At 40.8% G+C, this 72089-nt stretch overlaps 4 protein-coding genes across 4 annotated transcripts; 1 reads left to right on the forward strand and 3 right to left on the reverse strand.

The window, feature by feature from the left end:
- Positions 1-242: 242 nt before the first annotated feature.
- LOC137562133 (zinc finger protein 420-like) lies at positions 243-16920 on the reverse strand. The gene is made up of 6 exons (XM_068273465.1): positions 16905-16920; positions 13442-14171; positions 10713-10777; positions 5793-7070; positions 4957-5420; positions 243-818 (listed from the first exon to the last, which is right to left on the reverse strand). Exons 1-6 carry the CDS (start codon positions 16918-16920, stop codon positions 243-245), a joined length of 3129 nt encoding a protein of 1042 aa, XP_068129566.1.
- Positions 16921-23162: 6242 nt separating this feature from the next.
- On the reverse strand, positions 23163-23951 carry LOC137562134 (zinc finger protein 300-like). The gene has a single exon (XM_068273466.1). It carries the CDS (start codon positions 23949-23951, stop codon positions 23163-23165), a length of 789 nt encoding a protein of 262 aa, XP_068129567.1.
- An 8051-nt stretch (positions 23952-32002) lies between these two features.
- Positions 32003-32707, reverse strand: LOC137562136 (oocyte zinc finger protein XlCOF6.1-like). Its single transcript, XM_068273467.1, has one exon. It carries the CDS (start codon positions 32705-32707, stop codon positions 32003-32005), a length of 705 nt encoding a protein of 234 aa, XP_068129568.1.
- Positions 32708-53557: 20850 nt separating this feature from the next.
- LOC137560737 (zinc finger protein 300-like) lies at positions 53558-54514 on the forward strand. Its single transcript, XM_068271888.1, has one exon. It carries the CDS (start codon positions 53558-53560, stop codon positions 54512-54514), a length of 957 nt encoding a protein of 318 aa, XP_068127989.1.
- The last annotated feature ends 17575 nt before the right edge of the window (positions 54515-72089 follow it).

Raw genomic sequence — 72089 nt, forward strand, 5'->3', positions numbered from 1 at the left:
TTAGTAATGTTGTTACCATAGCAATGCTCATGTTACTCAAGCACCACAGGTCATACTGATAATGGAGCCCCGGTAACCTGTTGCCGGTAGTAACAGTAATATTGCTGTGCACTATCTGTGTACAGCAATATTACTGCAGCTTTGTGCATCAACACCCAAATCACATATGTGAATGAATCTTTTCTACATATCAAACATCATAATCCTGTCATGCTACAGCAAAATGTTCATTAAAACACAGCTTACAGGCTGACATCCACTCGCTCATGTATCTTCTGATGTCTTCCCAGAGATGTCTGGTGTGAGAAGCTCTTGTCACATTCTGAGCAACTAAATGGCTTTTCTCCTGTGTGAGTTATCTGATGCTGAGTAAGATTTCCCTTAAGTAAAAAACATTTATCACATTCTGTACATTTAAATGTTTTTTCTCCTGTATGACTGATTTGGTGAGAATTAAGAAATAATTTTCTGGCAAAACATTTCTGACATTCAGAGCAAGAAAAAGGCTTCTCTCTAGTATGAATCCTCTGATGCTCTATAAGGTTTGATTTCTTGGTAAAAGATTTGTCACATTCTGAGCAGGAAAAAGGCTTCTCTCCAGTATGAATCCTCTGATGCTCTATAAGGTTTGATTTCTTGGTAAAAGATTTGTCACATTCTGAGCAGGAAAAAGGCTTCTCTCCAGTATGAATCATCTGATGCTTTATAAGGGATGACTTGTCAGGGAACAATTTGTCACATTCTGAGCAGGAAAAAGGCTTCTCCCCAGTATGAATCCTCTGATGAGTCATGAGGTGTCCCTTCTGACTGAAACATTTCTGACATTCAGAACAAGAAAATGGCTTCTCTCTGGTGTGGATCCTCTGGTGTCTAATAATGGACGAGTGAAGCTTTTCTCACACTCTGAGCAGTGATGCGGCTTGTCTCCTCTGTGACTCATCATTGGCTGCTGGAGATACCGTTTTGCTCCTGCAATTGAAGATATTATATGTTATTGTTAGCTCTTAAAGGATACCCGAGGGGATATGTGACATGATGAGATAGACATGTGTATGTACAGTGCCTAGCACACAAATAACTGTGATTTGATCCTTTTTTTCTTTCTCTGCCTGAAAGAGTTAAACATCAGGTATGTAAGTGGCACATCCTGTCTAGGTCAGGACTGAGTCAGACTACAGTGTGACCCTCACTAATAAGAAATTACAACTATAAAACACTTCCCTAGCAAAAAAAAAATCTTTAGAGAGCAGGAAAGAGATAAAAAGGGTCAATAGTTCATAGATTTTTAACTCTGGCATACTTCAATGAATGTGTCATTGATCAAAAACATTCTATTGTGTAGTAAAAGACCTTGTTCCATAAGCTTGTTTGGTGCCCTTTAAAGCGGGAATACTATGCTGTGCATGCACAGTATGTCAAGTTGGCAGCCTTGTAACTGCACTCCCTGCATGCGCACATGGAAGGAGAAAAGCGGGGAGCGCATTAACAAGGTTATTGTGCATGCACGGTGTAGTATGTCTGGATCAAAGAACACTGACTGCGCTGACCATGGTTACACAACAGGGCATTTTACTGCTCAATGGGAGGGGATGCTGGTACATGGGAGGTGTGGCAAGCATCTCTGTACCTCCCCCCACACCCTTATAACATTCATTTATCTCTACCATCAGGTATCCTTTGTGTTAAAATCTTTGCATGATCAGAATATAAAAACATATGCAGTATTATTTCATATTTGGATTGTTTTCATGGAGTAAAAAAACAAACAAACTTTTAAAATTTGTGCACTAAAGGAATAATTTAGATGAAATAATTGAATAAATTGGAATAGGAATAATTGAGACGAGATGAATGAAAATGGGAGAACAGATATAAAAGACACATTTTTAATTTTTTTCAGGACAAAAAAACATTCTAACATTATAAAAAACAAAAAGATTATGAATATATTGGTATTATTGTCATGGTATATTTGGAAAGTTCCAACATATCACACATTACTGGGTTCACCACTAATCTATTTATACACCAAAAAAAAAAAAAACCCAACGTTAATTTATGTGACTTTTGTAAACTAGTTGAAAGAAACCAGGAAAATGTAAAAGTATGTTTGCATACACACATAATGGAGGTACATTTGTCCAAGAGTAAACTACACTGTCAATGTATTTTTCCTATGTAAATGTCACTTACAGCAGGTATTAATAACTGACAGCTCTGAACACCTCACCAACAGGTTAATTGTTTTGTTTGTTTCCTTCTGGGGTGTTCTCAGGATTATCTTTATAATGAAAAGCACTCCCTGAAAAGAAGTTAACCAAGTCAATTCATTTCCATGTAGTTTGTTTGTTAAAACAGGTGCTGTTATAAAACACAATGTAAATTTGCAGCTATGGCTCATTGATTAATTCAATTTGATACTGAGGTTCGACCAATATGTCGCTGAACTCCAGCTATTGGCATAGCAAGTGGTGTGGTGGGCAGTCAGCATTGGGGACTCCGGACTGGGCGCTCAGCTGATATAGCTGAGAACCATTATAGACTATAAGTATAGCTTAGTAACATAACTGGCTATGACAGAGCTGAAAAGGTGAACTATTGTGTGCTTAATTATAGCAGGGTTAGTGCTAGGAGATAAGGTACAAAGTTCAGATGAGGCATAGTTATTGGTGGGTTAGTGTTTAAGTATAGGGCTAATAGTTAGGGTCTGGCTCAAATATAGGAGAGTTAGTGTTATGAAATAGGGTAGTATGAGGCTTGGTTTGATAATGTTAGGAGGTTAACCTCCTTGGCAGTAATGACGAGCTCAGCTCGTCCATTACCGCCGGAGGGCACCGCTCAGGCCCCGCTGGGCCGATTTTGATAATTTTCTTTTAATACACGCAGTTAGACACTTTGCTGCGTGTCTAACTTGATCGCTGCCGCCCGCTGCCGATGCGCACTACACGCTGCGTTACAGGCCCCCCCCCGAGACCCCGTGCACAGCCTGGCCAATCAGTGCCAGGCAGCACTGAGGGGTGGATCGGGACTCCCGATGACGTCACGACGTCGATGAGGTCAAAGCCCTAAAGGAAATCCTGTTCAGAACAGGATTTACTTATGGGAAGACGCGCCGGCGGCGATCGGAGGGGCTGGGCGGATGCCGCATGGAGGGGGGAATCATGTAGCGCTAGGCTAGCTACATAATAGAAAAAAAAATTGTGCTGTGCATCCACCCTGGCGCATTTAAGTGAACGCCAGGGTGGTTAAGCTTAATTTAACATTAGAAGTGTTAGAGATAGCTAAGTAATGATAATAGTGACATTCAAATTACTGATGCTAAGCTGCCTGTTATTAGAATATGTGAACAATATTCATAACAGCAGCAATAACAGCACCAAAGTGAACACATGCTTCTTTTACTAATGCAAAGTGCACTCTCCAGCTGCCAGAATAGTGTGCCATGAGGAAGCAGGCTTGTTGGCAACTTTGTATTAGTCCTTGCCAGGAAGGGCTTTATTTTTCCCTGGCTCATGCCACTATTTCTCATACCACTTACCCTCCGATGACTCTGAGTACTGTGTCCACTCATTGTCAGCCCTCCCCTTCTCTGTTATCCCTTGCCAGTCAGTAGCTCTTAATTGACTACCGCCCTCCAAAATTTTAGATTGTTATACCTCTCTTTTACAATGTTACATTATTACTTTTTTTTATAACTGACCTAGATATCGCCTCATGACTGGTTACTGTGAAGTGTGATAAATTGTACATCCCTTTTATCTTTCCTAATTGTTTATCAAATTCTCTTTTGCATGTGGGATTTATTCAGACTCTATGTAAAATAATAATATTTATACTTGATTTTTTAAATAACAAGCAAAATTGACTTAAACAGCTACTGTTAACAAGAAGTTAAATATCTTAACCACATATGAAAAAGCATAGCCCGGACCTAACACTAGTTTTAATGTTTTCCTTAGAACAGGTGCACTTTTTAACAGTATAAACCCCACACATGTGTCACCCAGTCACACTTACTGGTTTATTTAATATCAAACTTATTCAATCTCAAAAATGCAAACTAAAGAAAGAAAAATAACACAATACAAATCTAACTACAGTGTATTTAGACTAATATTGAAGCTGGGTAAATCAGAATGGCCATAGTTACCTGGTAGGATGTCAGAATCAGAATCAGAATCAGTTTTATTTCGCCAAGTACAGCAAGAGCTGTAATCGGAATTATTTGTGGTACATATGGCATAGGCAGTGTAAAGACAGACAGAGAAAGACAGATACAAACGCATACGATATACAAATACAAAAATAGAAATGCAGTGGTCAGGACCGTACTGGCCATATCACTGCTGTGCAGGGCAGTCAGGTAATAATAAGGTGCACTAAAAACGTCCACAGTCTCTTTCCAGATAAAGAACCAGGGCAGGCAGAGGCAGGAGTCGGCTGACCGACCCGGCAGTTAGAGATTCAGGCCGGGCCGGGGAAGGTTAGAGTTCAGTAGCCGAACAGCCTGGGGAAGAAGGTGTTCTTCCGCCTAGTAGTTTTGGATGGTAAAGTCCTGTAGCGGCGGCCCAATGGGAGGAGCCTGAAGTAGTGGCTGCCTGGGTGGGAGGGGTCGCGGGAGATCATGGTTGCCCTCTTTCTCATCCTAGAAGAGTGGAGGAGATCAAGAGGAGGAAGAGGAGAGCTGATGATCTTCTCTGCGTCAGTTATGACTCTCTGCAGCTTGTGTTTGTCGCTTGCCGTTGCGCCTGCATACCAGACAATTACAGAGGAGCAGAGGATAGATTCTGTGGTGGCGGTATAGAAGCTGGTCAGCAGCTCCCTGGGCATGCCAAATCTCTTCAGTTGGCGCAGGAAGAACAGCCGCTGCTGGGATTTCTTCTGAATTTTGGTGGTGTTAAGCCCCCATTTCAGGTTGTTAGTGAGAGTCGTGCCGAGGAACCGAACCGATGATACCATAGAGACTTCTGTCCCTCCAATGAGGACAGGTGGGAGGGGGGGAGGGTTTCTCCTGAAGTCAACGACTAGTTCAACAGTCTTTGCTGTGTTGAGGACCAGGTTGTTGTCGCTGCACCATTTCCATATTCTCTCGACTTCACTGCGGTACTCATGCTCCCCGTTGCTACCAATAAGGCCGATGATGGTGGTGTCGTCTGCAAACTTGATGACCTTCACAGAGTCAGCGGATGAGATGCAGTTGTTGGTATAGAGGGAGAACAGCAGAGGTGACAAAACACAGCCTTGTGGGGCCCCTGTATTTGTGGTCCGGACGCTGGAGTAGTAGTTGCCAAGCTTCACCTGTTGCGTTCTGTTTGTCAGGAAGTCCTTGATCCAAGCTCGGAGAGAAGGATCAATTCCGAGCTGCGTCAGATTGGTGATGAGGATGTCTGGGCAGATCGTGTTGAACGCTGAGCTAAAGTCTAGGAACAGGATCCTAGCATAGGAGGCGGGGCTGTCCAGGTGCTCAGTGATGTGAGCCATGCTGACATTGATGGCGTCCTCCACGGATCGGTTAGTCCTATAAGCAAATTGGAGTGGGTCTAAAAGGGAGTCCGTGGACCTCTTCAGGTGGGCAAGGACCAGCCGCTCGAGGAGCTTCATGATATTTGAGGTTAGGGCCACTGGTCGGAAGTTGTTTAGCTCAGTACTGCCTGTTTTCTTTGGGACTGGTACAATTTTAGACCTCTTAAAACAGGAGGGGACTGTACCACCAGATAATGACTGCTTAAATAAGGAGGTGAGCACAGGGGCTAGCTGATCGGCACAGGTACGCAAGCAGATGGACGACACACCATCAGGGCCGGAAGATTTCCTGGGGTTCAGCCTGCGGAGGTGCCGGAGTACCTCTGATTCCTGAACAGCACCCGGTGCCAGGGCGACAAGTTCACCCGAGGGGGGGGTCGGAGATGTTTGGCTCGCGGGCTGGTTGGGAGGTTTCTCGAACCTGCAGTAGAACTCGTTGAGCTCCTCCGCCAGTCGGGTGCTAGGGGTCACCGTTTGGGGAGCCGGTTTGAAGTTCGTGGCTGCTCTCAGGCCCTTCCATACCTCCCGTGTGTTGGTCGACTGGAGGCAGAGCCCCAGCTTTTCGGCGTAGGCCCTTTTTGCTCTTTTCAGGGCGTGCCTGGCCTCTCTGAATTCCACTGAAGAGCCCGACCTGTGCGCTTCCTCTTTGCGTTTCCGAAGCCGGCGGAGCCTGTCGTTGAACCAGGGCTTGTCGTTGGGATAGACTCTGAAAGACTTAGACGGAATACACGCTTCTTCGCAGAAGCTAATGTAGGAGGTGACATTCTCGGCCCACTCGTCAAGGGTGGGTGCCTCCAGGGCCGACCAGTCGGTGGTTTCAAAGCAAGCTTGGAGCTCCAGTTTGGCGTCCTCTGTCCATTTCTTTGAGGTTTTGACGATGGGCTTTGAGGTCTCCAGGAGCCTCCTGTAGGTGGGGATCAGGTGTATCGTGTTGTGGTCAGAGTTCCCAAGGGGGGCTCCTTGGATGGCCTTGTAAGCACACTTTTGGACCGTATAGCAGTGGTCCAGGATGTTACAGTTCCTGGTAGGACAGGTGATGTGCTGCCGGTAGCGGGGCAACACATGCCGAAGGTTCGCCTTATTGAAGTCGCCCAAGATGATGAACAGGGCCTCCGGGTGGGCTGTTTCCCAGCACGAGATGCAGTCACTGAGTACCTGCAGGGCAGTCTTGGAGCATGCGTCGGGAGGGATGTAGACCCCCACGAGGACAAGGGAAGAGAACTCCCTAGGGGAGTACCGAGGCCTGCAGTTTATAGCAAATATCTCAACATCAGGAGTGCAGGCCTTGTGGAGAGTGGTGGTGTCGGAGCACCAGGAGGAGTTTATGTAAAAGCATACACCACCTCCTCTCGTTTTCCCAGAGAGGGCTGCGTCATGGTCTGCTCTTAGGAGGTCGTAGCCTGGTACATGCAGAGAGTTATCGGGGATGCTGTCGCACAGCCAGGTTTCGGTGAAACAGAGAACAGGGGTATACTTGCTGATCTGGGGTTTGCTACCGAGTAGGAGGAGCAGCTCATCCAGTTTGTTGGGGAGTGAGCAGACGTTAGCTAGTAGGATGGCAGGGACAGGTGAGCGTAGGCCTTTCCTTTTGAGTCGGACCTGAGCCCCCGCCCTCCTTCCTCTGTGGCGGCGTTTGTTTGTGGCTGGCTTCTTATTACTGGGAAGTCGCTGGTATTCTGCTACCTGACTTAGGTCTGACCCATCTTATATTCCCTTCCCCTCCATTCACTAGCATGAGGTGGTTTTCCAGTGGTTAATAAAGGTTTATTGGTAACAACAAAAAGTGTGTTTACAGTAGTATTAAAGGGCAGTTTCAACACCTCTTTGTTTAAACAACTTCTCACCCAGCAAGGTGATAACTTCATTAACATTTCACAATAGGAACAAAAGGCAAATGGAAGGAACTGATCAAAGTTGGAGCTTCTTCAATAACATAACAATAGATGTAACCACAATACTGAGGTCAGCAGAGGATGGACAGTTTCAGTGTTCTATGCATACATAATAATATGTTCAGTACTTCAGTCACAAACTTGGAAAGCATTCTCCTCAAAATCTGTTCATTTATTTGTTCTATTATTTCCTCGGTCTCACACTAAAGGCGGATCGCTCAGAAGCAGCCGTATCAGTCCGCCGACAGTGCGTACACACGCCGGACTGTCGTTGGCACGCCCACCCAGTGGGAGGTAACGACGGACCCGTCGTTGCCTCCAGTCTGGCGTGTGTACACACCTTTAAAGATAGAGTATTTAATATCTGAATATATTAAATACTTTTATACCACAGCACAAAATTGTCCTTCCTGCTATGGAAACGTGTTAGCTCTGCTATCAGGTGAACGCCCCTTATTAGATATACTTCATACTTTTCTATTTAATGAAACTTTTTTTTTAAATTAAAACAAACTTTTACAATTAAATGAAAAAAAGCAAAAAACATTAGCCACTGTAATTTATTCAACTTAATTTTAGAAGAGCATTCCTGCTGATGTCACAATGAATCACTTGAACTAGACTGAGTTGGACACAGCTGCATGTGTTGGTAATAATAAAATGCTATTTGTATTGCCTGGATAATCCATGCAGGTTGTCCTCCGTCCTCTAGGTTATTGATAAAAGATACCACAACCAAAGGGTTGTGGTAAAAATGATTGCAGCACTGTGTAGCACTTACCAGCTGTTCTTCCACCCCCCCTCTGCCGCCGTTCTTATTGTATCCCTCCCGGTGTGCGGCGACTTTACTGAACTTTGCCCGAGACATACTGCGCCCTGTGTGCGCAGTATGTCCTTCTCCCTTCACTTCTGGCTGGCGCATAGTGCGTGGCTCAGAAGCACGCTGTCCCCTATGTGCTGCGTGTGTGCTCCATTACACCGAGCATCATATGCTAATCATGGAGCGCACACGCACCACAGAGGGGACAGCGTGCTTCTGAGCCTCGCACTATGCGACGGCCAGAAGTGAAGGGGGAAGGACATACTGCGCACACAGGGCGCAGTATGTCCGGGGCAAAGTTCAGGAAAGTCGCCGCACACCCCAGGAGGGATACAATGAGAACGGCGGCAGACGGAGGGAGTGTGGAAGAACAGCTGGTATGTGCTCATGAGTCATGACTACCTACACATTCCTTTTTACCTTTAAGGGGCCCTTTCAGTAGTCAATTTCAGCCATCAATCAATTGATCAACTCTATGGAATCGATCAATCAATCAGAAACCGATTCTATCATATCTATTGATAGATTTGCAGCAGATTTTGATTGATTTTGATTGATTTGATCTATCTGACAGGATGGAAAATCTAGGTCGATTTGCGCTGGCAGCAGAACGATGGCCCATAGAGTGGCATCGGATTGAATGGTCCAATAATGCATTTAGATCGATTTCCAATAGATTTCCGATAGATTTCAACCTGAAATCTATTAGAAATCTGTTCCTAGTGTGTGGCACACATCAGATAGATTCCTATCAGATTCGACTTGACAGGCATCTGACAGAAATCTCTCTGATGGACGAATCTGCTGCAAGTCTATAAGTGTATGACCACCTTTATTCTTGCATTTGAGTCTTTTTTTATTCTATACAAGTTTGAGAAATAACATTGTTATATAGACTACTGGTCAGCTTACTTTAAAATAAATCAAGAAATTGCATTTAATTTCAAATTCTTTTCAGGTTATTTTAGTACAATATTGGGAAGAAACTAAAAAAAAGTGTGTCTTAGTATGCTTAAAGAGATAGACAATAAAAATGTGCTCTGTGAAACTGGAGGCTGCTGGAGAGATACACAAACAGGCTGAAGCCTATCTTAGCCGATCGCTGTGATAGGCTGACAAGGGGAGGGAGGGAAAAATAATTAAAAAATAAACTTTTTTATTAAATAAAAAAGAAGAAAAATATTTATAAAAAATATAAACATTGGGGGATGGATCAGACCCAACCAACAGAAAGCTCTGTTGGTGGGGAGAAAAGGGAGGGGGGGTGATCACTTGTGTGCTGAGTTGTACGGCCCTGCAGCGAGGCCTTAAAGCTGTAGTTGCCTATATCAATAAAAAAGGCCTGGTCACTAAGGGGGTTTAACACCGTGGTCCTCAAGAGGTTAATCTTTTCCCTCTAACAGGTACACTATTGTACCGTATAAAGCTCACACATGTGTCACTCAGCTATAAGAGTCCCACTTACAAATCACTGGTTTATGTAATGTCAAACATATTAACATAATTTATCTTGAAAATACAAACAAAAGAAAGCTAAATAGCACAATACAATACTAACTACTAATTAAACTAATACTACAGCTCAGGAAACCAGAAATGTCATAATTACCTGGTAGGATGTAGTATTATGAATCTTTATTATTTAATCTTCACAGTTAGATCTGTAACTGACTTAGGTCTGACCCATCTTATATTTGGTTCTCCTCCATTCACAAGCAAGAGGTTTTTTTTCCATGGTTAAAGGGTTTATTGTTAACATCAAAAGGTGTATATACAGAAGTATTAAAGGACAGTTTCCAGACCTCTTTATCTAAACTAACCCCCACAAGCAAGGTGATAACTTAATTAACATCCCACAATATGAACAAAAGGCAAATGGAAGGAACTGATCAAGGTTGGAGATCCTTCAATAACATACCAACCAATGTAACCACAATACAGAGGTCAGCAGAGGATGGACAGTTTCGGTGTTATTTCATACAGAATAATATATTCAGTACCTAATTAACAATTTTGGAAAGCAATCTCCTCACAATCTTTTTGTAGAAATCTTACACACACATATATGTATCATTAAAGGGAACTTTTATTCTTATTCATTTTTTTTCTATTATTTTCCAGCTCTGACACTTAAACATATTTATTATCAAAATATATAAGAAAAACTTGTGTACCACAGCATAAAAACTCCGTAACACAAACAAATGGGCAGCACCAGTACATATAAATAAACTAGCTCATTAATATGCAAAGAATCAGCTATAGTGTGTGCAGAAAAGGATTCAGAACAATACATAAATTAAACACCAAAGATGAATCCTACAAGGACCGCACCACACAAAAATGAATCAATAATGAATGAGCTTTATTGTCTAATAATTACACAAGAAATAAATACATATAAAAACAATGGCTGGAGTATAGAACGATTATTGATATCAATATTTAATAAATAAAGCCCAACCCTTCACTCAAACCACAATATTCATCAATAAAAACATAGATGAGAAAGTGACAAGTGCAAAGTGCATAGAAGCCACTCCTAGAAGAGAGAAAACAGGATTGGTACCAAAGTGCTAGATGTGTGTATGAAAATAGCAGCGCTAAGGAGAGTGTAATACACCCATACCAAGTATTCAAGTATGCATGATGAAACGGAAAATAAAAGTGTACGTGGTCCGTAGGACCAAACAATAAAGTGCACAAGAAAGACTCACCAATGGGGGACACTTAGACGTCCATTATGATGCCCGGTAGAAGCCGCTGTTTGCGGCGAATCGCGAAGGCTCTCTTCACAGGCTGACACAGCCCTTCCTCTTCCAGGTCCCAACATTGGTGAGTCTTTCTTGTGCACTTTATTGTTTGGTCCTACGGACCACGCACACTTTTATTTTCCGTTTCATCCTGCATACTTGAATACTTGGTATGGGTGTATTACACTCTCCTCAGCGCTGCTATTTTCATACACACATCTAGCACTTTGGTACCATTCCTGTTTTCTCTCTTCTAGGAGTGGCTTCTATGCACTTTGCACTTGTCACTTTCTCATCTATGTTTTTACTGATGAATATTGTGGTTTGAGTGAAGGGATGGGCTTTATTTATTAAATATTGATATCAATTATCATTCTATACTCTAGCCATTGGCTTTATTAATTATTCATTGTGTCAACCTGGGATTCATGGTTTTAATTGTTTTTATATATATTTTTTCTTGTGTAATTATTAGACAATAAAGCTCATTCATTATTGATTCATTTTTGTGTGGTGCGGTCCTTGTAGGATTCATCTTTGTTGTTTAATTTACCACAGCATAAAATTCTCCTCCCTACTTAAGGAACTTGTTAGCTGTGCTATCAGGTGACCTCCGCTCACTAGCAATATTTCAACATTTTCAAAATCATTAGACTTTTTTAAATAATTTTTTTTCAAACTACTGTCTTCCCCAAATATAAGACACTGTCTTATATTCTATAGGGGGGTATGTGCTAGGGCTTTTTTTTGGGGGGGGGGGGGAGGGTTTACACTAAGGATAGTGGTAGACACTTTTAGTGTATGGGAAGGTGTGGGGTCTCTAATCGCACATTTGTTGTGGCTGCATCTCCCTCCATTCCTTGTAAAATCTCTGATGACCGGCATAGTATTGAAGCTGTTCAGGACACCCTTTCACCCGAACGCTGATGCTGTACACAAGGTAAGCTCTGCGCCCCGCGCTCCCCTTTTGTCATAATCAATCTGTGCCAGGCTGATGCATCCCAGACGCACAGTGATTATGACAAGAGGGGAGCACGGGCGCAGAGCTGACCTTGTGTACAGCATCATTTGGCAAGCAGATGCAATATACATTTGCTGTGTCATTATAGTTTGTCAGTAGACATTTTGGCAGCCAGCATATAAGTCAGGTGATACCTGGTTTGAGCGCACACCTCGTTTTTCTTTTGAACGTTGCTTAGAAGCTTTTCCTTTTTGTGGTGGTGATGTGGGGGGAGGTGTAGGTGTTTCCTCCTGCCCTGGGGGAATTGCTGTGCAATTCGCTACATGGTAGGGGATCTTTCCTTTTGGGGGCGGGCAATGTGGATGTTCACCGATGGGCAGTGGCCTACCCTAGGGCCTGGTGGTGGGCTATAAGAAGGCCAGCACAATGTTTTGGGCTTTATTCTCTTCCTCTGAGCTCTTTCTGTATGTTTTGCTGATTGAAAAAATCAGATAACCCAAGTTGGCCGAGCCCTAGTTTGATATTTTTTTCAATAGAAGGTACAGTGGCAATCAAACTAAAGATACATATTATAGAATAACAATTCAAACAATATATCAAACACAGAAAACATATTAAAGAATTTACAGTCTTTATTAAAACAAACTTAAATCAGATAACCACCTTCATCAATGAGCATATACACTGTAATACATATACAACAAATCAAAACATATGCAGAACTTCAACTATCCCACCACCGATAGCCAACCAGGGCCTCAAAGACTATTTAACTTCAGATTGACATAATTTATCTAAACCCCAATGATAATGCAAATATAGGAATAAAAAAAATGTAGAATCACTTCCCATCAAAATTAGCAATAGATTGCAAGGGCAAGTTACAGATTATAAACCTAACAGTCCATAACACACTGATTAAATGGGTATCCTATTATTACAGTCCATTCTATACTTAATGTAAATATATAATTTAAAAAATGGCCAGCTTTTAAGGAACCAGCTGATCACAGTTCACTTCATTTGTGATAAATGTCTAAATACGTCACCAAAAACAAGATACTGTCCTGTGATCTCTGATGGTGGATTAGGCTTCTAAGTGGTGCATGAATCTGCAGTAATATTGCTGTAAGCAGACGGTGCATGGCAATATTACCATTACTACCGGAAGCAAGTTACTGCAAGTTTTGCTGTTAGCGCAACCTGTGCTGCTTGAGTACTGAGGGGGATGTGATGATAACAAGCGTTAGTAATGTTGTTACCATAGAAATGCGCATGTTACTCAAGCACCACAGGTCATACTGATAATGGAGCCCCGGTAACCTGTTGCCGGTAGTAACAGTAATATTGCTGTGCACTATCTGTGTACAGCAATATTACTGCAGCTTTGTGCATCAACACCCAAATCACATATGTGAATGAATCTTTTCTACGTATCAAACATTATAATCCCATGATGCAACAGCAAAATGTTCATTAAAACACAGTTTACAGGCTCACATCCACTCGCTCATGTATCTTCTGATGTCTTCTCAGATGTGACTGGTGTGAGAAGTTCTTGTTACATTCTGAGCAACTAAATGGCTTTTCTCCTGTGTGAGTTATCTGATGCTGAGTAAGATTTCCCTTAAGTAGAAAACATTTATCACATTCTGTACATTTAAATGTTTTTTCTCCTGTATGACTGATTTGGTGAGAATTAAGAAAAAATTTTCTGGCAAAACATTTCTGACATTCAGAGCAAGAAAAAGGCTTCTCTCTAGTATGAATCCTCTGATGCTCTATAAGGTTTGACTTCTTGGTAAAAGATTTGTCACATTCTGAGCAGGAAAAAGGCTTCTCTCCAGTATGAATCATCTGATGCTCTATAAGGTTTGACTTCTTGGTAAAAGATTTGTCACATTCTGAGCAGGAAAAAGGCTTCTCTCCAGTATGAATACTCTGATGCTTTATAAGGGATGACTTGTCAGCGAACAATTTGTCACATTCTGAGCAGGAAAAAGGCTTTTCTCCAGTATGAATCCTCTGATGAGTCATGAGGTTTCCCTTCTGACTGAAACATTTCTGACACTCAGAACAAGAAAATGGCTTCTCTCTGGTGTGGATCCTCTGGTGTCTAATAAGATGTGATGGACGAGTGAAGCTTTTCTCACACTCTGAGCAGTGATGCGGCTTGTCTCTTCTCTGACTCATCATGGACTGCTGGAGATACCGTTTTGCTCCTGCAATTGAAGATATTATATGTTATTGTTAGCTCTTAAAGGATACCCGAGGTGATATGTGACATGATGAGATAGACATGTGTATGTACAATGCCTAGCACACAAATAACTGTGATTTGATCCTTTTTTTCTTTCTCTGCCTGAAAGAGTTAAACATCAGGTATGTAAGTGGCACATCCTGTCTAGGTCAGGACTGAGTCAGACTACAGTGTGACCGTCACTAATAAGAAATTACAACTATAAAACACTTCCCTAGCAAAAAAAAATCTTTAGAGAGCAGGAAAGAGATAAAAAGGGTCAATAGTTCATAGATTTTTAACTCTGGCATACTTTAATGAATGTGTCATTGATCAAAAACATTCTATTGTGTAGTAAAAGACCTTGTTCCATAAGCTTGTTTGGTGCCCTTTAAAGCGGGAATACTACGCTGTGCATGCACAGTATGTCAAGTTGGCAGCCTTGTAACTGCACTCCCTGCATGCGCACATGGAAGGAGAAAAGCGGGGAGCGCATTAACAAGGTTATTGTGCATGCACAGTGTAGTATGTCTGGATCAAAGAACACTGACTGCGCTGACCATGGTTACACAACATGGCATTTTACTGCACAATGGGAGGGGATGCTGGTACAGGGGGATGTGGCAAGCATCTCTGCACCTCCCCCCACACGCTTATATCATTCATTTATCTCTACCATCAGGTATCCTTTGTGTTAAAATCTTTGCATGATCAGAATATAAGAACAGATACAGTATTATTTCATATTTGGATTGTTTTCATGGAGTAAAAAAACAAACAAATTTTTAAAATTTGTGCACTAAAGGAATAATTTAGATGAAATAATTGAATAAATTGGAATAGGAATAATTGAGACGAGATGAATGAAAATATAAAAAACAAAAAGATTATGAATATATTGGTATTATTGTCATGGTTGTCATGGTATAGTTGGAAAGTTCCAACATATCACACATTACTGGGTTCACCACAAATCTATTTATACACCAAAAAAAACAAAAAAAAACCAACATTAATATATGTGACTTTTGTAAACTAGTTGAAAGAAACCATGAAAATGTAAAATTATGTTTGCATACACACATAATGGAGGTACATTTGTCCAAAAGTAAACTGCACTGCCAATGTATTTTTCCTATGTAGATGTCACTTACAGCAGGTATTAATAACTAACAGCTCTGAACACCTCATCAACAGGTTCATTGTTTTGTTTGTTTCCTTCTGGGGTGTTCTCAGGATTATCTTTATAATGAAAAGCACTCCCTGAAAAGAAGTTAACCAAGTCAATTCATTTCCATGTACAGTTTGTTTGTTAAATCAGGTGCTGTTATAAAACACAATGTAAATTTGCAGCTATGGTGCATTGATTAATTCAATTTGATACTGAGGTTCGACCATTATATCGCTGAACTCCAGCTATTGGCATAGCAAGTGGTGTGGTGGGCAGTCAGCATTGGGGACTCCGGACTGGGCGCTCAGCTGATATAGCTGAGAACCATTATAGACTATAAGTATAGCTGAGTAACATAACTGGCTATGACAGAGCTGAAGAGGTGAACTATAGAGGCTAGTTGTGTGCTTAATTATAGCAGGGTTAGTGCTAGGAGATAAGGTACAAAGTTCAGATGAGGCATAGTTATTGGAGGGTTAGTGTTTAAGTATAGGGCTAATAGTTAGGGTCTGGCTCAAATATAGGAGAGTTAGTGTTATGAAATAGGGTAGTATGAGGCTTGGTTTGATAATGTTAGGAGGTTAACCTCCTTGGCGGTAATGACGAGCTCAGCTCGTCCATTACCGCCGGAGGGCGCCGCTCATGCCCCGCTGGGCCAATTTTGATAATTTTCTTTTAATACACGCAGTTAGACACTTTGCTGCGTGTCTAACTTGATCGCTGCTGCCCGCTGCCGATACGCAATACACACCGCGTTACAGGCCCCCCCCCCCCCCGAGACCCCGTGCACAGCCTGACCAATCAGTGCCAAGCAGCGCTGAGGGGTGGATCGGGACTCCCGATGACGTCACGACGTCGATGAGGTCGATGATGTCATCACAATCATTGCCATGGCGACGGGGGAAGCCCTAAAGGAAATCCTGTTCAGAACGGGATTTACTTATGGGAAGACGCGCCGGCGGCGATCGGAGGGGCTGGGCGGATGCCGCAGGGAGGGGGGAATCATGTAGCTAGTGCTAGGCTAGCTACATGATAGAAAAAAAATTGTGCTGCGCATCCACCCTGGCGCATTTAAGAGAATGCCAGGGTGGTTAAGATTAATTTAACATTAGAAGTGTTAGAGATAGCTAAGTAATGATAATAGTGACATTCAAATTACTGATGCTAAGCTGCCTGTTATTAGAATATGTGAACAATATTCATAACAGCAGCAATAACAGCACCAAAATGAACACATGCCTCTTTTACTAATGCAAAGTGCACTCTCCAGCTGCCAGAATAGTGTGCCATGAGGAAGCAGGCTTGTTGGCAACTTTGTATTAGTCCTTGCCAGGAAGGGCTTTATTTTTCCCTGGCTCATGCCACTATTTCTCATACCACTTACCCTCCGATGACTCTGAGTACTGTGTCCACTCATTGTCAGCCCTCCCCTTCTCTGTTATCCCTTGCCAGTCAGTAGCTCTTAATTGACTACTGCCCTCCAAAATTTGAGATTGTTATACCTCTCTTTTACAATGTTACATTATTACTTTTTTTATAACTGACCTAGATATCGCCTCATGACTGGTTACTGTGAAGTGTGATAAATTGTACATCCCTTTTATCATTCCTAATTGTTTATCAAATTCTCTTTTGCATGTGGGATTTATTCAGACTCTATGTAAAATAGTAATATTTATACTTGATTTTTTAAATAACAAACAAAATTGACTTAAACAGCTACTGTTAACAAGAAGTTAAATATCTTAACCACTTGACCTCCAAGGGTTTTTAAAAATAATGAAAATGTATTTCATTTTTCTATGGGAAGGTGTATAATAGGGTATTTGGATGCGGTTTTACTTCTTGGCCACAAGATGGAGGTACAGAGTTAGTGTGTTCTAAAAATAGAAACAGAGCTAAGTGTTTATTATTTGTTTATATTTATGTAAACACAGGAGCATAGAAACTCGTAACAACAAAATGGTAACAACAAAATGGTGTTTACAGTAGTATTAAAGAGCAGTTTCAACACCTCTTTGTTTAAACAACTTCCCACCCAGCAAGGTGATAACTTCATTAACATTTCACAATAGGAACAAAAGGCAAATGGAAGGAGCTGATCAAAGTTGGAGCTTCTTCAATAACATAACAATAGATGTAACCACAATACAGAGGCCAGCAGAGGATGGACAGTTTCAGTGTTCTATGCATACATAATAATATGTTCAGTACTTCAGTCACAAACTTGGAAAGCATTCTCCTCAAAATCTGTTCATTTATTTGTTCTATTATTTCCTCAGTCTGACACTAAAAGATAGAGTATTTAATATCTGAATATATTAAATACTTTTATACCACAGCACAAAATTGTCCTTCCTGCTATGGAAACGTGTTAGCTCTGCTATCAGGTGAACGCCCCTTATTAGATATACTTCATACTTTTCTATTTAATGAAACTTTTTTTTAAAATTAAAACAAACTTTTACAATGAAATGAAAAAAAGCAAAAAACATTAGCCACTGTAATTTATTCAACTTAATTTTAGAAGAGCATTCCTGCTGATGTCACAATGAATCACTTGAACTAGACTGAGTTGGACACAGCTGCATGTGTTGGTAATAATAAAATGCTATTTGTATTGCCTGGATAATCCATGCAGGTTGTCCTCCGTCCTCTAGGTTATTGATAAAAGATACCACAACCAAAGGGTTGTGGTAAAAATGATTGCAGCACTGTGTAGCACATACCAACTGTTCTTCCACCCCCCCCCCCTCCGCCGCCGTTCTTATTGTATCCCTCCCGGTGTGCAGCAACTTTACTGAACTTTGCCCCAGACATACTGCACCCTGTGTGCGCAGTATGTCCTTCCCCCTTCACTTCTGGCTGGCGCATAGTGCGTGGCTCAGAAGCACGCTGTCCCCTCTGTGCTGCGTGTGTGCTCCATTACACCGAGCATCACATGCTAATCATGGAGCGCACACGCACCACAGAGGGGACAGCGTGCTTCTGAGCCACGCACTATGCGCCGGCCAGAAGTGAAGGGGGAAGGACATACTGCGCACACAGGGCGCAGTATGTCCGGGGCAAAGTTCAGGAAAGTCGCCGCACACCCCAGGAGGGATACAATGAGAACGGCGGCAGACGGAGGGAGGGTGGAAGAACAGCTGGTATGTGCTCATGAGTCATGACTACCTACACACTGCTGCAATCCTTTTTACCTTTAAGGGGCCCATACACTAGTCAATTTCAGCCATCAATCAATTGATCAACTCTATGGAATCGATCAATCAATCAGAAACCGATTCTATCATATCTATTGATAGATTTGCAGCAGATTTTGATTGATTTTGATTGATTTGATCTATCTGACAGGATGGAAAATCTAGGTTGATTTGCACTGGCAGCAGAACGATGGCCCATAGAGTGGCATCGGATCTAATGGTCCAATAATGCATTTAGATCGATTTCCAATAGATTTCCGATAGATTTCAACCTGAAATCTATTAGAAATCTGTTCCTAGTGTGTGGCACACATTAGATAGATTCCTATCAGATTCGACTTGACAGGCATCTGACAGAAATCTCTCTGATAGACGAATCTGCTGCAAGTCTATAAGTGTATGGCCACCTTTATTCTTGCATTTGAGTATTTTTTTATTCTATACAAGTTTGAGAAATAACATTGTTATATAGACTACTGGTCAGCTTACTTTAAAATAAATCAAGAAATTGCATTTAATTTAAAATTCTTTTCAGGTTATTTTAGTACAATATTATTTATTGGGAAGAAACTAAGAAAAGTGTGTCTTAAGGTCCGTACACACGCCGGACTGCAGGCAACGACGGGTCTGTCGTCACCTCCCGCTGGGCGGGTTTTCAGCAGACAGTCCGGCGTGTGTACAGTCTGTCGGCGGACTGATACGGCTGTTTCTGTGCGATCCGCCGGGCGGATCGCTCAGAAACAGCCATATCAGTCTGCAGACAGACTGTACACATGCCGGACTGTCGCTGGAACGCCCACCCAGCGGGAGGTGACGACGGACCTGTCGTTGCCTGCAGTCCGGCGTGTGTACGGACCTTTAGTATGCTTAAAGAGATAGACAATAAAAATGTGCTCTGTGAAACTGGAGGCTGCTGGAGAGATACACAAACAAGCTGAAGCCTATCTTAGCCGATCGCTGTGATAGGCTGACAAGGGGAGGGAGGGAAAAATAATTAAAAAATAAACTTTTTTATTAAATAAAAAAGAAGAAAAAAATTTATAAAAAATATAAACATTGGGGGATGGATCAGACCCAGCCAACAGAAAGCTCTTTTGGTGGGGAGAAAAGGGGGGGTTATCACTTGTGTGCTGAGTTGTACGGCCTTGCAGCAAGGCCTTAAAGCTGTAGCGGCCTATTTCAATAAAAAAGGCCTGGTCACTAAGGGGATTTAACACCGTTGTCCTCAAGAGGTTACTCTTTTCCCTCTAACAGGTACACTTTTGTACCATATAAAGCTCACACATGTGTCACTCAGCTATAAGAGTCCCACTTACAAATCACTGGTTTATGTAATGTCAAACATATTAACATAATTTATCTTGAAAATACAAACAAAAGAAAGCTAAATAGCACAATACAATACTAACTACTAATTAAACTAGTATTGCAGCTCAGGAAACCAGAAATGTCATAATTACCTGGTAGGATGTAGTATTATGAATCTTTATTATTTAATCTTCACAGTTAGTTCTCTAACTGACTGACTTGATCCCACAATATGAACAAAAGGCAAATGGAAGGAACTGATCAAGGTTGGAGATCCTTCAATAACATACCAACCAATGTAACCACAATACAGAGGTCAGCAGAGGATGGACAGTTTCAGTGTTATTTCATACAGAATAATATATTCAGTACCTAATTAACAATTTTGGAAAGCAATCTCCTCACAATCTTTTTTTTAGAAATCTTACACACACATATATATATCATTAAAGGGAACCTTTATTCTAATTCATTTTTTTCTATTATTTTCCAGCATTGACACTTAAACATATTTATTATCTAAATATATAAGAAAAACTTGTGTACCACAGCATAAAAACTCTGTAACACAAACAAATGGGCAGCACCAGTACATATAAATAAACTAGCTCATTAATATGCAAAGAATCAGCTATAGTGTGTGCAGAAAAGGATTCAGAACAATACATAAATTAAACAACAAAGATGAATCCTACAAGGACCGCACCACACAAAAATGAATCAATAATGAATGAGCTTTATTGTCTAATAATTACACAAGAAAAAATATATATAAAAACAATTAAAACCATGAATCCCAGGTTGACACAATGAATAATTAATAAAGCCAATGGCTGGAGTATAGAATGATTATTGATATCAATATTTAATAAATAAAGCCCAACCCTTCACTCAAACCACAATATTCATCAGTAAAAACATGTGCACTTTATTGTTTGGTCCTACGGACCACGTACACTTTTATTTTCCGTTTCATCCTGCATACTTGAATACTTGGTATGGGTGTATTACACTCTCCTCAGCGCTGCTATTTTCATACACACATCTAGCACTTTGGTACCATTCCTGTTTTCTCTCTTCTAGGAGTGGCTTCTATGCACTTTGCACTTGTCACTTTCTCATCTATGTTTTTACTGATGAATATTGTGGTTTGAGTCAAGGGATGGGCTTTATTTATTAAATATTGATATCAATTATCATTCTATACTCCACCCATTGGCTTTATTAATTATTCATTGTGTCAACCTGGGATTCATGGTTTTAATTGTTTTTATATATATTTTTTCTTGTGTAATTATTAGACAATAAAGCTCATTCATTATTGATTCATTTTTGTGTGGTGCGGTCCTTGTAGGATTCATCTTTGTTGTTTAATTTACCACAGCATAAAATTCTCCTCCCTACTTAAGGAACTTGTTAGCTGTGCTATCAGGTGACCTCCGCTCACTAGCAATATTTCAACATTTTCAAAAACATTAGACTTTTTTAAATACATTTTTTTTTCAAACTACTGTCTTCCCCAAATATAAGACACTGTCTTATATTCTATAGGGGGGGAGGGGGTATGTGCTAGGGCTTTTTTTTTTTGGGGGGGGGGAAGGGTTTACGCTAAGGATAGTGGTAGACACTTTTAGTGTATGGGGAGGTGTGGGGTCTCTAATCGCACATCTGTTGTGGCTGCATCTCCCTCGATTCCTTGTAACATCTCTGATGACCGGCATAGTATTGAAGCTGTTCAGGACACCCTTTCACCCGCACGCTGATGCTGTACACAAGGTAAGCTCTGCGCCCCGCGCTCCCCTTTTGTCATAATCAATCTGTGCCAGGCTGATGCATCCCAGACGCACAGTGATTATGACAAGAGGGGAGCGCGGGCGCAGAGCTGACCTTGTGTACAGCATCATTTGGCAAGCAGATGCAATATACATTTGCTGTGTCATTATAGTTTGTCAGTAGACATTTTGGCAGCCAGCATATAAGTCAGGTGATACCTGGTTTGAGCGCACACCTCGTTTTTCTTTTGAACGTTGCTTAGAAGCTTTTCCTTTTTGTGGTGGTGATGTGGGGGGAGGTGTAGGTGTTTCCTCCTGCCCTGGGGGAATTGCTGTGCAATTCGCTACATGGTAAGGGATCTTTCCTTTTGGGGGCGGGCAATGTGGATGTTCACCGATGGGCAGTGGCCTACCCTAGGGCCTGGTGGTGGGCTATAAGAAGACCAGCACAATGTTTTGGGCTTTATTCCCTTCCTCTGAGCTCTTTCTGTATGTTCTGCTGATTGAAAAAATCAGATAACCCAAGTTGGCCGAGCCCTAGTTTGATATTTTTTTCAATAGAAGGTACAGTGGCAATCAAACTAAAGATACATATTATAGAATAACAATTCAAACAATATATCAAACACAGAAAACATATTAAAGAATTTACAGTCTTTATTAAAACAAACTTAAATCACATAACCTCCTTCATCAATGACCATATACACTGTAATACATATACAACAAATCAAAACATATGCAGAACTTCAACTATCCCACCACCGATAGTCAACCAGGGCCTCAAAGACTATTTAACTTCAGATTGACATAATTTATCTAAACCCCAATGATAATGCAAATATAGGAATAAAAAAATGTAGAATCACTTCCCATCAAAATTAGCAATAGATTGCAAGGGCAAGTTACAGATTATAAACCTAACAGTCCATAACACACTGATTAAATGGGTATCCTATTATTACAGTCCATTCTATACTTAATGTAAATATATAATTTAAAAAATGGCCAGCTTTTAAGGAACCAGCTGATCACAGATCACTTCATTTGTGATAAATGTCTAAATACGTCACCAAAAACAAGATACTTTCTGTCTGTCCTGTGATCTCTGATGGTGGATTAAGCTTCTAAGTGGTGCATGAATCTGCAGTAATATTGCTGTAAGCAGACAGTGCATGGCAATATTACCATTACTACCGGAAGCAAGTTACTGCAAGTTTTGCTTTTAGCGCAACCTGTGCTGCTTGAGTCCTGAGGGGGATGTGATGATAACAAGCGTTAGTAATGTTGTTACCATAGCAATGCTCATGTTACTCAAGCACCACAGGTCATACTGATAATGGAGCCACGGTAACCTGTTGCCGGTAGTAACGGTAATATTGCTGTGCACTATCTGTGTACAGCAATATTACTGCAGCTTTGTGCATCAACACCCAAATCACATATGTGAATGAATCTTTTCTACTTATCAAACATCACAATCCTGTCATGCTACAGCAAAATGTTCATTAAAACACAACTTACAGGCTCACATCCACTCGCTCATGTATCTTCTGATGACTTCTCAGATGTGACTGTTGTGAGAAGCTCTTGTCACATTCTGAGCAACTAAATGGCTTTTCTCCTGTGTGAGTTCTCTGATGCACAGTAAGATTTCCCTTAAGTAAAAAACATTTATCACATTCTGTACATTTAAATGTTTTTTCTCCTGTATGACTGAGTTGGTGAGAATTAAGAAATGATTTTCTGGCAAAACATTTCTGACATTCAGAGCAAGAAAAAGGCTTCTCTCTAGTATGAATCATCTGATGCCTTATAAGGTTTGACTTGTCAGTGAAAGATTTGTCACATTCTGAGCAGGAAAAAGGCTTCTCTCCAATATGAATCCTCTCATGATTTATAAGGGATGACTTGTCAGCGAACAATTTGTCACATTTTGAGCAGGAAAAAGGCTTCTCTCCAGTATGAATCATCTGATGCCTTATAAGGTGTGACTTGTCAGTGAAAGATTTGTCACATTCTGAGCAGGAAAAAGGCTTCTCTCCAGTATGAATCCTCTGATGCCTTATAAGGTGTGACTTGTCAGTGAAAGATTTGTCACATTCTAAGCAGGAAAAAGGCTTCTCTCCAGTATGAATCCTCTGATGAGTCATAAGTTGTACTTTCTGACTGAAACATTTCTGACATTCAGAACAAGAAAATGGCTTCTCCCCAGTGTGTCTCCTCTGGTGTCTAATAAGATGTGATGGACGAGTGAAGCTTTTCTCACACTCTGAGCAGTGATGCGGCTTGTCTCCTCTGTGACTCATCATTGGCTGCTGGAGATACCGTTTTGCTCCTGCAATTGAAGATATTATATGTTATTGTTAGCGCTTAAAGGATACTCGAGGTGATATGTGACATGATGAGATAGACATGTGTATGTACAATGCCTAGCACACAAATAACTATGATTTGATCCTTTTTTTCTTTCTCTGCCTGAAAGAGTTAAACATCAGGTATGTAAGTGGCACTTCCTGTCTAGGTCAGGACTGAGTCAGACTACAGTGTGACCCTCACTAATAAGAAATGACAACTATAAAACACTTCCCTAGCAAAAAAAAAATCTTCAGAGAGCAGGAAAGAGATAAAAAGGGTCAATAGTTCATAGATTTTTAACTCTGGCATACTTCAATGAATGTGTCATTGATCAAAAACATTCTATTGTGTAGTAAAAGACCTTGTTCCATAAGTTAGCTTGGTGCCCTTTAAAGCGGGCATACTATGCTGTGCATGCACAGTATGTCAAGTTGGCAGCCTTGTAACTGCACTCCCTGCATGCGCACATGGAAGGAGAAAAGCGGGGAGCACATTAACAAGGCTATTGTGCATGCACGGTGTAGTATGTCTGGATCAAAGAACACTGACTGCGCTGACCATGGTTACACAACAGGGTATTTTACTGCTCAATGGGAGGGGATGCTGGTACATGGGAGGTGTGGCAAGCATCTCTGCACCTCCCCCCACACCCTTATAACATTCATTTATCTCTACCATCAGGTATCCTTTGTGTTAAAATCTTTGCATGATCAGAATATAAGAACAGATACAGTATTATTTCATATTTGGATTGTTTTCATGGAGTAAAAAAACAAACAAACTTTTATTATTTGTGCACTAGAGGAATAATTTAGATGAAATAATTGAATAAATTGGAATAGGAATAATTGAGATGAGATGAATGAAAATGGGAGAACAGATATAAAAGACACATTTTTAATTTCTTTCAGGACAAAAAACATTCTAACATTATAGAAAACAAAAAGATTATGAATATATTGGTATTATTGTCATGGTTGTCATGGTATATTTGGAAAGTTCCAACATATCACACATTACTGGGTTCACCACAAATCTATTTATACACCAAAAAAACAACAACATTAATTTATGTGACTGTTGTAAACTAGTTGAAAGAAAACAGGAACATGTAAAATTATGTTTGCATACACACATAATGGAGGTACATTTGTCCAAGAGTAAACTGCACTGTCAATGTATTTTTCCTATGTAGATGTCACTTACAGCAGGTATTAATAACTAACAGCTCTGAACACCTCACCAACAGGTTAATTGTTTTGTTTGTTTCCTTCTGGGGTGTTCTCATGATTATCTTAATAATGAAAAGCACTCCCTGAAAAGAAGTGCACCAAGTCAATTCATTTCCATGTACAATTTGTTTGTTAAATCAGGTGCTGTTATAAAACACAATGTAAATTTGCAGCTATGGTGCATTGATTAATTCAATTTGATACTGAGGTTCGACCATTATATCGCTGAACTTCAGCTATTGACATAGCAAGTGGTGGGGTGGGCAGTCAGCATTGGGGACTCCGGATTGGGCGCTCAGCTGATATAGCTGAGAACCATTATCGACTATAAGTATAGCTGAGTAACATAACTGACTATGACAGAGCTGAAAAGGTGAACTATAGAGGCTAGTTGTGTGCTTAATTATAGCAGGGTTAGTGCTAGGAGATGAGGTACAAAGTTCAGATGAGGCATAGTTATTGGAGGGTTAGTGTTTAAGCATAGGGCTAAGTTAGGGTCTGGCTCAAACATAGGAGAGTTAGTGTTATGAAATAGGGTAGTATGAGGCTTGATTTGATAATGTTAGGAGGTTAACCTCCTTGGCGGTAATGACGAGCTCAGCTCGTCCATTACTGCCAGAGGGCGCCGCTCAGGCCCCCCTGGGCCGATTTTGATAATTTTTTTTAATACACGCACTAGCACTTTGCTAGCTGCGTGTCTAACTTGATCACTGCTGCTTGCCGCCGATACGCACTACACGCTGCTTTAGAGGCCCCCCCCCCCGAGACCCTGTGCGCCGCCTGGCCAATCAGTGCCTGTCAGCGCTGAGGGGTGGATCGGGATTCCTGATGACGTCACGAGGTCGATGAGGTCATCACGATCATTGCCATGGCAACTGGGGAAGCCCCAAAGGAAATCCTGTTCAGAACGGGATTTACTTATGGGAAGACGCACCGGCAGCGATCGGAGGGGCTGGGCGGATGCCGCAGGGAGTGGGGAATCATGTAGCTAGCGCTAGGCTAGCTACATGATAGAAAATAAAATTGTGCTGTGCATCCACCCTTGCGCATTTAAGAGAACGCCAGGGTGGTTAAACTTAATTTAACATTAGAAGTGTTAGTGATAGCTAAATAATGATAATAGTGACATTCAAATTACTGATGCTAAGCTGCCTGTTATTAGAATATGTGAACAATATTCATAACAGCAGCAATAACAGCACCAAAATGAACACATGCCTCTTTTACTAATGCAAAGTGCACTCTCCAGCTGCCAGAATAGTGTGCCATGAGGAAGCAGGCTTGTTGGCAACTTTGTATTAGTCCTTGCCAGGAAGGGCTTTATTTTTCACTGGCTCATGCCACTATTCCTCATACCACTTACCCTCTGATGACTCTGAGTACTGTGTCCACTCATTGTCAGCCCTCCCCTTCTCTGTTATCCCTTGCCAGTCAGTAGCTCTTAATTGACTATTGCCCTCCAAAATTTGAGATTGTTATATCTCTCTTTTACAATGTTATATTATTACTTTTTTTTATAACTGACCTACATATCGCCTCATGACTGGTTACTGAAGTGTGATACATTGTACATCCCTTTTATCATTCCGAATTGGTTATCAAATTCTCTTTTGCATGTGGGATTTTTTCAGACTCTATGTAAAATAATAATATTTGTACTTGATTTTTTAAATAACAAACAAAATTGACTTAAACAGCTACTGTTAACAAGAAGTTAAATATCTTAACCACATATGAAAAAGCATAGCCTGGGCCTAACACTAGTTTTAATGTTTTCCTTAGAACAGGTGCACTTTTTAACAGTATAAAACCCACACGTGTCACCCAGTTATATAAGTCACACTTACTGGTTTATTTAATACCAAACCAAATCTCAAAAATGCAAACTAAAGAAAGGAAAATAACACAATACAAATCTAACGACAATGTATTTAGACTAATATTGAATCTGAGTAAATCAGAATGGCCATAGTTACCTGGCAGGATGTAGTATTGGAACTTCTTATTACTGGGAAGTCTCTGGTATTCTGCTACCTGACTTAGGCCTGACCCATCTTATATTCCCTTCCCCTCCATTCACTAGCATGAGGTGGTTTTCCATTGGTTAGTAAAGGTTTATTGTTAGCAACAAAAAGTGTGTTTACAGTAGTAAAGGGCAGTTTCAACACCTCTTTATTTAAGTAACTTCCCACCCAGCAAGGTGATAACTTCATTAACATTTCACAATAGGAACAAAAGGCAAATGGAAGGAGCTGATCAAAGTTGGAGCTTCTTCAATAACATAACAATAGATGTAACCACAATACAGAGGCCAGCAGAGGATGGACAGTTTCAGTGTTCTATGCATACATAATAATATGTTCAGTACTTCAGTCACAAACATGGAAAGCTGTTCATTTATTTGTTCTATTATTTCCTCGGTCTGACACTAAAAGATAGAGTATTTAATATCTGAATATATTAAATACTTGTATACCACAGCACAAAATTCTCCTTCCTGCTATGGAAACGTGTTAGCTCTGCTATCAGGTGATCGCCCCTTATTTGATATACTTCATACTTTTCTATTTAATGAAACTTTTTTTTTTTAATTAAAACAAACTTTTACAATGAAATGAAAAAAATTAGCCACTGTAATTTATTCAACTTAATTTTAGAAGAGCATTCCTGCTGATGTCACAATGAATCACTTGAACTAGACTGAGTTGGACACAGCTGCATCTGTTGGTAATAATAAAATGCTATTTGTATTGCCTGGCTAATCCATGCAGGTTGTCCTCTGTCCTCTAGGTTGTTGATAAAGGGTTGTGGTAAAAATGATTGCAGCACTGTGTAGGTAGTCATGAGCACATACCAGCTGTTCTTCCACCCCCCCTCCGCCACCATTCTCATTGTATCCCTCCCGGTGTGCGGTGACTTTCCTGAACTTTGCCCCGGACATACTGCACCCTGTGTGCGCAGTATGTCCTCCCCCCCTTCACTTCTGGCCAGTGCATAGTGCGTGGCTCAGAAGCACGCTGTCCCCTCTGTGCTGCCCACCGAGCATCACATTAGCATCGCTAATCATGGAGCGCACACGCACCACAGAGGGGACAGCGTGCTTCTGAGCCTCGCACTATGCACTGGCTAGAAGTGAATGGGGAAGGACATACTGCGCACACAGGGTGCAGTATGTCCGGGGCAAAGTTCAGGAAAGTCGCCGCACACCGGGAGGGATCCAATGAGAATGGCGGCAGACAGAGGGGGGTGGAAGAACAGCTGGTATGTGCTCATGACTACCTACACAGTGTTGCAATCCTTTTTACCTTTAAGGGGCCCATATACTAGTCAATTTCAGCCATCGATCAATAGATCAACTCAATGGAATCGATTAATCAATCAGAAACCGATTCTATCATATCTATCGATAGATTTGCAGCAGATTTTGATTGATTTTGATTGATTTGATCTATCTGACTGGATGGAAAATCTAGGTCGATTTGTGCTGGCACCAGATCGATGGCCCATAGAGTGGCATCGGATCGAATGGTCCAATAATGCATTTAGATCGATTTTTAATAGATTTCCGATAGTTTTCAACCTGAAATCTATTAGAAATCTGTTCCAAGTGTGTGGCACACATCAGATAGATTCCTATAAGATTTGACTTGACAGGCATCTGACAGAAATCTATCTGATGGACGAATCTGCTGCAAATCTATAAGTGTATGGTCACCTTTATTCTTACATTTGAGTCTTTTTTTATTCTATACAAGTTTGAGAAATAACATTGTTATATAGACTACTGGTCAGTTTACTTTAAAATAAATCAAGAAATTGCATTTAATTTAAAATTCTTTTCAGGTTATTTTAGTACAATATTATTTATTGGGAAGAAACTAAAAAAAAGTGTGTCCTAGTATGCTTAAAAAGATAGACAATAAAAATGTGTTCTGTGGAACTGGAGGCTGCTGGAGAGATACACAAACAAGCTGAAGCCTATCTTAGCCGATCGCTGTGATAGGCTGACAAAGGGAGGGAGGGAAAAATAATTAAAAAATACACTTTTTTATAAAAAAAAAAAGAAGAAAAATATTTATAAAAAATATAAACATTGGGGGAGCGATCAGACCCAACCAACAGAAAGCTCTGTTGGTGGGGGGAAAAGAGGGGGGGGGAGAGAATCACATATGTGCTTAGTTGTACAGCCCTGCAGCGAGGCCTTAAAGCTGTAGTGGCGTATTTCAATAAAAATTTAACACCGTGGTCCTCAAGAGATTAATCTTTTCCCTCTAACAGGTACGCTTTTGTACCATATAAAGCTCACACATGTGTCACTCAGCTATAAGAGTCACACTTACAAATCACTGGTTTATGTAATGTCAAACATATTAACATAATTGATCTTGAAAATACAAAAAAGAGAAAGCTAAATAGCACAATACAATTCTAACTACAATGCAATTAGATTAACATTGCAGCTCAGGAAACCAGAAATGTCATAATTCCCTGTTAGGATGTAGTATTAGGAATCTTTATTGTTTAATCTTTAAAGTTACTTCTCTAACTGACTTAGGTCTGACCCATCTTATATTTGCTTCTCCTCCATTCACAAGCATGAAGTTTTTTTTCCATGGTTAAAAAGGGTTTATTGTTACCATCAAAAGGTGTATTTACAGAAGTAGTAAAGGACAGTTTTCAAACCTCTTTATCTAAACTAACCCCCACAAGCAAGGTGATAACTTAATTAACACCCCACAATATGAACAAAAGGCAAATGGAAGGAACTGATCAAGGTTGGACATCCTTCAATAACATACCAACCAATGTAACCACAATACAGAGGTCAGCAGAGGATGGACAGTTTCAGTGTTCTCTGCATACAGAATAATATATTCAGTACCTAATTAACAATTTTGGAAAGCAATCTCCCGACAATATTTTTTTTGAAATCCTACACACACATATATGTATCATTAAAGAGAACCTTTATTCTAATTCAATTTTTTTCTATTATTTTCCAGCTCTGACACTAAAACATATTTATTATCTAAATATATAAGAAAAACTTGTGTACCACAGCATACAATTCTTCTCCCTACCTAAACTACTGTCTTCCCCGAATATAAGACACTGTCTTATATTCTATGGGGGGGGGATGGGCTAGGGCTTATTTTTTTTTTTGGGGGGAGGGGCTTACGCTAAGGATAGTGGTAGACACTTTTAGTGTATGGGGAGGTGTGGGGCCTCTAATCGCACATCCTTAGTGGCTGCGTCTCCCTCCATTCCTTGTAACTGCTTCGGTGACCGGCATAGTATTGAAGCTGTTCAGGACACCCTTTCACCCGCACGCTCTGCGCCCCACGCTCCCCTTTTGTCATAATCAATCTGCGCCCGGCTGATGCATCCCAGACACACAGTGATTATGACAAGAGGGGAGCACGGGCGCAGAGCTGACCTTGTGTACAGCATCATTTGGCAAGCAGATGCAATATACATTTGCTGTGTCATTATAGTTTGTCAGTAGACATTTTGGCAGCCAGCATATAAGTCAGGTGATACCTGGTTTGAGTGCACACCTTGTTTTTCTTTTGAATGTTGCTTAGCAGCTTTTCCTTTTTTGGTGAAGGTGTGGGGGAGGTGCCCTGGGGGAATTGCTGTGCAATTCACTACATGGTAGGGGATCTTTGTTTTTTGGGTAGCAATGTGAATGGTCACCGATGGGCAGTGGCCTACCCTAGGGCCTGGTGGTGGGCTATAAGAAGACTGGCACAATGTTTTGGGCTTTATTCCCTTCCTCTGGGCCACTGAGCTAGTCTTTCTGTATTTTCTGCTGATTGAATAAATCAGATAGCCCTACTTGGCTGAGCCCTAGTTTGTTTGTTTTTTTTCAATAGAAGATGCAATCAAATAGAAGATGCAGTGGCAATCAAACTAAAAATACATGTTATAGAATTCAAACAATATTTTCAACACAGAAAATATTAAAGAATTTACAGTTTTTATTCAAACAAACTTAAATCACATAACAACCTCATCAATGAGCATATACTAGATATACAACAAATCAAAAAATATGCAAATCTTTAACTATCCCACCACCGTATGTCAATCAGGGCCTCAAAGACTATTTTACTTCAGATTGACATAATTTATCTAAACCAACAATAAACACACATTCATACAAATATAGGAATAATAAAATGTAGAATCACTTCCCATCAAATTTAACAATAGATTGCAAGGGCAAGTTACAGAAGTTACAGATCATAAATCTAACATTACATGACACACTGATAAAATGGATATCCTTCTATTATTACAGTCTATTGTGCACATAATGTAAAAGTATATATTTAAAAAATAGCCAGGTTTCCATGTACCAGCTGAGCACAGTTCACTTCATTGTGATTTTCGTAATAAGTCATCAACAACAATGTACATTCTGTGTGTCCTGTGTGCATGAAGCTGCAGTCAGTTACTGTGAGCTTTGCTATTAGCACAACCTGAGGTGCTTGAGTACTGCTTGCGTTGCTACATTAAAAACCGTTAGTAATGTTGTCACTGTAGCAATGCCCGTGTTACCTGAGTACCACAGGTCATACAAATAAGTGCACTCATGGTAACCTGCTGCTGTTAGTAACGGTAATATTGCTGTGAACTGTCTGAATACAGCATTATTGCTGCAGCTTCATGCATCAACCCTCAAATCACATGTTAATAAATCTTTTTTTACTTATCAAACATCATAATCCTGTGATGCTACAGCAAAATGTTCATCAAAACACAGCTTACAGGCTGACATCCACTCGCTCATGTATCTTCTGATGTCTTCTTAGATGTGACTGGCGTGAGAAGCTCTTGTCACATTCTAAACAACTAAATGGCTTTTCTCCTGTGTGAGTTCTCTGATGCCAAGTAAGATCTATATTCTGTGAGAAACATTTATTACATTCTGTACATTTATATGGTTTCTCTCCAGTGTGAATCCTCTGGTGGCGTATAAGGGGTGTTTTAGTGCAAAAACATTTCTGACATTCAGAGCAGGAAAAAGGCTTCTCTCCAGTATGAATCCTCTGATGCTGTGTAAGTGTTGACCTCTTAGAGAAAGATTTGTCACATTCTGAGCAGGAAAAGAGCTTTTCTCCAGTATGAATCCACTGATGCCTTATAAGAATTGACTTGTCAGTGAAAGATTTGTCACATTCAGAGCAGGAAAATGGCTTCTCTCCGGTATGAATCCTCTGATGAAGTATGAGGAGTGTCTTCTGACTGAAACATTTTTGACATTCAGAACAAGAAAATGGCTTCTCTCTGGTGTGGATCCTCTGGTGTATTTCAAGGTTTGACTTTTGAAAGAAATGTTTTTCACACTCTGAACAGAAAAATGGCCTCTCCCCGGTGTGACTCCTCTGGTGTCTAATAAGCTCTGATGGAAAACTGAAGCTTTTCTCACACTCTGAGCAGTGATGCGGCTTGTCTCCTCTGTGACTCATCATGTGCTGCTGGGGATACTTTTTTTTTCCTGCAATTGAATATATTATATATTAGTGTACACTATATTCCCAGAAGCCATAAAACCACATGCGCACGATCGTCACTGCAGGATGTACTTCTTGCATTCAGTTACAGAGAATGATTGCCATTACTTACTGTAACAGCAATCATTCAATTGCGCAGGGTACCTGGCTCAGTGAAGGGACATAACTCTCACAACCCTGTGGCTACAGGACCAGCAGCCATGGGTGTGAGAGTCAAGTCCCTGCAGCTGTAATAGTTAAAGGATACCTGACCTGGGTCATTACAGAATTATTGTAACAGCTATATTTGAGTGTGGAGAGGTGTCCAAAAGTTTACAGCAACTCCCCTGTGCCATTGTCCCCTTCCATTGTGCAGTAAAAGGCCTTGGTCTGTAAGCTTGCTTGGCACCATTTCAGGCGAACATACTATACTGCACATGCACAGTATGTCAGGCCAGCAGCCTTGTAACTGCCTTCCCTGCATGAGCACATGAAACGAGACAAGTGGGAAGTGCAGGCACAAGGCTACTGTGCATGTACAGCGTAGAATGCCAAGATCAAAGAGCACTGACCGTGCTGACCACAAACACAGAACAGGGCCATTTACTACACAATGGAAGGACACACTGGCACAAGGGAGATGTGGCAAGCATCACTGCTCCTCCCCCACACACTTATACCATTCATTTATCAGTACCATCAGGTATCCTTTATGCTAAAAATGGAAGTCTTCATGGCCAGAATATAAGAACAGATACAATACTATCTCATAATTGGATTGTTTTCATGCAGTAAAAAAAATAATCTATTAAAATTTGTGCATCAAAGGAATAATGTAGCCTGACACGCAATTCATCAACAACAGCAGAACAGATATAAAATACACATTTTTAATTATTTTCAATCAGGATGAAAATAATCTACACCGTAAAGAAACAAAATCCAAAAATTATATGACTATATTGGTATTATCTTGTTATATTTGGAAAGTTCCAGCATATCACACACTGCTGGATGCACCACAAATCTATTTATACAACAACAACAACAATATATTGATTTATGTGACTTTTGTACACTAGTTGAAAAATGTAAAATATGTTTGCATACACACATATAGGAAGTACATTTGTCCAAGAGTAAAATGCACTGTAAATTTAATTTTCCACTGTAGATGTCACGCTAATTTGCAAGCACAATTTTTTTTTTGTTAAATCAGGTGCTGTTATAGAGCACAATGCAAATATGCAGCTGTGGTGCTCTGAGTTATGAAAATTGATACTGAGGATAGGCTTTTATACAGCGGAACTCCAGCTATTGGCATAGCAAGTGGTGGGGTTGAGCAGTCAGCACTGGGGACTCCATATCTGGTGCCGATATAGCCAAGTACCATTATTGGCTATAAGTATAGCTGTGTAATGTTACTGGCTATGATGAAGTTGAAGAGGTTAATTATAGAGGTTAGGGTTGGGCTTATTTATAGCAGGGTTAGTGCTAGAGGAGAGGGTAACAAGTTAAGGTGAGGCATAGTTACAGGAAAGTTAGTGTTGATGCATAGGGTTAGTGGACAGGATCTCACTTAGTTATAGGAGATTTAGCGTTATGAGAAAGGGTAGTAGGGGGCTTGATTTGACAGTGTTAGGAGGTTAAGCTTAATTTAACATTAATAACAATCTCAAGAGCTGCAGCCACTAGGGGCATGCTCAAGAGACCATCCTGCAAGTGTTAGGGAGTCTTTCCTTTGACTCCTTACTGAATAGGTACTGACCCTAGCCAGGATTGGAACTCGGGTATCCCATGTCAAATGCGGTGCCCTTTGCCAGCACACTATCCGGCCACTCAGGATGAGAAGTGTTAGAAATAATTAAAGTGGACCCAAACCAAAAAAATGTTTTAATTCAAAATATTTAGTTGCACCACTCTGACACATACAAAGATAAATAAACACTCCTTCAAGGCTATGAGCCTTTCAGTGCATGCTTTTCACCCTTCTCTTTTCATAACTAGGGTTATACAGGTGGCAGCCATTAGCAATTCCTCCTCTGCTGGACACCATCTACTCCACCAGTTTGCCGGATTCTGTCCCGGCAATATGAAAGGAAGGGAGGAGTTCCTCCAATAAATGTAAAATATTTTATATGTGTCTTCATGCAGCTGAAAAAAGTCTGCTATTTATTATTATAATTTAGAAAATAGATTTTATTTATGAAATCTTGTATTTTTTTATTTCTGAAATCTTGTATTTTTAATTTGGGTCCACTTTAAGCGATGATAATAGTGACATTCAAAACAGCAGCAATAACAGCACCAAAATGAACACATGCCTCTTTTACTTATATGCAAAGTGCACTCTCCCACTGCCAGGATAGTGTGCTATGAGTCAGCAAGCTTGTTGGCATCTTTGTATAGGTCCTTGCCAGAGAGTGCTTTGTTACTGCCTCATGCCACTGTTCCTCATACTACTTACCCTCAGATCACTCTGAGTACTGTTCCCTCTGACCACTCAGCCTTCCCCTTTAACAGTATTTTTTACTGTATACAGTATATACACTATACAGTATATATATCTACATTATTTACATTTTTTTAATCAACAAACAAAGTTGATAGAAAGAGAACTTGTTAACAAGAATTTTAATACTTTAACCACATACAAAAAAGTATAGCCCGGCCTAACACTAGTTTTAATGTTTTCATTAAAACAAGTGCACTTTTGTACACTGTAAAACCCACATATATACCACCCAATTTTAAGAGTCACACTTACTGGTTTATTTAATATCAAACATATAAACATTTAATCTTACAACTACAAAATAAAGAAGGAAAAATAGCACAATACAAATTTAACTAAAATACATTTAGACTAATCTTGTAATCTTCTGAGTAAATCAGAATGGTCATAGTTACCTGGTAGGATGTAGTATTAGGAATCTTTATTCCAGGGAATTCTCTGGTATTCTGCTACCCAACTTAGGCTTGACCCATCTTATATTCGCTTCTTCTCTATTCACTAACATGAGGTTGTTTTCCATTGGTTAACAAACGTTTATTGTTAACAACAAAAAGTGTGTTTACAGTTGTATTAAAGGGCAGTTGCAACACCTCTTTATTTAAATAAAACCCCACCCAGCAAGGTGATAACTTCCTTAACATTTCACAATAGGAACAAAAGGCAAATGGAAGGAGCTGATCAAAGTTAGAGATTCTTACAAATGTAACCACATTACAGAGGTCAGCAGTGGCTGGATAGTGTAATGGTTAAGGGCTCTGCCTCTGATGTAGGAGTCCTGGGTTCAAATCCTGGTTCTTCCTACTCAGTAAGCCAGCACCTATTCAGTAAGGAGTTCATTGGGCAAGACTCCCTAACACTGCTACTGCCTACTGAGTGCGCTCTTGTGGCTGCCTCGCAAGCGCTTTGAGTCCGACAGGAGAAAGGCGCTATACAAAAAAAAAGGAAAGGAATTAAATAGACAGTTTCAGTGTTCTATGCATACACAATAATATGTTCAGTAACTAATTCACAAACTTGGAAAACACTCTCCTCAACATCTTTTCATTTATTTTTTTTTCTATTATTTTCTTGCTCTTGCACGAAAACATACAGTATCTTATATCTGAATATATTAAATACTTGCATAGCACAGCACAAAATTCTCCTCCCTACTTTGGAAATGTGTTAGCTCGGCTATCAGGTGACCACCCCTTATTAGATATATTTCATACTTTTCTATTTAACTTGTTGTTCTTTATTTTTGTTTTTAGTTCATATGGACTATTGTTCAACACTAACCTTTATATCCTCAGGTGCATAAACTTTGTCAAACTCTGCATTATGTTTTACTACCAGGCCCTATTTTTATTACCTCTCTTACTTTGATCTGAGACCTGGACTTGGACACTGATTTATTTTCCACATATTTCCCCAGATTCTGGCTGTGATTTCATGTGTCCCCTGAATCTCTACTTTTCGAGCCTACTTGTTGTGTACTATTTTGTACTAAAAGTTGATAATGGATTATGTACCTGTACCTGTACATCTTTTTCCTCATTATTGAAATAAGAATAGTGTTACCAAAAACAAAAATTCAGCATGTGGTACAAGTGAGGCAATACAGCAGATTGTTCTACATGACTTTTTACATAAAAAAGGGGAGGATGTATATAGATAGAGAACAATTCCTGGGGAAATTGGAGTACGCAGCAATCAAATTGACATGTACACTGTTTCCAAAACAATGTTCACTAGATATCCCCATACACAATTACAAAAAAAAGCATTAGAAAAACATTGTTAATACAAAATGGAAATAGATTGTGCAACTAATTGTGCAAGTAATACATACCTTGATGTGCTCCTGCATTAATTCAAACACAATGGCATGACATGTTTCTGGAATGATGTGCCTGAGTGCCTGTGCAACTTCCGAATAAGTCCCATATGGTCCAGGTCAGCTTGTTTCTGTAGCCAAGTCTTCACCCACTCTTTCCTAACTCTCTTTGGCTGATTATTTTTGCCATCAGCATAAGCCGCAAACAGGTGCGTTGGTGATCCTCCTCAGAAAGAGCTATGCTTCCAAAGCTGCTTCCAAAGTTTCCATGCCTCCACAACTTCCAGAGCTGCTACCACAACTTGCCATGCTTCCACAATTGAGAGAAAATGGCAATTGACCCGTTCTTACCTGGAACGGCCTTTTGTTCGTAAAACGCTTCCGGTCGGAGGTATTCCTGCAGGAAGTACTAACCCACACTGCTTTCACTCCTCCCATATCACTGCCCTGTAACCGCCCTTTGTTGTATACAAACAGAATCAGACAAAAGAAACGTAGCGTATGCTCTGTTAATTCGATACTGCGCTCGACTGATTTCTATTTTTAAAAAAATCACAATTTTTAATAAATCGCATAGGTATGTAGCGTCTTTCGATAAAATGATGTTCATTAAATCAATCGAAATGAAAATCTGCTGAATAAACTTATGGTGTATTCCCAGCATTAGTCTAGTTCAAGTGATTCATTGTGACAGCAGGCATGCTCTTCTAAAATTAAGTTGAATACATGAGAGTGGAGAGTATTTTTTATTTTCTCATTGTACTTTACGTCCTCTGCATACGAGGGTACGCGTCACGCGTACCCTCGTATGCATCATCACGCAGAGGACGTGAGGTCAGAGAAAGGGCGGAAGTACCACAAGGGTACTACCGCTGAACCGCCCGCTGCCCGGCATCCCTCAACGCGTCCTACTCCTCCTCCTCCTCCTCAGTCACTTCATAGTGCCAGCCAGCCACTGCAGCAGCCAGCCACCACCACCGGTACTATTTTACTTTCGTCAAACTTTTGTATGGGGAAGCGGGCAGAGGGGGGAGCGCTAGTGGAGAGGGTGGGGGGAATTTCCGACACCCCCCGCGATCGGGGCATGCTCCCCCCTTATGCCTGCGACCCCATAGGGGGGCCGTATTCGGCCGAACAGAGCCCTGTTCGGCCGAACAGGGGCCCTGTTCGGCCGGGCATTCAGCAGTTTGGGCGAACCCGAACAGTTTGGCCGAACACCACCAGGTGTTCGGCCGAACTCGAACATCACCCGAACAGGGTGATGTTCTGCAGAACCCGAACAGTGGCGAACACTGTTCGCCCAACACTACACACATGGAGGAATCTTTGGCATTTTGCCAGATAGAGTCCCAATCGGAAATAGAGAGAGTTTGAGGTAAAACAGATTCCCATTTAGTCATATAAGCATGAGCAGGGGTTAAAGTGAAGGATTTTGTGCAGAGGAGTGCATATATCTGAGTTATCAGACCCTTTTGATGGCCACTTTGAATGCAGAGGTCCTCAAAAGTTGTCAGATGGCACAGACTTAAAGGGTTGGGTAGCAGAGTTTTCAGGAAATGAGAGATTTGACTATATTCTAAGAAGAGTTTGGGGGAGGGGGAAAATGTTCACATACATGTTCATAAGTTATAAATGATGTGGAGGAAGGTTGTAGCCAGTCTTGTAATCTAAAGAATCCTTTGGAGTACCACTGCTTCATAAAGTCCCTACTTAGACCAGGTTTGAAGTTGGGGTTACCCAGAAATGGTTGCAATCAATGAGGAGAGCGTAAACCTGCATCCATAGCTGTGTTAGTCCAAAGACGAATCATAAATCTAGTGGCAGAAAGGCCCAGGGAATTTGGAGAGAGATGGGGATTTGACCAGATAAGTGAAGCTAATGATATTGGAAGTACATGAGTTGCTTCGATTAAGGCCCATTTGGTTCTGGACAAAAATTCAGAGCCTTCAGTGATCTGGCGGAGTTGAGTGGCTTTGTAGTACAAAGTGATGTTGGGTAGACCTAGGCCCCCCTGGTCCCACAGAGCCATCATGCCCGACCTTGGAACCCGGGGTCTGTGATGGTTCCAGATAAAATTATTGATCTCTTTTTGTAGGAGGGCAAGCTGGGATGAGGGAACAGTAATTGGAAGGGTTTTGAACAGATATAATATTCAAGGTAAAATATTCATCTTGACCGAATATAGGCGGGTTCAATGCGAGTGCAAAAAGCAGGGGAGAGAGCGGGCACCCTTGTATTGTGCCATTACGTATAGGGAAAAATGATGCCGGAGCTGAGGGAAGCTTTATTGCGGTGGAGGGTTTGGAGTATAGGAATCTAATTAAATTATAATAAGGTCCCGTGAACCCTTGATGCTTTAATAGGGTGAAAAGAAAAGGCCATGAAAGCCTGTTGAAGGCCTTCTCAGCATCCAAACTAAAGAGCAGAGAAGGCCTTCGAGAGGCCCCCATTAGCTCAATAAGATCTATTTCCTTCCTGGTGTTATCACCAGCTTGCCTTCCTTGTATAAACCCAACCTGATCGTTGTTGATCAATGAGAGAAGAATAGGGTTTAGTCTGTTGGTCATAGCTTTGGTAATTATTTTAAGATCCGAATTTAGAAGGGAGATGGGTCTGTAGCTCTGGGGGATCAGAGGGTCCTTCCCCTGTTTAGGTATCATTGTAAGCAGAGATCTCAGAAAGGAATCAGGGGGGTGGTCGCCCAATAGTAGTTTATTTCCTAATGAAATTAGGTGAGGTAGTAGGATGGTTTTGAACACTTTATAATATTTATATGAAAAGCCATCGGGGCCTGGGGTTTTAAAGGATTGGAGGTGTTAGAACACTTCCTCAAATTCTTCAGGGGAGAAGGGCGTATTTAGAGATTCTTGCCGCACATCCTGTGTACCATTGTCAACTTCCATTGTGCAGTAAATGGCCCTGTTCTGTAACCATGAATAGCACGGTCAGTGCTCTTTGATCTGAACATACTATGCTGTGCATGCACATTAGCCTTGTGACTGCACTCCCTGTTTGTCTCCTTCCATGTGCTCATGCAGGGAATGCAGTTACAAGGCTGCCTAACATACTGTGCATGGGCCTGACATACTATGCATGTGCAGCATAGTATGTACCGCCTCAAAGGGTGCCAACCAAGCTTACAGAACCGAAGGCCGATTACCGCGCAATGGCACATGGGAGGTGCTGTAAACTTCTGGACACCTCTCCACACTCACATATAGCTGTTACATTTTTCTGTACCAGCTCAGAACAGGTATCTTTTAACCATTACAGCTGCAGGAACATGACTTTCATGTCTGTGGCTGCTGGTCCTGTAGGTGCAGGGACGTGGGAGTTATGTCCTTGCATTGAGCTGGGTGCCCCACTCGAACATGCGCATGCGCAGGTGCACTCCCATTGGACCCTGAAGCAGGGGGATTGGCCAAAGGGGACCAAAGACCCCTGAGCCGATCTGTGCCTGCTAGAGAGAATGATTGCCATTAAAGTAAGTAACGGTAATAATTCTCTGTGACTATATGCAGGAATTACATCCTGCAGTGATGATTGTGCGCATGTAGTTTGATGGCATACCTATTTTTTTATACAATCTAAGAGCTTCTGGGAATACAGTATACACTAATATATAATACATTCAATTGCAGGAGAAAAAAGTATCCCCAGCAGCCCATGATGAGTCACAGAGGAGACAAGCCGTATCACTGCTCAGAGTGTGAGAAAAGCTTCAGTTATCCATCACAGCTTATTATACACCATTTTTCTGTTCAGAGTGTGAAAAACATTTCACTAAAAAGTCACACCTTGAAATACACCAGAGGATCCACACCAGAGAGAAGCCATTTTCTTGTTTTGAATGTCAAAAATGTTTCAGACAGAAGACACTCCTCATACTCCATCAGAGGATTCATACTGGAGAGAAGCCTTTTTCCTGCTCTGGATGTGACAAATCTTTCCCTGACAAGTCAGCCTTTTAAAGCATCAGAGGATTCATACAGGAGATAAGCCTTTTTCCTGCTCTGAATGTCAGAAATGCTTTTGCACTAAACCACACCTCATACGCCACCAGAGGATTCATACTGGAGAAAGCGTTATCTTGCTCTGAATGTGAAAAGTCCTTCAGCACTCAAAAAGCATTCAGTGTGCATCTCCGGACTCACACCGGAGAGAAACCATATAAATGTACAGAATGTGATAAATGCTTCACACAAAGGTCAACTCTTACTCGGCATCAGAGAGCTCACACAGGAGAAAAGCCATTTAGTTGCTCAGAATGTGACAAGAACTTCTCACACCAGTCACATCTGAGAAGTCATCAGAAGATACATGAGTGAGTGGATGTCAGCCTGTAAACTGTTTTAACCCTCCTGGCGGTATATTAAAAACCGCCAGGGGGCAGCGCAGCCGTTTCTTTAATTAATTTTTTTTTAAATCATGTAGCGAGCCTAGGGCTTGCTACATGATAGCCGCTGCTCAGCGGCATCCCCCCAGCCCTGCCGATCGCCTCCGGCGAAAGGCGATCAGGAAATCCCGTTCAAAGAACGGGATTTCCTGGAGGGCTTCCCCCATCGCCATGGCGACGGGGCGGGATGACGTCACCGACGTCATGGACGTCGTGACATCTAAGGGAGTCCCGATCCACCCCTTGCCGCTGCCTGGCGCTGATAGGCCAGGCAGTGCAGGGGTCTAGGGGGGGAGGCTGTGTTGCGACACGGATAGCGGCGATTGAGCGCGGGGCGGTGGCGATCGAAATGCTGACGCAGCTAGCAAAGTACTAGCTGCGTTCAGCAAAAAAAAAAATTACTCAAATCGGCCCAGCAGGGCCTGAGAAAACCTCCTGCGCGGCTTACCCCGAACTACGTTCGGGGTTACCGCCAGGAAGGTTAATGAGCTTTTTGTTGTAGCATCACACATGTGATTTGGGGGGTTGATGCATGAAGCTGCAGTAATATTGCTTTACACAGACAGTGCACAGCAATATTGCCGCTACTGTGGTACTCGGGTAACACGGGCATTGCTACAGTAACAACATTACTAACGTTTTTTATTGTAGCAACACAAGCAGTACTCAAGCACCTCAGGTTGTGCTAATAGCAGAGCTCACAGTAACTGACTGCAGCTTCATGCACCCCTTAGAACCTTAACCCGCCATCAGAGATCACAGGACGCACAGAACGTATATTGTTTTTGATGACATTGAGAAAATTACAAAGAAAGTAAACTGTGCTCAGCTGGTACATGGAAACCTGGCCATTTTTTAAATATATACATTTCGATTATGTGCACAATGGACTGTAATAATAGAAGGATACTCATTTTATCAGTGTGTCATGTAATGTTAGGTTTATGATCAGTAAGTTCTGTAACTTGCCCTTGCAATCTATTGTTAAATTTGGGAAGTGATTCTACATTTTTTTATTCCTATATTTGTATGAATGTGTGTTTATTGTTGGTTTAGATAAATTATGTCAATCTGAAGTAAAATAGTCTTTGAGGCCCTGATTGACATATGGTGGTGGGATAGTTTAAGTTTTGTATATGTTTTGATTTGTTATATATCTATTATATGCTCATTGATGAGGTTGTTATGTGATTTAAGTTTGTTTTAATAAAAACTGTAAATGCTTTAATATTTTCTGTGTTGAAAATAGTGTTTGAATTGTTATTCTGTAACATGTATTTCTAGCTTGATTGCCACTGCATCTTCTGTTTGATTGCATCTTCTATTAAAAAAAAAGTTAAATTAGGGCTCAGCCAAGTAGGGCTATCTGATTTATTCAATCAGCAGAACATACAGAAAGACCCAGAGTGGCCCAGAGGAAGGGAATAAAGCCCAAAACATTGTGCCAGTCTTCTTATAGCCCATCACCAGGCCCTAGGGTAGGCCACTGCCCATCAGTGACCATTCACATTGCTACCCCAAAGGAAAGATCCCCTTCCATGTAGCGAATTGAACAGTAATTCCCCCAGGGCTGGGGGAACCATCCACACCTCCCCCTCACGCAACCACCAAAAAAATAAAAAGCTGCTAAGCAGCATTCAAAAGAAAAATGCAGTGTGCGCTAAAACCAGGTATCACCTACTTATATGCTGGCTGCCAAAATGTCTACTGACAAATGCAAATGGCACAGTAAATCTATATTGCATCTTCTTGCCAGATGACACTGTACGCAAGGTCAGCTCTGCGCCCGCGCTCCCTTCCTGTCATAATCAATGTGTGTTTGGGCTGCATCAGCCAGGCGCACATTGATTGACAAGAGGGGAGTGCTGGGAATAGAGCCGACCTTGTATACAGCATCAGCGTGTGGGTGAAATGGCGCCCTGAACAGCTTCAATACTATGCCGGTCACCGGAGCAGTTACAAGGAATGGAGGAGGACACAACCACAAGGGACGGCACTGGTGAGAGACCACACAACTCCCTATACACTAAAAGAATCTACCCCTATCCCACGAGTAAGCCCCTTCCCCCTTAAATTAAGCCTTAACACATACCCCCCCCCCCCCCCCAAGAATACAAGACAGTGTCTTATATTTGGGGAAAGAAAGTAGTTTGAAACTTTTTTTTGTAAAAAAAGTGTAATGATTTTGAAAATGTTGAAATATTGCTAGTAAGCGGAGGTCACCTGATAGCACAGCTAACAAGTTCATTAAGTAGGGACGAGAATTTTATGCTGTGGTGCACAAGTTTTTCATATATTCAGGTATTAGATATGTTTTAGTGTCAGAGCTAGAAAAAAATAGAAAGAAAACAACAAATGAATTAGAATAAAGGTTCCATTTAATGGTACATATGTGTGTGTAAGATTTCTAAAAAACATTTTGAGGAGAGCGCTTTCCAAAATTGTGAATTAGGTACTGAACATATTATTCTGTATGCATAGAACACTAATACTGTCCATCCTCTGCTGTATTGTGGTTACACCCGTTGGTATGTTATTGAAGACTCTCCAACCTTGATCAGTTCCTTCCATTTGCCTTTAGGGGCCCATACACTGATTAAATTCAGCCATCGACCAAGGGGGGAGAAAATATAAGATAGATCAGACCTAAGTCAGTTAGAGAACTAACTGTACAGATTAAATAATAAAGATTCCTAATACTACATCCTACCAGGTAATTATGACATTTCTGGTTTCCTGAGCTGCAATACTAGTCTAAATGCATTGTAGTTAGAATTGTATTGTGCTATTTAGCTTTCTTTTGACTTTACTTTTAAGATAAATTATGTTTAGATGTTTGACATTACATAAACCAGTCATTTGTAAGTGTGACTCTTATAACTGGGTGGCGCATGTATGAGATGTATACTGTACAAAAGTGTACCTGTTAGAGGGAGAACATTAAGGATAGTGTTAGGCCTGAGCAAAACTAGAGATATTTTTTTGTTTTTGCAGGTGGGCAAAAGATTTAACGTCTTGTTAAAGTTGGCCATACATCTTTGGAGATTTGGAGAACCCACTTTCTGGTTACCTACACAGGGGTGGAACTGTCTGGCTACCTATAATGGACGGGCACTGACGCCTCTCTGGTTATCTATAATGGGGGGGGGGGTGATAATGGGGGGAGCACTCTCTGGCTGCCTATACTGGATGGGAACCCTGTCTGGCTATTTATAATGGAGGAAGGGATCTCCTAACCAACCTATATTTAGGGCATCTCTGTGGCTACTGATAGAGGGGGGCAGTCTCTGGCTAACTACACAGGGGGGGGGGGATTCTGACTACTTACACAGTGGGGTCACTCTAGCAACCCATAAGGGGGAAAGGGAAGAAACATGGAAAAAAGGTGGTGCATATATCAAATTCACAGGCAAAGTGTCACATGTAATTTCAACAACCCTCCCCTGCCCTGTAGTCTGAATCTGTCTTATAACAGTTCCAGCATACATGTTTGTACCACAATAAATCAGGCAAGAGTATAGATCGGCATTGGCCATCACCGGCTATTTGATGCTGACTCAGAGAACAACTCACTACTAATCTTGAATCCTGATCAGTATTGTTATCTTAGTTATTGTGGTACAAGGGCATATGCTGGAACTATTATAAGGCAGATTCAGAGTTAATGGAATTATGTGTGACGTTTGAAAATGAAACTAATACATGCAGGGAAAAGATGTACTGCTTTTGAAAAAGAAATCCTGGCAGAAAAAAACACCCATTAAATGCATGGCTGGCATTAGACACAGCTTCCCAGTGGGGAAAGGAGGAGGAATTTGTAGCACTGTAAAGGATTTCATTTGGTTTTATATACAGGTGCTGTTTCTCCAAGCAAGCTCAGGTAAAGCATATGCATAAAGGTGGTCATACATCTCTCAACTTGGCAGCTGATTGACCATCCGAATCGATAACTATTATTAAATTGCATGAAAATTAGTGCCGCCAAGCGCATGCCCAATCAACGATGTAACCAATATCAGGCCAAAATTGGTTGCATGTATTGATCAGACATGCTGCAAGATGTTGGGCCGTCATGGTCGATGAGGTGAGCAGCAGGGATGGCAAACAATATCGGAATTAGTGACAAAGCCCCCAGCACTGTTTCCCCAGTGTATAAATGTATATGTACATGTGTGCATTTATATAAAACCTGTTCAGTGTCACGGTGCCTATCTATCTTACAAATCCATCACTCTTCCATTAGCGCTATGCATGCTGCTGGCTCATAGCACATAATGCGTTTGACATCACCCATGCACCACGCCGCTGGCATGTGTACCGCTAATGGGAAAGCAGTGGATTTGGAAGATGGAGAGTACCGCGACACAAGACATATGTACATTTATACACTATGGAGCATCATGTGAGGGGGGAGGGGCAGCGCACACGGTGGACTGAGACGATTTCCAATTCATGCTAAAATTGGCCGGGAATCAGCCTGCAATGTATGGGTAGCTGACAGATTTGTCTCTTGGGGATATTTGCCCATCATTACTAGATGTATGGCTACATTAAGATAAAAATTCATTACATGCTGGGTACAAAAGCTAACACGGTTCATAAACTTTTTTGCTACTGTTACATGCTAGGGAAACATCAGTATCTGAATGTAATGCAAAAATGTGCCTACTTAAACAGAAGGTATTTACGATTCTTCAGATTGGAATGAGCATCTGATGTCTCCCACCATGCATCACTGCTGGATATGCAAATCATTCTTTGTTGTCCCTGTAAGCTAAGCACACCTCCAGAATCACTGTAATGCAATGATGTGTCAGCTTGTTAATTGTATAGAGCCACAATAATCCAGCATGCATACAGACTGTTTATGATTGGTTGATCCTCATTAATGCATGGATTAATGTGGCTCAATGGGGTGGGACTTGAAACACCCAGAGTAAACATACTACCCAGCAAGCTCATGGGGAACCAGAACTTCTTGGAGTGTGTAAGGGGCTACAAAGGATAGATAGTCTGTAACTGCTACTAACATAATGGATTCTTAGTAATATAAATAAACAATGTTTTTGTGTGTAATGTTCTAACACTCCCTCTTTTCGGGGAAGGGTCACACTTGCACCTGTGGGAATTGCAGTTAATTCCCTGCAAGTGTTTTGCAGCACAATTATATGCTTTGTGGTGCATTTTTTTACACACTCATTTTTTACAGTAGTCATTGATTTCAATGAGAAAACGTGTTATGCAGAAAAGTAGCACAGGTTGTATCTTTTTTTGAATGCTATGCAGATTTGCATAGAAAAAGCAGCAGCATCCTTGACTAGCATTACATGCATTTCTGCATTCGTTTTTGCTATACGGCAAACCGCTGTGGTTTCTATGTGACCCTGGCCTCTCTTGTTGGGGGTCATGTTTGTTGTTTTAATCCTAAATATTATCAGTTAATTCTACTTGTGTACTCTGTAAAGGAATTCCTTTTTCATTAATTAGATCAATTTAGTTTCCATATTATTTTAACATGTTAATATCTAAATTTTGAGCAGGGTTGCTTTCAAATTTTCACCAAAGTCATTTTCACATCGATAATGCTATTTTAGTTATTAAGCTTATTTTTTAAGTTTTATCGCTAAGATGTAAAAAATTGATATTTCTACAGCGAAAACCGCAAAAAAGCAAAAAACAATACTGTATTTTTACTGTGAATAATTTTACCACAAAAATGGGAAAAATCTATATTTTACCACAAAAAGGTGGGAACCAATAGTTTTACAACAATTTTTTTAATGCGGAAACATGAACATCTATATTTTTATCGCAAAAGTTTGTGAAAACATGAAAAATAACACAACTTATTTTTGATACCATTTTGCTCTAAAATTGAATTTCACATTATTTTTGTAAAAATTAATGCAAAAATAATTTTGGCATTTTTGCTGATTTTAAGTATTTATATTGTGCTGACATATGTATTAGTTCTTTTGACAGTATATAGTTATGTCCCTAATTGGTTCTGCTGCAGACATTTGGAGCCATATATCACAAGATGCCTTTGAAGGTGTCTTGGACCTTAATCCATACATAGGTCTGAGCTGTTTTGGTGTCAAAAGGGAGGATTTGATAAAATATTAGAAAGGTGCGTTAAGTGTGTTTGATGAAGTATATGATATATACTTTTTTTTTCCATAGTAGCTAAAAATGATTACTTATTGAAAACCTGATGCACTTTAAATTAAATGAAAATGCCACTTTTGGTAAAAACAAACAAATTAAAAAGATAATTGCCATAAGCACAGATCAGTGCTGCACAAAACTTTTTGCATTCTAAATTTAACAAACGTTTTTTTACTTTTAGAATTTCCAGAAACTTACATTAGGCACAAATCATTATTTAGTGGAACATTGACTGCAATACTCTGTTTAGGAAACTGTTATGATTTAACTCTCAAGAAATACTTATATTTCTACAAGAGCAATTAGTTGCACATGGGAAGAGTGTTACTTGCTTTTAATACATGGAATAATTCATTGACTGGCATCACACTTTCACACTCCTACCTGCCAGTTTCTGTTAGAATCATTTGAGCATTGAAATCAAATGGTTAGAACCATTTGAGAACACACAAAGCAATTAAGTTGAAACAACGTTTGGCCTCAATATATGAAGCTAACATGTAAATACGTAATTTTATTGCATTGAATTTCCCTTTCAGTGACAAAGAGAATACTTTGCAGCTTGTAGAGCAGGCCACAATTCCACTATGATTCCAAAATCTTTAGCACTATCGGCATGCATATAAGGCAGGATAAGATTTTACAAAATAGAGGTGAGCAATGGCAAAGCACAGAGCACATTTTTATAGTCTATTTTTTTAAGCATACTAGGACACACTTTTTTTTAAAGTTTCTTCTCAATAAAGAATGTGTACTAAATTAGCCTGAAAAGGGTTACAGTTAATCATCTTTTAGAATGTTAAATTAAATGCAATTTCTTGATTTATTTTAAAGCAAGCTGACCAGTAGTCTATATCAGGGCTTTTCAACCCTGTCCTCAAGTACCACCAACAGTGCATGTTTTGCAGAAAACCACAAACATGCACAGGTGAGGTAATTAGTGTCTCAGCAGAGCTGATTGACTGCCTCTGTGGATTTCCACAAACATACACTGTTGGTGGTACTTGAGGACAGGGTTGAAAAGTTTTGGTCTATATAATAATGCTATTTCTCAAAGTTTTATAAAATAAAAAATGGACTCAAATGCAAGAATAACAACAACCTAGAGAATAGCATGCATGGATAACACAGGCAATACAAATAGCATTTGATTATCACTAATACATGTAGTTGTGTCCAACTGACTGTGGTTCGATTGATTCATTGTGACATCAGCAGGAATGTTCTTCTAAAATTAAGTTGAATGAATGAGAGTGGGGAGTATTTTTTAATTTCTTATTTAATTTTAAAGGTTATTTTAAGTTAAAAAGGTTCAGTTAAATCGAAAAGTATAAAATATATCTAAAGAGAAGGTCGCCTGATAACAGAGCTAACACATTTCCAAAGTAGAAAGGAAGGATAATTTTGTGCTGCGGTATACAAGTATTTAATATATACAGATATATACATAATACTGTATGTTTTAATCTAAGAAAATATTAGAAAAAATAAATGAATAGATTTTGAGGAAAGTGCGTTTTAAGTTTGTGAATTAAGTACTGAACATATTATTCTGTATGCATAGAACACTGAAACTGTCCATAATCTAGTGACCACTGCATTGTGGTTACATGTGTTATGTTATTGAAGAAGCTCCAACTTTGATCAGCTCCATCTATTTACCTTTTGTTAGTATTGTGGAATGTTAATGAAGTTATCACCTTGCTGGGTGTGGATTCATTTAAATAAAGAAGTGTTCAAACTGCCCTTTAATACTACTGTAAACACACCTTTTGTTGTTAACAATAAACCTTTTTTAACCAATGGAAAATAACCTCATGCAAGTGAATGGAGGAGAAGCAAATAAAAGATGGGTCAGGCCAAAATCAGGTAGCAGAATACCAGAGACTTCCCTGGAATAAGAAGTCTTAATACTACATCCTACCAGGTAACTATGACCATTATGATTTAAACAGCTGCAATATTAGTCTAAATACATTGTAGTTGGATTTGTGTTGTGCTATTTTGTTTTTTTAGTTTGTATTTTTAAGATGAATTATGTTAATAAGGGTGATATTACATAAACCAGTAAGTGTGACTCAATAACTGGGTGACACAAGTGCACCTGTTATAAGGAGAGCATTAAAATGAGTGTTAGGCCTGGGCTATACTTTTTGTATGAGGTTAAAAGATGTAGCTTCTTGTTAACAAATGCTCTTTAACCCTTTCCCTGACTTTTTTCCTTTTGTTCCCACTGTCCTCCTTAACATACCCTGCAAATTTGGTGTCTCTGTCTTTTATAGGGACTTTGCTATTAACCACTAATTAAATATATATTGGCAACAATACAATAGCAAGAAAAACAGTGTATTAGCCATAAGAAGGGCTTAGCTGTTCAGGACAATATGGTAGCAGCAAGAATCTGCACTGAGGACCCAGAACACAGGCCTACCTAACTATCTCACTGTCACAACACACTGTCCCTTATCTGCCTAGCACAGAAGCCAAACACAGACTGCAAAATGACTTCTGTTCTGGCTTTCCAATAGGTAAGGGGGCAGTCCAGGTGGGATGAATAGCTGATTGGCTGCCATGTGCCTGCTAAAATCATAGCCAGTAACATTATTCAGCTATACTTATAGCCAATAATGGTACTTGGCTATATCAGCACCAATCCCCAGTGCTAACTGCCCACCCCACCACTTACTATGCCAATAGCTGGAGTTCCGTTCTATAAAAGCCTATCCTCAGTAGCAATTTAATTAACTCAGTTGCACCATAGCTGCAAATTTACATTGTGTTCTATAACAACACCTGATTTAACAAACAAATTGTGCTTGCAAATGAACTGATTTAGTGCACTTCTTTTCAGGGAGTGCTTTTGATCCTCAAGAAAAAACCCCAAAAGGACACAGACAACTCTAAGACCTGTTGGCGAGAGCTTCAGAGCTGTCAGTTACTAATACTGTAAGTGACATCTACATATGAAAAATACATTTACAGTGCATTTTACTCTTGGGCAAAGAGTACCTCCTACATGTATGTATGCAGACATATTTTACATTTTCCTGTTGTTTTTTTTCAACTAGTGTACAAAAGACACATAAATCATTGTTGTTTTTTTCAGTGTATAAATAAATTTGTTATGCATCCAGCAATGTGTGATATGTTGAAACTTACCAAATATACCAAGATAATAATAGCAGTATAGTCATAATCTTTGGATTGGGTTTCTTTACAGTGTTAGATTTTTTTTTATCCTGAAAAGAATTAAAATGTGTCTTTTATATCTGTTCTGCTGTTGTTGATGAATTGCACGTCAGGCTAAATTATTCCTCTAATGCATAAATCCTAATAGATTATTTTTTATTGCATGAAAGCAATCCAATTATGAGATAGTATTGTATCTGTTCTTATATTCTGGCCATGAACACTTTCTTTTTTAACATAAAGGATACCCAATGGTACATATAAATGAATGGTATAAGTGTGTGGGGGAGGTGCAGAGATGCTTGCTGCACCTCCTGTGTACCAGTGTTCCCCTTCCATTGTGCAGTAAATGGCCCTGTTCTGTCTCCCTGGTCAGTGCGGTCAGTGCTCTTTGATCTGGACATACTATGCTGTACATGTACAGTAGCCTTGTGACTGCACTCACTGTTTGTCTCCTTCTATGTGCACATGGAGAAAAGACTAGCTCAGTGGCCCAGAGGAAGGGAATAAAGCCCAAAACATTGTGCCAGTCTTCTTCTCCCACCACCAGGCCCTAGGGTAGGCTACTGCCCATCGGTGATCATTCACATTGCTACCCCAAAGGAAAGATCCCCTTCCATGTAGCGAATTTAACAGTAATTCCCCCAGTGCTGGGGGAACCATCCACACCTCCCCTGATGCCACCACCACAAAAATAAAAAGCAGCTAAACAACATTCAAAAGAAAAATGCAGTGTGCGCTAAAACCAGGTATCACTATATTGGTAATATCAGTATATTGAATACTATATTGCATCTTCTTGCCAGATGACGCAAGGTCGGCTCTGCACCTGTGCTCCCTTCTTGTCATAATCAATGTGTGTTTGGGATGCATCAGCCAGGCACGCATTGATTATGACAAGAGAGGAGCGCTGGGCATAGAGCCGACCTTGTGTACACCGTCAGAGTGTGGGTAAAAGGGCGCCCTGAACAGCTTCAATACTATGCTGGTCACCGGAGCAGTTAAAAGGAATGGAGGAGGACACAACCACAAGGGACGGCACCGGTGAGAGACCACACACCTCCCATACACTAAAAGAATCTACCCCAATCCCGTGAGTAAGCCCCTTCCCCCTTAAATTAAGCCCTAGCACATATTCTCTCCCCCCCCCCCCCCCCCGAGAGTACAAGAGAGTGTCTTATATTAGGGGAAAGACAGTGGTTTGAAACTTCTTTGTAGAAAAAGTTTAATGATTTCGAAAATGTTGATATATTGCTAATGAGTGGAGGTCACCTGAAAGCACAGCTAACAAGTTCATTAAGTAAGGACGAGAATTTTATGCTGTGGTACACAAGTTTTTCATATATTCAGGTATAAGATATGTTTTAGTGTCAGAGCTAGAAAAGAATAGAAAGAAAACAACAAATGAATTAGAATAAAGGTTCCATTTAATGATACATATGTGTGTGTAAGATTTCTAAAAAAGATTTTGAGGAGAGTGCTTTTCAAAATTGTGAATTAGGTGCTGAACATATTATTCTGTATGCATAGAACACTGATACTGTCCATCCTCTGCTGTATTGTAGTTGCATCGGTTGGTATGTTATTGAAGGATCTCCAACCTTGATCAGTTCCTTCCATTTGCCTTTAGGGGCCCATACACTGATTGATTTGAGCCATCGACCGATGGCCAATTCGATTGCTCTGATTGAAACAGCTAGAAATCAATGTAGTAGGAAGCGTGATCGATGGGCAGATCAAGGGATTTCAGGACGATTTCGATTGATTTTCTCGATCAGTCCGGATGGAAAATCTAGGTCAATCGGCTGCTGGTGGTTATCCAATTATGAGATAGTATTGTATCTGTTCTTATATTCTGGCCATGAACACTTTCTTTTTTAACATAAAGGATACCTGATGGTACAGATACATGAATGGTATAAGTGTGTGGTGGAGGTGCAGATATTCTTGACGCACCTCCTGTGTACCAGTGTACCCTTCCATTGTGCAGTAAATGGCCCAGTTCTGTAACCATGGTCAGCACGATCAGTGCTCTTTGATTTGGACATACTATGCTGTGCATGCACAGTAGCCTTGTGACTGCACTCCCTGTTTGTCTCCTTCCATGTGCACATGCAGGGAATGCAGTTACAAGGCTGCCTGACATACTGTGCATGTGCCTGACATACTGTGCATGTGCAGCATAGTATGTACCGCCTCAAACGGTGCCAACCAAGCTTACAGAACAAGGCCTATTACTGCACAATGGCACATGGGAGGTGCTGTAAACTTCTGGACACCTCTCTACACTCACATATAGCTGTTAAATTTTTCTGTACTGGCCCAGCACAGGTATCTTTTAACCATTACAGCTGCAGGAACATGACTCTGTCCGTGGCTGCTGGTCCTGTAGGTGCAGGGACGTGGGAGTTATGTACCTGCATTGAGCCAGGTGCCCCATGCGATCGTGCGCATGCCAAGGTGCACTCACATTGGACCCCAAAGCAGCGAGGATTGGCCAAAGGGGACCCCTGAGGAAATCTATGCCTGCTAGAGAGAATGATTGCCATTAAATTAAGCAACGGAAATCATTCTCTGTAACTGTATAAAGGAAGTGCATCCTGCAGTGGTGATTGTGCGCATGTAGTTTTACGGCATACCTATTTTTTGTTTGATACAATCTAAGAGCTTCTGGGAATACAGTATACACTAATATACAATATATTTAATTGCAGGAGCAAAAAGTATCCCCAGCAGCCCATGATGAGTCACAGAGGAGACAAGCCGCATCACTGTTCAGAGTGTGAGAAAAGCTTCAGTTATCCATCACAGCTTATCATACACCAGAGGAGTCACACCGGGGAAAGGCCGTTTTTCTGTTCAGAGTGTGAAAAACATTTCACTAAAAAGTCAAACCTTGAAGCACACCAGAGGATCCACACCAGAGAGAAGCCATTTTCTTGTTCTGAATGTCAAAAATGTTTCAGTCAGAAGACACTCCTCATACTCCATCAGAGGATTCATACTGGAGAGAAGCCATTTTCCTGCTCTGAATGTGACAAATCTTTCACTAAGAAGTCACACCTTATAAGGCATCAGAGGTTTCATACTGGGGAGAAGCCCTTTTCCTGCTCAGAATGTGACAAATCTTTCCCTGACAAGTCATCCCTTTTAAGGCATCAGAGGATTCATACTGGGGAGAAGCCCTTTTCCTGCTCAGAATGTAACACATCTTTCTCTAAGAAGTCAAACCTTATAAGGCATCAGAGGATTCATACTGGAGAGAAGCCTTTTTCCTGCTCTGAATGTGACAAGTCTTTCACTGAGACGTCATCCTTTATAAAGCATCAGAAGATTCATACTGGAGAGAAGCCTTTTTCCTGCTCTGAATGTCAGAAATGCTTTTGCACTAAACCACACCTCTTGCGCCACCAGAGGATTCATACTGGAGAGAAAGCGTTTTCTTGCCCTGAATGTGAAAAGTCCTTCAACACTCAAGAAGCATTTAGTGTGCATCTCCGGACTCACACCGGAGAGAAGCCATATAAATGTACAGGATGTGGTAAATGCTTCACACAAAGGTCAACTCTTACTCAGCATCAGAGAACTCACACAGGAGAAAAGCCATTTAAATGCTCAGAATGTGACAAGAGCTTCTCACAACAGTCACATCTGAGAAGTCATCAGAAGATACATAAGCGAGTGGAAGTCAGCCTGTAAGCTGTGTTTTAATGAACTTTTTGTTGTAGCATCACAGGATTATGATGTTTGATATGTAAAAAAAGATTTATTAACACATGTGATTTGGGGGGTTGATGCATGAAGCTGCAGTAACATTGCTTTACACAGACAGTGCACAGAAATATTACCGCTACGGTGGTACTCGGGTAACATGGGCATTGCTACAGTAACAACATTACTAATGGTTTTTATTTTAGCAACACAAGCAGTACTCAAGCACCTCAGATTGTGCTAATAGCAAAGCTAACAGTAACTGACTGCAGCTTCATGCACCCCTTAGAACCTTAACCCACCATCAGAGCTCACAGGACACACAGAACGTATATTGTTTTTGATGATTTATTGAGAAAATTACAAAGGAAGTAAACTGTGCTCAGCTGGTACATGGAAACCTGGCCATTTTTTAAATATACACATTGACTTTATGTGCACAATGGACTGAAATAATAGAAGGATACTCATTTTATTAGTGTGTCATGTAATGTTAGGTTTATGAGCTGTAACTTCTGTAACTTGCCCTTGCAATTTATGGTTAAATTTGGGAAGTGATTCTACTTTTTTTTTATTTCTATATTTGTATGAATGCGTGTTTATTGTTGGTTTAGATAAATTATGTCCATCTGAAGTAAAATAGTCTTTGAGGCCCTGATTGACATATGGTGGTGGGATAGTTTAAGTTTTGCATATGTTTTGATTTGTTGTATATCTATTATATGCTCATTCATGAGGTTGTTATGTGATTTAAGCTTGTTTTAATAAAAACTGTAAATTCTTTAATATTTTCTGTGTTGAAAATAGCTTTTGAATTATTATTCTATAATGTATTTTAGTTTGATTGCCACTGCATCTTCTATTTGATTGCATTTTCTATTGAAAAAAAAAATTAAACTAGGGCTCAGCCAAGTAGGGCTATCTGATTTATTCAATCAGCAGAACATACAGAAAGACTAGCTCAGTGGCCCAGAGGAAGGGAATAAAGCCCAAAACATTTTGCCAGTCTTCTTATAATCCACCACCAGGCCCTAGGGTAGGCCACTGCTCATCGGTGACAATTCACATTGCTACCTCAAAGGAAAGATCCCCTTTCATGTAGCGAATTGAACAGTAATTCCCCCAGGGCTGAGGGAGCCATCCACACCTCCCCTCACGCCGTCACCACAAAAATAAAAAGCTGCTAAGCACCATTCAAAAGAAAAATGCAGTGTGCGCTAAAACCAGGTATCACCTACTTATATGCTGGCTGCCAAAATGTCTACTGACAAATGCAAATGGCACAGTAAATCTATATTGCATCTTCTTGCTAGATGACGCTGTACGCAAGGTCGGCTCTGCACCTGTGCTCCCTTCTTGTCATAATCAATGTGCGATTGGGATGCATCAGCCAGGTGCGCATTGATTATGACAAGAGGGGCATAGAGCCGACCTTGTGTACAGCGTCAGCGTGTGGGTGAAAGGGTGCCCTGAACCGCTTCAATACTATGCACCGGTGAGAGACCACACACCTCCCCATACACTAAAAGAATCTACCCCAATCCCGAGAGTAAGCCCCTCCCCCTTAAATTAAGCCCTAGCACATATTCTCTCCCCTCCCCCTCCCAAGTGTACAAGACAGTGTCTTATATTTGGGGAAAGGCAGTAGTTTGAAACTTTTTTTTTTTTGTAAAAAAAAGTTTAATGATTTTGAAACTGTTGAAATATTGCTAGTGAGCAGAGTTCACCTGAAAGCACAGCTAACAAGTTCATTAAGTAGGGACGAGAATTTTATGCTGTGGTACACAAGTTTTTCATACATTCAAAAAATTACAAATCTCGAAGAGCCACCACATCAAATTTATGCTACTGTATAAGGAGCCAGCAACCAACTACTATGTTTCATGCTTCCAAAATTTATTTCACCTTGGCTACACAATTTAATGTGGTCACAAACACAATCACAATTAAAAAACATACATTTAGTTGTATAAATGTATAAATGTATGTTTTTTAATTGTGATTGTGTTTGTGACCACATTAAATTGTGTAGCCAAGGCGAATAATAAACAAATTTATACACATGTGCATGAGACGACAATTGAAATACATTTTGGAAGCAAGTTTTTCATACAGTTTTTTCAGGTATAAGATATGTTTTAGTGTCAGAGCTAGAAAAAAACAGAAAGAAAACAACAAATGAATTAGAATAAAGGTTCCATTTAATGGTACATATGTGTGTGTAAGATTTCTCAAAAGATTTTGAGGAGAGTGCTTTTCAAAATTGTGAATTAGGTACTGAACATATTATTCTGTATGCATAGAACACTGATACTGTCCATCCGTTTGGTCCCTTTTGGCCAATCCCCCTGCTTCAGGATCCAATTGGAGCGCACCTGCGCGTGCACATGATCGAGTGGGGCACCCAGCTCAATGCAAGGACATAACTCCCACGTGCCTGCACCTACAAGATCAGCAGCCACAGACATAAAGGTCATGTTCCTGCAGCTGTAATGGTTAAAAGATACCTGTGCTGAACTGGTACAGAAAAATTTAACAGCTATATGTGAGTGTAGAGAGGTGTCCAGAAGTTTACAGCACCTCTTATGTGCTATTGTGCAGTAATAGGCCTTCAGTTTTATAAGCTTGGTTGGCATCCTTTGAGGCGGTACATACTATGCTGCACATGCACAGTATGTCAGGCACATGCACAGTATGTCAGGCAGCCTTGTAACTGCATTCCCTGCATGAGCACATGGAAGGAGACAAAAAAGGGAGTGCAGTCACAAGGCTACTGTGCATGCACAGCATAGTATGTCCAGATCAAAGAGCACTGACAGTGCTATTCATGGTTACAGAACAGGGCCATTTATTGCACAATGGAAGGGGACAATGGTACACAAGAGGTGCGGCAAGCATCTCTGCACCTCCCCCACACACTTATACCATTCATGTATCTGTACCATCAGGTATCCTCATGGCCAGAATATAAGAACAGATACAATACTATCTCATAATTGGATTGCTTTCATGCTGTAGAAAAACAGTCTATTAAGATTTATGCATGATTAGAGGAATAATTTAGCCTGACATGCAATTCATCAACAACAGCAGAACAGATATAAAAGGCACATTTTTAATTCTTTTTAGGATAAAAAAAATCTAACACTGTAAAGAAACCCAATCCAAAGATTATGACTATACTGCTATTATTATCTTGGAATATTTGGAAAGTTTCTCCATATCACACATTGATATTTATACACTGAAAAAAACAACATTGATTTATGTGTCTTTTGTACACTAGTTGAAAAATAAACAACAGGAAAATGTAAAATATGTCTGCATACATACATGTAGGAGGTACATTTGCCCAAGAGTAGCATGCACTGTAAATGTATTTTTCATATGTAGATGTCACTTACAGTAGGTATTAGTAATTGACAGCTCTGAAGCTCTCGCCAACAGGTCTTAGATTTGTCTGTATCCTTATGGGGTTTTCTCTTTATGATAAAAAAACACTCCCTAAAAAGAAGTGCACTAAATCACTTAATTTGCAAGCTGTAACATTCTCTGGACATGCAGCTGCGGGCAGTCAAGATACCCCCGCAGCTGCTTCGCTTTCCCGGTCGGGCATTTCTCCTGTCCCTCCGGCATCTAGCACGCCGAAGAGAGGATTGTCAGTGGCTCATAGGGTGGCTTTGTCGCGAGCGCACAGACAGGACCTTTATGTGGGGAGGAGGCGCGTCAGCTGACCTGCTGGTTGGCTGACGTCACAGGAGACTCTCGGCGGTTCTGATTGGCTGATGGGTGTGGGCGTGGCTGAGGGGTCTCCTTCGCTTCTTAAGCCTCCAGGAATCACTTGCAAACTGTCTGCTGTTGCAAATGCTTTGTGTGAGCAGTCAGACCTTAGATAGTTCCAGTGTGCTTTGATCTGGGAGGAAACCAGGGATTTCACACAAGACTAGGAATTATTATTACCATCGTTATTATTGCTTGATTACCTGTGTATGACTCTGGCTCTCTTCTGACTACTCTTACGCTAAACGATTCTGTACTTTAGCCCATCTGATCCTGTTGCTGACTCTGCCTAAAATATCTCTATCCTTTTGCCTGCCGATTTTGTACTGTATCCTCCTGTCTGTTGCCGAACTTATCTGTCTGACCACTCCACTCACCAGTGAGCCCTTGTCACTGGTGAGGTTCATTACTGATAGTACCCACCAGCTCCTCTGGTGAGGTTCTGCCAAACTGATCAGTATTACATTTGCACCAAGCACTATACTCTTGCAATTACCTTGTTAGCTATACTTGCATTATTGGTGATTCTGCAGATCACCATATAATATGGTATAGTGTCTGATTTATTGGTGATACTGCAGATCACACAATAACCAGACTCCTGTTTGCTACACCAATCGTTACACAAGCACAGTTTGTTTGTTAAATCAGGTGCTGTTATAGAACACAAAACAAATTTGCAGCTATGGTGCACTGAGTTATTAAAATTGCTACTGAGGATAGGCTTGTAAACAGTGGACCTCCAGCTATTGGCATAGCAAGTGGTGGGGTGGGCAGTCAGCACTGTGGATTGGTGCTTATATAGTGAAGTACCATTATTGGCTATAAGTATAGCTGAGTAATGTTACTGGCTATGATGTCAGCGGGCAAATGGCAGCCAATAAGCTATTCCTCCCACCTGGACTGCCCCCTCACCTATCGGAAAGCCAGAACAGAAGCCATTTTGCAGTATGTGTTTGGCTTCTGTGCTAGGCAGATAAGGGGCAGTGTGTTTTGACAGCAAGAGAGTTAGGTAGGCCTGTGTTCTGGGTCCTCAGTGCAGATTCTTGCTGCTACCATATTGTCCTGAACAGCTAAGCCCTTCTTAGGGCTGATACATTATTTTTCTTGCTATTGTATTGCTGCCAATATATATAGTTAATTAGTGGTTAATAGTAAAGTCTCCATACAAGCCTGAAACACCAAATTTGCGGGGTATGTTAAGGAGGACAGTGGGAACAAAAGGAAAGAAGGCAGGGAAAGGGTTAAAGAGCACTTGTTAACAAGAAGCTACATCTTTTAACCACATAAAAAAGTATAGCCTAGGCCTAACACTCATTTTAATGTTCTCCGTATAACAGGTGCACTTCTGTACAGTATAAAACCCACACATGTGTCACCCAGTTATTGAGTCACACTTACTGGTTTATGTAATATCAAACGTATTAACATAATTAATCTTAAAAATACAAACTAAAGAAATCAAAATAGCACAACACAAATCCAACTACAATGTATTTAGACTAATATTGCAGCTATTTAAATCAGAATGGTCATCGTTAACTGGTAGGATTGGTATTAAGACTTCCAGGGAAGTCTCTGGTATTCTGCTGCCTGACTTAGGCCTGACCCATCTTTTATTTGCTTCTTCTCCTCCATTCATTTGCATGAGGTTATTTTCCATTTGTTAAAAAAGGTTTATTGTTAGCAACAAAAGGTGAGTTTACAGTAGTATAAAAGGGCAGTTTTGACACCTCTTTATTTAAATAAATCCCCACCCAGCAAGGTAATAACTTAATTAACATTCCACAACACTAACAAAAGGTAAATAGATGGAGCCGATCAAAGTTGGAGCGTCTTCAAGTAACATAACAACACATGTATCCACAATACAGTGGTCACTAGATTATGAACAGTTTCATGGGTAAAATAGAAATGCAGGGCGCTCAACAAAAATTATACAATCAAATATTCCTATTTTATATTGTCCACAATAAGCCTTTTTAAAGGATCCACAAACAATAAAAATAAATTCAATATTAACAAAAAAGTCTCTTAAAATGTCCTCCAATACACTTGACGATGTTTCTAGAGTTGAGCCGAAATTTTCGTAATTTCGCATTACTATAATTACGCATGCGAAATTTGCGATTACGATGCGAAATTAGCGTAGCGAAATTGCCATTAAAATCGTAATTGAAAATACCGTAAGCGTAATTTTCAACGCGAAATTTCGCGTTTCGTTCATGCCGTAATTTCGCATTAAACGCTACCGTAATTTCGCATTAAACCGTAACGCTCCGGATAATATAAAAAAGCCGCCGACTTTAAGGGTTAATAGCAAAGCCCCCTTAAATGCTAAGAGCCTCAAATTTGGAGAATATATTAAGGAGATCAGGAGGTATAAGAGGAAATTTTTTTTTTCAAAAAGACCTTATAGTTTTTGAGAAAATCGATGTTAAAGTTTCAAAGTAAAAATGTATACATTTAAAAACCAGCCGACTTTAACGGTTAATAGCAAAGCCTGCTTAAAGTTTAGGAACACCAAATTCCTAGGGTATATTAAGGGGATCAGTGGGAATAAGAGGGACATTTTTTTTTCAAAAAGACCTTATAGTTTTTGAGAAAATCGATTTTTAAGTTTCAAGGGCAAAAATGTCTTTTAAATGTGGAAAATGTCAGTTTTTTTTGCACAGGTAACAATAGTGTATTATTTTCATAGATTCCCCAAGTGGGAAGAGTTTTACTTACTTCGTTCTGAGTGTGGGAAATATAAAAAAAAAACGACGTGGGGTCCCCCCTCCCAGACCTCTTTAACCCCTTGTCCCCCACGCAGGCTGGGATAGCCAGAATGCGGAGCACCGGCCGCGTGGCGCTCCGCACCCTGACTATACCAGCCCGCATGGTCCATGGATTGGGGGGTCTCGGAAGGGGAGGGGCAGCCAAGCTTTCCCCTCCCCCTCTGAGCCCTTGTCCAATCCAAGGACAAGGGGCTCTTCTCCACCTCCGATGGGCGGTGGAGGTGGAGGCCGCGATTTCCTGGGTGGGGGGTTCATGGTGGAATCTGGGAGTCCCCTTTAAAAAGGACCCCCCAGATGCCCACCCCCCCCTCCCAGGAGAAATGAGTATAGAGGTACTTGTACCCCTTACCCATTTCCTTTAAGAGTTAAAAGTAAATAAACACACAAACACATAGAAAAAGTATTTTAATTGAACAAAAAACATAACCACGAAAAAAGTCCTTTAATATTCTTAATTAACCATTAATACTTACCTGTCCCTTTAAATAAATGATCCCACGCAATATCCTCGAAAATGTTCTATCAGTTACAATGTAACAAAGTTATTACAATGTAACAACTTTGTTACATTGTAACTACGCCGCACCCGACGTCACTCGCCGCTCACCCGCCGCACGGACCCGACAGAGCTCTGAGCTATATAGCTCAGAGCTCTCTAAGCATCTTTGTATTTGGGCTCCAAGGAGCCCCATTGGTCCTTAGCAGACCAATGGGGTTCCTTCTGATTTGAAGGAACCCCATTGGTCTGCTAAGGACCAATGGGGCTCCTTGGAGCCAAAATACAAAGATGCTTCTCAGAGCTCTGAGCTATATAGCTCAGAGCTCTGTCGGGTCCGTGCAGGACGCTAAGTCCCCGCCGGCTCCGCTGCCCTCCCCGCCTCTCCCACATGTCACCCACATGTGGGTGACAGATGTGGGCGGGGTGGACAGCGGGAGCCGGCGGGGACTTAGCGTCCTGCAAGGACGCGTAAGTGTATGCGTCGGCTGAGCGGCGAGTGACGTCGGGTGCGGCGTAGTTACAATGTAACAAAGTTGTTACATTGTAATAACTTTGTTACATTGTAACTGATAGAACATTTCCGAGGATATTGCGTGGGATCATTTATTTAAAGGGACAGGTAAGTATTAATGGTTAATTAAGAATATTAAAGGACTTTTTTTCGTGGTTATGTTTTTTGTTCAATTAAAATACTTTTTCTATGTGTTTGTGTGTTTATTTACTTTTAACTCTTAAAGGAAATGGGTAAGGGGTACAAGTACCTCTATACTCATTTCTCCTGGGAGGGGGGGTGGGCATCTGGGGGACTCCTTTTTAAAGGGGACTCCCAGATTCCACCATGAACCCCCCACCCAGGAAATCGCGGCCTCCACCTCCACCGCCCATCGGAGGTGGAGAAGAGCCCCTTGTCCTTGGATTGGACAAGGGCTCGGAGGGGGAGGGGAAAGCTTGGCTGCCCCTCCCCTTCCGAGACCCCCAATCCATGGACCATGCGGGCTGGTATAGTCAGGGTGCGGAGCCCCACGCGGCCGGTGCTCCGCATTCTGGCTATCCCAGCCTGCATGGGGGACAAGGGGTTAAAGAGGTCTGGGAGGGGGGACCCCACGTCGTTTTTTGTTTATATTTCCCACACTCAGAACGAAGTAAGTAAAACTCTTCCCACTTGGGGGAATCTATGAAAATAATACACTATTGTTACCTGTGCAAAAAAAACTGACATTTTCCGCATTTAAAAGACATTTTTGCCCTTGAAACTTAAAAATCGATTTTCTCAAAAACTATAAGGTCTTTTTGAAAAAAATTTTTTTCCTCTTATTCCCACTGATCCCCTTAATATACCCTAGGAATTTGGTGTTCCTAAACTTTAAGCAGGCTTTGCTATTAACCGTTAAAGTCGGCGGGTTTTTAAATGTATACATTTTTACTTTGAAACTTTAACATCGATTTTCTCAAAAACTATAAGGTCTTTTTGAAAAAAAAAATTTTCCTCTTATTCCTCCTGATCTCCTTAATATATTCTTCAAATTTGAGGCTCTTAGCATTTAAGGGGGCTTTGCTATTAACCCTTAAAGTCGGCGGCTTTTTTATATTATACGGAGCGTTACGGATTAACGCGAAATTACGGTAGCGTTTAATGCAAAATTACGGCATGAACAAATACCCATTGTAATGCGAAAATGACGCGAAAATTACGCTTACGCGAAATTTCGCGAAATCCTTCTTCATTACGATTATGTACTTACGGCCATAATCGTAATTACACTAATTACGCGAAATTTCGCGAAATCGTAATTAGGTCATTACGCTCATCTCTAGATGTTTCCAACATTTCCACAGCTTTCATACATCAATAGTTTTGATGTATGAAACTCTACTATTGATGATGTACTAACATACTATTGATGTATGAAAGCTGTGGAAATATTGGAAACTTTGTCAAATGTATTGGAGGACATTTTAAGAGACTTTTTTTGTTGATATTGAATTTATTTTAATTGTTTGTGGATCCCTTAAGGAGGCTTATTGTGGATAGTATGAAATAGGAATATTTGATTGTATACTTTTTGTTGAGCGCCCCGCATCTCTATTTTATCCAAGTATTTAAAGTGGTATACACACTCAATTAGCAGGAGCGATCCAATTTAAGGGACTAGATTAATTGTAATAGGTTGATCGGTGACAATACTGAGGAGTGCACTTTTGGGTCCCCTTCTTTTTAATTATGAACAGTTTCAGTGTAATACTCATACACAATAATATGTTCAGTACTTAATTCACAAACTTAAAAAGCACTCTCCTCTAAATCTATTCATTTATTTTTTATAGTATTTTATTGCTTTTACATTAAAACATACAGTATTTCATATCTGAATATATTAAATACTTGTATACCACAGCACAATATTATCCTTCCTACTTTGGAAATGTGTTAGCTCTACTATCAGGTGACCTCCCCTCATTAGATATATTTTATACTTTTCTATTTAACTGAACCTTTTTAACTTAAAACAACCTTTACAATTAAATAGGAAAATAAAAAAAAATCCCCACTCGTATTCATTCAACTTAATTTTAGAAGAGCATTCCTGCTGACGTCACAATTAATCAATCAAACCACAGTGAGTTGGACACAACTACATGTATTAGGGATAATCAAATGCTATTTGTATTGTCTGTGTTATCCATGCATGCTATTCTCTAGGTTGTTGTTATTCTTGCATTTGAGTCCATTTTTTATTTTATACAACATTGAGAAAAAAAATTATTATATAGATTACTGGTCAGCTTGCTTTAAAATAAATCAAGAAATTGCATTTAATTTAACATTCTAAAAGATGATTAACTGTAACCCTTTTCAGGCTATTTTAGTACAATATTCTTTATTGGGAAGAAACTTAAAAAAGGGGTGTCCTAGTATGCTTAAAATATAGAAATGTGCTCTGTGCTTTGCCATTGCTCACCTCTATTTTGTAAAATCTTATCCTGCCTTATATTCATGACGATAGTGCTAAAGATTTTGGAATCATAGAGCAATTGTTGCCTGCTCTACAAGCTGCAAAGTATTGTCTTTGTCACTTCAAGGGAAATTCAATGTAGTAAAATTCAGTATTTACAGGTTGGCTTCATATATTGAGGCCAAACGTTGTTTCAACTTAATTACTTTGTGTGTTCTCAAATGGTTCTAACCATTTGATTTCAATGCTCAAATGGTTCTAACAGAAACTGGCAGGTAGGAGTGTGAAAGTGTGATACCAGTCAATTAATTATTCCAGGAATTAAAAGCAAGTAACACTCTTCCCATGTGCAACTAATTGCTCTTGTAGAAATAAAAGTATTTCTTGAGAGTTAAATCATAACTTTTTTTTAAACAGAGTACAGAGCGTATTGCAGTCAAGGTTCCACTAAATAATGATTTGTGCCTAATGTAAGTTTCTGGAAATTCTAAAAGTAACAAAAGTTTGTTAAATTTAGAATGCAAAAAGTTTTGTGCAGCACTGATCTGTGCTTATGGCAATTATCTTTTTAATTTGTTTGTTTTTACCAAAAGTGGCATTTCTATTTAATTTAAAGTGCCTTAGGTTTCAATATGTAATCATTTTTAGCTACTATGGAAAAAAAAAAAGTATATATCATATACTTCATCAAACACACTTAAACGCACCTTTCTAATATTTTATCAAATCCTCCCTTTTGCCACCAAAACAGCTCAGACCTATCTACGGATTAAGGTCCAAGACACCTTCAAAGGCATCTTGTGATAAATGGCTCCAAATGTCTGCAGCAGAACCAATTAGGGATATGACTATATACTGTCAAAAGAACTAATACATATGTCAGCACAATATAAATACTTAAAACCAGCGAAAATGCCAAAATTATTTTTGCATTAATTTTCACAAAAATAATGTGAAATTCAAAGTTCGAGCAAAATGCTATTGAAAATAAGTTAAATTATTTTTTATGTTTTCGCAAACTTTTGCTATAAAATTATAGATGTTCATGTTTCCACATTAAAAATTTGTTGTAAAAATATTGGTTCCCACCTTTTTGCGGTAAAATATAGATTTTTTCAGATTTTTGTGGTAAAATTATTTACAGTAAAAATATTGTTTTTTGCGGTTTTCTCTGTAAAATATCTATTTTTTACATCTTAGCGAGAAAACAAAAAAAAAATTAGCTAAATAACCAAAATAGCATTATCGATGTGAAAATGACTTTGGTAAAAATTTGAAAGCAACCCTGCTCAAAATGTAGACATTAATAAACAACAAGTGTCAGCGCCAAGGCAGAAGGCGACCGCAGCCGAGAAGGACAATGTCCAAAAGTCCACACAAGCAATGAATATATAAAGGCAGCGCAGGTCTATAGTAATACAGCTTTCGTCATTTTCTGGTATACAGGATCTTCGAACAAAAAATGAAAGTTCTGCGGACCATCTATCAAACTCGTTTACAACCTTATAATGTGGGTTGTTGGAATCTGGTAAGCCTTGCTTCTTTACCTTTTTGTTCGAAGATCCTGTATACCAGAAAATGACGAAAGCTGTATTACTATAGACCTGCGCTGACTTTATATATTCAACCCTGCTCAAAATGTAGACATTAATATGTTAAAATAATATGGAAACAAAATTGATGTAATTAACCACTTCCCGACGGCCGGGAAGTGGACCCCGCAAGGACCGCCGTATTGACAAATGGCGGCGGTCCTTGTAGGGGCATGGGCGGAGCGATCGCGTCATCAGTGACGCGATCCTCCGCCTCCGCCTGGCGCCGCTCACCCGCCGCAACATCCCGCCGGCCATACGGAAGCGCCGGCGGGATGTTAACCCGACGATCGCCGCATACAAAGTGTATAATACACTTTGTAATGTTTACAAAGTGTATTATACAGGCTGCCTCCTGCCCTGGTGGTCCCAGTGTCCGAGGGTCCACCAGGGCAGGCTGCAGCCACCCTAGTCTGTACCAAGCACACTGATTTCCCCCCCCCTGCCCCAGATCGCCCACAGCACCCATCAGACCCCCCCTGCCCACCCCCCAGACCCCTGTTTGCACCCAATCACCCCCCTAATCACCCATCAATCACTCCCTGTCACTATCTGTCAACGCTATTTTTTTTATCCCCCCCTGCCCCCTGCTCCCTCCTGATCACCCCCCCCCCCCCCTCAGATTCTCCCCAGACCCCCCCCAGACCCCCCACCCCATGTACTGTATGCATCTATCCCCCCTGATCACCTGTCAATCACCCATCAATCACCCCTTGTCACTGCCACCCATCAATCAGCCCCTAACCTGCCCCTTGCGGGCAATCTGATCACCCACCCACACCAATAGATCGCCCGCAGATCCGACATCAGATCACCACCCAAGCGCAGCGTTTACATCTATTCTCTCCTCTAAACACCCACTAATTACCCATCAATCACCCCCTATCACCACCTGTCACTGTTACCCATCAGATCAGACCCTAATCTGCCCCTTGCGGGCACCCAATCACCCGCCTACACGCTCAGATTGCCCTCAGACCCCCCCCTTATCAATTTGCCAGGGCATTATTTACATCTGTCCTTCCCTGTAATAACCCACTGATTACCTGTCAATCACCTGTCAATCACCTATCAATCACCCATCAATCACCCCCTGTCACTGCCACCCATCAATCACCCCCTGTCACTGCCACCCATCAATCACCCCCTGTCACTGCCACCCATCATTCACCCCCTGTCACTGCCACCCATCAATCACCCCCTGTCACTGCCACCCATCAATCACCCGCTGTCACTGCCACCCATCAATCAGCCCCTAACCTTGCGGGCAATCTGATCACCCACCCACACCAATAGATCGCCCGCAGATCCGACGTCCGATCACCTCCCAAGTGCAGTGTTTACATCTGTTCTCTACCCTAAACACCCACTAATTACCCATCAATCACCCCCTGTCACTGCTACCTATCAGATTAGACCCCTATCTGCCCCTAGGGCACTCAATCACCCGCCCACACCCTCAGAATGCTCTCAGACCCCAGCCCTGATCACCTCGCCAGTGCATTGCTTGCATCTATTCCCCCCTCTAATCACACCTTGAGACACCCATCAATCACCTCCTGTCACCCCCTAACACACCTACCCATCAGATCAGGCCCTAATTTGCCCCGTGTGGGCTCCTGATCACTCGGCCAAACCCTCAGATCCCCCTCAGACCCCCTTCCGATCACCTCCCCAGTGCATTGATTGCATCTATTTTCCCCTCTAACCACCCCCTGAGACACCCATCAATCACCTCCTGTCACCCCCCTAGCATTCCTATCCATCAGATCAGGCCCAATACAACCTGTCATCTAAAAGGCCACCCTGCTTATGACCGGTTCCACAAAATTCGCCCCCTCATAGACCACCTGTCATCAAAATTTGCAGATGCTTATACCCCTGAACAGTCATTTTGAGACATTTGGTTTCCAGACTACTCACGGTTTTGGGCCCGTAAAATGCCAGGGCGGTATAGGAACCCCCAAGGTATTCTGTTAGGTGTATGACGAGTTCATAGAAGATTTTATTTTTTGTCAAAAGTTAGCGGAAATTGATTTTTATTGGTTTTTTTTCACAAAGTGTCATTTTTCACTAACTTGTGACAAAAAATAAAATCTTCTATGAACTCGCCATGTGCAAAAGGGTGTGTTTTGGGGTGTATTTTTACACATACCCATGCTGGGTGGGAGAAATACCGCTGTAAATGGACAATTGTGTGTAAAAAAATCAAAAGATTGTCATTTACAGAGGTATTTCTCCCACCCAGCATGGGTATGTGTAAAAATACACCCCAAAACACGCTGTACTACTTCTCCCGAGTATGGCGATGCCACATGTGTGGCACTTTTTTGCACCCTAACTGCGCTAAAAGGCCCAAAGTCCAATGAGTACCTTTAGGATTTCACAGATCATTTTGAGAAATTTCGTTTCAAGACTACTCCTCACGGTTTAGGGCCCCTAAAATGCCAGGGCAGTATAGGAACCCCACAAATGACCCCATTTTAGAAAGAAGACACCCCAAGGTATTCCGTTAGGAGTATGGCGAGTTCATAGAAGATTTTATTTTGTGTCACAAGTTAGCGGAAATTGATTTTAATTGTGTTTTTTCACAAAGTGTCATTTTCCGCTAACTTTTGACAAAAAATAAAATCTTCTATGAACTCACCATACTCCTAACGGAATACCTTGGGGTGTCTTCTTTCTAAAATGGGGTCATTTCTGGGGTTCCTATACTGCCCTGGCATTTTAGGGGCCCTAAACCGTGAGGAGTAGTCTTGAAACGAAATTTCTCAAAATGACCTGTGAAATCCTAAAGGTACTCATTGGACTTTGGGCCCTTTAGCGCAGTTAAGGTGCAAAAAAGTGCCACACATGTGGTATCGCCGTACTCAGGAGAAGTAGTATAATGTGTTTTGGGGTGTATTTTTACACATACCCATGCTGAGTGGGAGAAAGATCTCTGTAAATGGACAATTGTGTGTAAAAAAAATTAACAAATTGTCATTTACAGAGATATTTCTCCCACCCAGCATGGGTATGTGTAAAAATACACCCCAAAACACATTATACTACTTCTCCTGAGTACGGCAATACCACATGTGTGGCACTTTTTTGCAGCCTAACTGCGCTAAGGGGTCCAAAGTCCAATGAGCACCTTTAGGCTTTACAGGGGTGCTTACAATTTAGCACCCCCCAAAATGTCAGGACAGTAAACACACCCCACAAATGACCCCATTTTGGAAAGTAGACCCTTCAAGGTATTCAGAGAGGGGCATGGTGAGTCCGTGGCAGATTTCATTTTTTTTTTTTTGTCGCAAGTTAGAAGAAATGGAAACTTTTTTTTTTTCTCACAAAGTGTCATTTTCCGCTTACTTGTGACAAAAAATAATATCTTCTATGAACTCACTATGCCTCTCAGTGAATACTTTGGGATGTCTTCTTTCCAAAATGGGGTCATTTGGGGGGTATTTATACTATCCTGGAATTCTAGCCCCTCATGAAACATGACAGGGGTCAGAAAAGTCATAGATGCTTGAAAATGAGAAAATTCACTTTTTGCACCATAGTTTGTAAACGCTATAACTTTTACCCAAACCAATAAATATACACCGAATGGGTTTTTTTTTTAATCAAAAACATGTTTGTCCACATTTTTCGCGCTGCATGTATACAGAAATTTTACTTTATTTGAAAAATGTCAGCACAGAAAGTTAAAAAAATCATTTTTTTGCCAAAATTCATGTCTTTTTTGATGAATATAATAAAAAGTAAAAATCGCAGGAGCAGTCAAATAGCACCAAAAGAAAGCTTTATTAGTGACAAGAAAAGGAGCCAAAATTCATTTAGGTGGTAGGTTGTATGAGCGAGCAATAAACCGTGAAAGCTGCAGTGGTCTAAATGGAAAAAAAGTGGCCGGTCCTTAACCCTCCTGGCGGTTTGCTAAAAAATCGCCAGGGGGCAGCAAATCTTTTTTTTTTAATTTTTTTGCTCAGCGGCATCCCCCCAGCCCCTCCGATCGCCGCCGGCGATCGGCGATCAGGAGATCCCGTTCAAAGAACGGGATCTCCTGGAGGGCTTTCCCCGTCGCCATGGTGACGGGGCGGGATGACGTCACCGACATCATCGACGTCGTGACATCAAAGGGGATTCCTATCCACCCCATAGAGCTGCCTGGCACTGATTGGCCAGGCAGCGCACGGGGTCGGGGGGGGGGGCGGCTGCGGCGCGACGGATAGCGGCGGATCGGCGGGTAGCGGCGGCGATCGGGCACTGCACGCAGCTAGCAAAAAGCTAGCTGCATGCAGCAAAAAAAAAATTATGCAAATCGGCCCAGCGGGGCCTGAGCGGTGCCTTCCGGCGGCATAGCCCGAGCTCAGCTCGGGCTTACCGCCAGGAAGGTTAAGGGGTAGAAAGCCCACGGTCCTCAAGTGGTTAAAGAAAAAGGGATTCCTTTACAGAATACACAAGCAGAATTAACTGGTAATAGTCAGAGAGAAACCACAGCATTTTGCTGTACAACAAAAACAAATGCAGAAATGCATGTAATGCAGTCAAGGATGCTGCTGCATTTTCTATGCAATTCTGCATAGCATTCAAAAAAAGATACAACCTGCGCTACTTTTCTGCATAACACTTTTTTTCATTGAAATCAATGACTACTATGAAAAAATGAATGTGTAAAAAAATGCAGCACAAAGCGTACAATTGTGCTGCAAAACACTTGCAGGGAATTAACTGCAATTCCCCCAGGTGCAAGTGTGATCCTTCCCCGAAAAGAGGGAGTGTTAGAACATCACACACAAAAACATTGTTTATTTATATTACTAAGAATCCATTCAGTTAGTAACAGTTACAGATTACCCATCCTTTGTAGCCTCTTACACACTCCAAGAAGTTCTGGTTCCCCATGAGCTTGCTGGGTAGTCTGTAACTTTGGGTGTTTCAAGTCCCACCCCATTGAGCCACATTAATCCATGCATTAATGAGGACCAACCAATCATAAACAGTCTGTATGCATGCTGGATTATTGTGACTCTATACAATTAACAAGCGGACACATTATTGCATTACAGTGGTTCTGGAGGTGTGCTTAGCTTACAGGGACAATAAAGGATGATTTGCATATCCAGCAGTGATGCATGGTGGGAGACATCAGATGCTCATTCCAATCTGAAGAATCGTAAATAGCTTCTGTGTAAGTAGGCACATTTTTGTATTACATTCAGATACTAATGTTTCCCTAGCATGTAATAGTAGCAAAAACGTTTATGAACCGTGTTAGTTTCTGTACCCAGCATGTAATGAATTTTTATCTTAAGGTAGCCATACATCTAGTAATGATGGGCAAATATGACCAAGAGACAAATCTCTCTCTGATCAAATTTGATTAGAGAGAGATCTGTCAGCTACCCATACACTGCAGGCTGATTCACGGTCAATTTCAACGTGAAATCTCTTGGGAATCGTCTGAGTCCACCGTGTGCGCTGCCCCTCCCCCCTCACCTGATGCTCCATAGTGTATAAATGTACATATGTACATTTATACATCATCTGTCTTGTGTCGCGATGCCCATCCATCTTCCAAATCCACTGCTTTCCCATTAGCGGTACACACACCAGCGGCGTGGTGCATGGGTGATGTCAAATGCGTCATGTGCTATGTGCCGGCAGCATGCATACCACTAATGGAAGAGTGATGGATTTGTAAGATAGATAGGTACCGTGACACAGGACAGGTTATGTATAAATGCACACATGTACATTTATACACTGGGGAAACAGTGCCGGGGGTTTTGTTGCTCATCCCTGCTGCTCACCCAATCGACCATGACGGCCCAACATCTTGCAGCATGTCTGATCAATACAGACAACCAATTTTGGCCTGAAATTGGTTACATCATTGATTGGGCATGCATTTGGTGGCACTAATTGTCATGCGATTCAATTAAAGTTATCGATTCGGATGGTCAATCAGCT

Source organism: Hyperolius riggenbachi, chromosome 3 (assembly GCF_040937935.1).
Source record: "Hyperolius riggenbachi isolate aHypRig1 chromosome 3, aHypRig1.pri, whole genome shotgun sequence".
NCBI lineage: Eukaryota > Metazoa > Chordata > Amphibia > Anura > Hyperoliidae > Hyperolius > Hyperolius riggenbachi.

Coding starts and splice junctions, on each gene's coding strand:
- LOC137560737 (XM_068271888.1), top strand. CDS start 53,558: ATGAGTCACAGAGGAGACAAGCCGCATCACTGTTCAGAGTGTGAGAAA.
- LOC137562133 (XM_068273465.1), bottom strand. Junction 5,421..5,792: donor GAAATCTTCCGGCCCTGATG/GTGTGTCGTCCA, acceptor TCCTGTTCCTAG/ACTTTAGCTCAGCGTTCAAC. Junction 819..4,956: donor GAGGGACAGAAGTCTCTATG/GTATCATCGGTT, acceptor TCTGAATGTCAG/AAATGTTTCAGTCAGAAGGG.
- LOC137562134 (XM_068273466.1), bottom strand. CDS start 23,951: ATGAGTCACAGAGGAGACAAGCCGCATCACTGCTCAGAGTGTGAGAAA.
- LOC137562136 (XM_068273467.1), bottom strand. CDS start 32,707: ATGAGTCACAGAGGAGACAAGCCGCATCACTGCTCAGAGTGTGAGAAA.